This window comes from Zootoca vivipara, chromosome 6 (assembly GCF_963506605.1).
Source record: "Zootoca vivipara chromosome 6, rZooViv1.1, whole genome shotgun sequence".
Classification (NCBI taxonomy): Eukaryota; Metazoa; Chordata; class Lepidosauria; order Squamata; family Lacertidae; genus Zootoca; species Zootoca vivipara.
In genome coordinates, this window is record NC_083281.1 from 21,141,271 (window position 1) to 21,197,006 (window position 55,736).

Consider the following 55,736-nt stretch of genomic DNA (forward strand, 5'->3'; position numbering starts at 1 on the left):
AAGAGTTAATTGAGTCAAATTTCCTTTGAGGCAATAGCCTGGGGGTAATGAGCCGTTAGCACAACACAGGATCAGAGGAGGCATGTGAGATGCGAATGAAAGGGTGAATGAATGCCCCCCCCTGCAGATAAAATGAACTAAGCTCAAAGTACAGGGCGTTATGTGACCTAGGAAGTTGAGATACAGAGCAAGGATCTTGCTGTGTCTTTGGAAGGCATTGGATGTAGGTCAGCATGAAAGATGTGTGGCTCTGTTGTCTGTGAAGTTGACTCTTTAGTCAAGGAATCTACAAGGTGTGACAGGAAAGTTCAGTGAATGGTCACAGAAATCAGACAGCGAGAAGTATTTGAAATTACATACCTTACAGGCCTTCAAAGTAGGCCCCCCCCCCGTTCCAATCATAGCTGCCAAGTACCCCGTTTTCCCCGGGAAACCCCCGTTTTTTCGTACCGTTTCCCGGCGGTCCCCCGTATCGGTTCCTCTCCCATTATTCTCCCTTATTCTGCTCCTGCCGGCGGCCTTTTTTTTTTTTTTGGCTGCTTTGCCCATCTATGGGCACCAGAAATGGCCGATGGAAGTCGCTTCTACGCATGTCCGGAAGTGCATAGACGCGACTTCCGGCGCCAGCTATTTTTGGTGCCCATAGATGGGCAAAGCAACACTGGAAGTTGCATCTACGCAACGTCCGGTGTCACGTGGCTGCTGATCCCGGATTTTGCAGCCCAGGACTTGGCAGGTATGGTTCCAATGCACCGTTGACAATGTTCATAGAACTGTTGGAAATTTCTGGACTCTTTTTGTACTGCTTTCAGTTCCCTTGTCACAGCAGCTTGGGCATGTGAAATGTTGGAAAATCTGTGCCCTTTCAGTGCAGATTTCAGTTTTGGAAAAAGAAAGAAATCTGGTGGGGCCAGATCAGGAGAATATCGAGGGTGGGACACCTCAGTAACGATTTCACATGGAATATGCAGTTCTTCCACCATCATTCGGGCGTGCAAATGCTGATCCCACAACAATAACTCATGAACTCTGTCGACATTTGCTGCCGTTCTGCTCGTCGATGGTCTGCCAGACCGAGGGTCATCTTCGATGGTTTGCCGCCCTTCATTGAAACGCTTCAACCACTCGTACACTGTCTTTCGAGTTACAGCTTCATCTCCGCACACAATTGTGAGCATTTCGTGGCTTTACCGATGCCGATTGGATGTTCGAATATTTCTCGCTGTCCGATTTCTGTGACTGTTCACCTAACTTTCCGGTCACACCTTGTACATACAACTCAGCAACACTTCCCAGCAGGTCTTGCCCCTATGGAGCAGTTGCTAGGACTTTAAAGTTGCTGCCTTCCACCCCTTCCAAGACTCCTCCTCTCCCGGATGTTTCCCAAGCAGTCTCAAACTGCGCCTGCACACCTCTGAGCTCTGTTCTGCCCTCATTATTCTGTGTGTTCTTGGAGACCAGTGGGGAGGGGAGTTTGTTGCAGCAGGGGAGGAAGACGTCCCCCCGATTCTCCAACAGTCTCTTGACCCCCTCTCCTCTGCTTCAGCCTTGGAATCTAAACTGCTCCCTATCACAGGTTCCTCCTGCTCACTAAGCCCTGTTGTCCCTTCAGCATCCGGCACCTCCTCCCAATCTTCTCCCTCTGACCTCTTCTCATTGTCTCACCACCAATCCCCTGGCTCTTAGCCTTCCTCCTCTGGCATCTCCCTTGGGGGGGGGGCGTGTTCCCCAGCTAGTGTTTTGAACCACTACTCTTCATCCAGCCAATCCTGGAGGAGGTGGAACTTCTTGGAAAGTTGATGCTTCATTATAGGCTCCGGCTATAAAGATAAAGGGACCCCTGACCATTAGGTCCAGTCGTGACCGACTCTGGGGTTGCAGCACTCATCTCGCATTATTGGCCGAGGGAGCCGGCGTACAGCTTCCAGGTCATGTGGCCAGCATGACTAAGCCGCTTCTGGCAAACTAGAAGCCGTTTACCTTCCTGCTGTAGTGGTACCTATTTATCTACTTGCACTTTGATGTGCTTTCGAACTGCTAGGTTGGCAGGAGCTGGGATCGCACAATGGGAGCTCACTCCATCGCTGGGATTCGACCCGCCGACCTTCTGATCGGCAAGCCGTAGGCTCTGTAATTTAATCCACAGCGCCACTGTGTGTAAATAAACCATATATTATAAAGACACCACAGTCTCTGTTGTGTCTCAGTTTCCAAAAGGCAACAGGAACGGCTTTGCCCCAGTATACCTGGAGGAGCATCTCCACCCCCATCGTTCATCGTTCTCCTCTCCCCCATCCGTCGGTGCTGCCTTCACCTCTGTCCCCCAAAACACACATATCCAGCTTTTGAAAGTAGAAAAAATACTTTATTGACAAATTAGGAAAAGACCCTTCCCCATCCTGTTTTCTTGCCACGGGATGAGCAGAGGGTGCTACTAGTACTCTTCAAGTATTGGTCCCACAGAAGCAGAGAAGGAACATCTGGCAAGACGATTGCAAGGGGGGAGAGTGGGTTGGGAAGAGAAGGATCTGAGATCTCGCTACTGGTTGTTTTTGTGGGGGATTTTTAAGGGGTGTAGGTGGTGGAACCAGGGAATGAAAGGGTTAATACCAACAAGAGCGAAGGGGAAGCTGCCTTATACCAAGCCAGGCCATTGGTCCATTTAGCTCAGTATCGCCTCCACAGATTGGCAGCCGTTTCAGTCTTTCCCAGCCCTGCCCAAAAATATCAGGGATTGAACCCGTGACTTTTCAAGTGAGGTTTTCAAGACCAAGTTGCGTGTGACTCCCTCTTTCTTCCCAGTTGGCAATCTCTTTTGTAAGCTGGGCAGGAAGGAGGATGGTCTTCGTAGGCGAGATCTGATAGCCAGGAGGACCACTAAGCCAGCAAACCACACCTCATCCTTCCCTCCCTCTCACTGCCCTGACTAATCCTCTCCACCTCCACAACTTCCTCTAAAGACAATAGCCCGCCTGGGAATTTCTGGTATTGCAGTCCCTTAAAATGCACCCGGCATTCCTCTTTCTCCGGCTCAAACTTTCAGAAAATCCCCTTGTCCGCCCCCTCCCAAGTTCCTTGCGTCACCTTCTTCCCTCTCCACCACCAACACGTTAACATTGCACTTCCTGAAATTCGTTGTTTTGTAAACGGCCAGGAAACCTGGCAATTGGGGCGGCGCATCCCGTTTTACCGCCTGAGGCGAAATGGGAAGGTAGCCCCACCTCCCGAGCCGCTGTGCTGCCTTGCTGCTGCTGGATGGGCGCTGGTTCCGGGTTCCAGCGAAATCGGCAAAATCTCTCACACTCTCACTGGAAACCGCTACTGCTTCTTCTTCTCCACCTATGGTGGAGGGGGCAGGATCAGGGGTGGATTTTGGCCTTTCAAATTCCAGCGGTGCCCTGTAAGAGGCCAAAATACCAACCGCCTGCCTCTCACCTTCTGTTCTGCTCAATTCATTTTGTCATGGTTGCGGCGTCCCCTAGGCTTCCAGACCAGTGCGGGGGAACCAGTCGCAGCGCTCTAACTCCGCCTCTGGCAGGATGCTTACAGGAGTGCTACCTTTAAATATTTGGCTGCCTTTGGCCTTGCTGGCAGTGTTAATGAGCAGAATAAGGGCAGCGTGTGGGGAGAGTAGACTGCGAGAGATATCTTAAACTTGTGCCTCCTAGCTCTTACCAGGGAAGATCTGTTTTGCATTGAAAGTACAGGTCGAATTTGGACTACAGCGCTACCTTTTAATGGGGTGTGCAGTTCTACCTGCCTCCAAACCAGCAAAACCAGCCCTGCTTAGGTAGTAGCCAAAGAAGTGGCAAGACCTGAGAATGGAAGGCTGCTGGGAATGTAGTTAGGGGTCAAGCTGACCAGAAAACCACTGGCTCAGCACAGCCCATAGGATCATCTCAGCTTTGTCATAGAATTGTAGAGTTGGAAGGGACCACGAGGGTCATCCGGTCCACCCCCCCTTGCAACACAGGATTCTCTTGCCCAACATGGGACTCAAACTCACAACCCTGAGATCAGGAGTCTCATCAGTCAGAGCTGCGGCCCTCTGGGTCCCGAAGCCGCAAACAAGTGCCATTTTCGCGCCAGGAACCCATAGCAGCAAAAGTCTAGTTGGCCCTTTGTTGCCTGGTGACGCACAGCATCGAGTGGGAAGCCCCCTGCGTACAGGAACCAGGAGGGAGTCCCTCAATCTCCTCCTGTCAGCTGCCGCCAGGACCACTGTCTCTGCTCTTTGGCCACTGCCCTTTGAGGTTGGCAGCTGGCGGGGTCTCAGAGTCCAGCAGCGTCTGTGATTGGTCCACCTCCGTGCCCCGTGGGTGAATCCGATTGGCCTGGGGCGCCTCGGATAGGGATATGACAGAATGCTGCATGCCAGCGGGAAGCAGGCAGAGGTGGTGCGGTGAATAGTTGTGGCTGGACGACGCAAAAGGGTAGAGGGTGGCGTGGAAGGCGGGATCCACCAGGCTCTCAGTCATTGGCAGGAAGAACTTGGGCATCCCTGGAAATCCCATTGGCTGCTCTGGTGTGGGCGGAGTTGGGCTCCTTTCCAGTTTCACCCCAGGCAAGGTGCCATGTGTCAAAGGCCCATTGGTCGATGCGGTGCTCTCATGCTTCTGATTGGCCGAGTTGGGGGACTGCATGGCTCTGTGGGGCTTCGGGGTGTGGGCAGGGCTAGGCGTGGTGGGGCAGGAATTGGGTGAAGCCCTCAGCAAGCCTGGAGGGAGACAGAAGCACAGAGGAGAATAACGCAGTCAACCCAACAGAAGAACTTAATTGGTTAAAAAGGACAAATAACTTAAAACTCAGTGGAATTTAAGCTTTGCCTATTACCAAAGCCTCAACACTTCTCTGAGATACTAAAGGAACCATAACATAACTTGCTACTGAGCAAAAGCTATTGGGAAAAAAATTTCGTATGGGGAAATCATACATTAAAATCATAATAGCCTGAAAACAAATAAAAATGTGTACAGTCGTACCTCGGAAGTCTAACGGAATTCGTTCTGGAAGTCCGTTCAACTTCCAAAATGTTTGGAAACCAAGGCGCGGCTTCTGATTGGCTGCAGGAGCCAAAAGGTTGGGTTGATTAATCTACCAATGGCAGAGTTCAGCCCTACATGAAGGACACTCCCTGACCTCAATTCTTCTCGCATACCGCTCCCTATTTGGCATGTGTGTTCGAGAGTGCCGGTTGCCTCAGATTCGAATTCTCACACCCCTTTTAATCCACGACTGTGACGGCTGCAGGATGAAAACATGGGCAGCTGCCTCGCACTTGGGGATAGATTACTCACCAGTTTGGAAGGGACGGATACCAGGGGAGCTGGCATTGCTGGTTGCTGGGGACGATCCCTCACGGATGTTTTCAGGCGGGGGCCCAGGGCGGGAAGTTTTTCCTCTCAGGATGTCGATCACCTGATAATGGGAGAGGCAGGAGAGATTTAAAAGAAATTCCCCAAATGCTCAGCTTGCTTTGAAGATCTCGCCTTGAACACCAGGTGCCCTGACATGTCCATAAAGCAGCCACCCTCTCCCAGAGTGCCAATTCACCTTTTAGATCTCCTAGGAATATTTCCTAACTTGCCAGTTCCCAGTGCAGTACAGCAGCTGAGATTGTAAGCAACGAACTGGAAGCTTGCGGGTTCAAATCTCGCCTCCGCCAGGAGCTCACTAAGAACCCTCAGCTCTCAGCTTCCCTTCTGAGATACAGGGTTAACAGCACTGACCTACACTACTACAGGGTCGTTGGATAACGCATGCGCAGCCAACTGAACAATCTAAAAATTGCTTAACAAATGGCAGGTGTCGGTGCCCTTGGACTGGAGTGACCAGAACCGAATACCAAGCTCCAACGGAGGCATCGTGAAGTTCCCCTGTCTCTCTCTCTGTATCCTCTCACCCTTTTATTCTTGGCCACCATCAAGGGGGTGTCATTGTGGTAGTTCTTCAGGCTGCCATCCGCCCCGTTGCGCACCAGGAGACGCAGGGTTTCCAGAAGCCCCCGCCCGCAGGCCGCATGGAGCGCTGTGTTGCCCCCGTACGACTGTGCATTGACATTCGCTCCGTGCTGCAAAGCAGGGGAGAAACACGGACACATTAACAGAATGGCTGGGGGCAGATTTGAGGGAATCTAACGCTCCCGCATGGTTAACAGTAAGAGAAAATCCCTGGGCAAGGAGGCCATTGGGGAAAACACTGGAGGGCAGGCCTGTTAAGTTTACTGGCACTTGCAGAATTTTATCCAGTGATGCCACAGTCAGATTTGAAAAAATATAAGCGTTTTCCACTTAAATATTATTTACATGAGAGGTGAGGTTGAATTTATAGACATTAAGAAGAAATGAAAACGTGGGAAGTAACAGTTATAACAAGAGAAATCGAATATGGTAAGGAAAGCGTGCTGTAAATAACGGGAGGTAACTTTTTGTTTATCCGTTTTTTGTGTTTTTTCTTCTTTTTTCCTTTTTGTATGTTACAACTTGCTTTTGTTATAATTTGTGTGTTTTTTTCCTTTTTCTTTTTTGTATGAAGGTGGAATTTAATATCAGTTGATTATTTTATTATATGATTTTGCGAATGTGTTTTCTGTTAAGTTTTTTTGATGTTTTGCTTTTGTTAAATGTTTTTCTTTTGACTCTTTTATTTTTCCTTTCTGTAAATATTTTTGAGAGTTTTGTAACTTTTAATAACTAAATAAAGTCTATTTTAAAACCTATATATATATATATATATATATATATATATATATATATATATATATATATATATATAAAAGCGTTTTCCACTTAAATATTATTTGAGGCCCTTTTGATTCTGGAGCACGCAGGCCGTTTCTCCATTTTGGACTGGGGTCTACGCAGTGCCAGCCCGGCCAAAGGTTGAGATGGCACCGTGCCCATCTCACATACAGGTGAAACTCAGGAAATTAGAATATTGTCAAAAAGTGCATTTATTTCAGTAACGCAACTTAAAAGGTGAAACCAATATATGAGATAGATGCATGACATGCAAAGCAAGATATGTCAAGCCTTTATTTTTTGTAATTGTAATTATTTGTCATTAGGCAGGTCAATTATAAATGGAATGTAATTAATGAAATGTAACAGCCGTGTTTATTTTTGTATTATTGTAACTATTTGTTTTATTACTGTGGAATTTCCAAAAGAAAGCATTTGCAAAAATTAAAAGAAAAAGAAAAAATAATAAGTTGCATTATTATTATTTTAACTTATTATTGTTTGGGTGTGTGTGTGTTTCATACTGGATTGTTTTGGGGTTTTTTGTTTTCACTATGCATTTTGTGATTTTTATATTGTGATTTTATGTCATAACTGCCCTGTTTTTATTATTATCTCTGACCCACCCCTGACTCTGGCTCCTGACAGCCAGGCTGGCTGCTCTGCCCACGCAGCTGTGCTCTCCAACACCTTCCTGCCCTACAGAATCTGCCGTCTGACACCATCGCCGCCTCTGCCCAATGTTGGGGCTGGCCCTCAAGAGGTTTGCGTTCATTAATGTGTGCGAGCGAGCTCCCCCCCCCCCCAAGCTTGGGGCAGAACAAGGGTGCTCGGCTCTTACGAAACGATCACAAGGGGTTATGGGTGGAGAAGATGCGAGAGTGGCTTACCTGTAGCAGCAGCTCAACCATCTCCAGATTATCGTTCTCCACGGCATGCAGTAGCGGAGACCGCCCGCTCTTAATATCCTAGGGTGGGGAGAGAACCACAATGGTGCGAGAGTAAAGATTCAGTCAAATCCTGCATCAGTTCTCAATTTATGGGAGGGAGGATGGAACAGAATTCACAACCCTCTTCCTCTGAGCCATTCCAGTCCTAAAAACAGTACTTTCAGAGGGCCATCAGAAAAGGGTAAGGAGGGCCGGAGCCTCCCTCTGTCCTGCCCCGTAGCACAGATAAGAGAATGAACCGGGGGACCACCAGAACTATACATTTATAGCACCAGGATACTGTTTCAACAGAATCCCAGAATCCTGGGAGTTGCAGTTTGTGCTGAGAGTTGGCAGGAGAACCGCCATTTCGTCCTCAAAACTACAATTGCCAGAGTTCTTTAACTATCAATCCCTCTTCCCGAGGAACTCTGGGACTTGTAACTCTGTGACTTTGAAATTAGGTTTGCATGAGGAGGCACTTTCTGTTCTTAAAGGTGTGTGGGTGTGTGGAGGTGGGGGGGACGGACCTCACATATTTGTTAATTCTGCTGCATTCAAGACTTGTCATATTAGGCTTCCTCACTTTGCAAGAGCAGTATGTCGACACCCCTGTGTATACTGCGAATGGACCCATTCACCGGCAAGTGTGTGCACATAGAAAGAATGACAGCTTAAACAACAACAAATGAAAGAGGAAGCTTGAATTCTGCTCAACGGGTGGGGTAGGGTGGGTAACATTAAGGTGCAATCAGTATTTCCTCAGTGCAGAATCACTTTCTGCCAAACTCTCATTCAGGTAGGCACTGTTATCTGTATCTATACACTGCTGTTGTGCCTCAAGAGTATTTCAATAAAATGCAAGGTGGCTTAAAAATAAAATAAAAAAATAAAAGATCTGCATAAATTTAGATGTTAGAGTCAGAGGGGAGCACAAGGGTCATCTAGGGCTGCCATACGTCTAGAACTTCCCGGACATATCTGGGATTCATTTGTCGGAAATAACGTCCGGGTCAAAATTGTTTAAAATGTCCAGGAAAATCTGGGCGTATGGCAACCCATGCAGGAAGTGTTGATTTTTTTGGTGAATTCCCTAAAAATAGCTCATTTTTAAGGGAGATTTTGGGAAGAAAAACTCAAGAACTTTTGTGTCCGGAATTTCACCCTTTGAAATATGGCAACCCTAATCTAGTCCAATCTTTTGCCCCATGTGGGGCTCGAACCCACAACCCTGAGATTAACAGCCTCAGGCTTTACCAACTGAGCTGTGTACACACACACACACACACACACACACACACACACACACACACACACACACAGTGTGTGTGTTTATATATATAGTATACTCCTGCATATTACTGCACAGGTATAAACTGAGAATAAGGAATCCAGAGGCTTCCGTTTAAGAAGGATGGCTGTCTCCAGCCCTTAAGGTACATCTGACTGTACTTTATATTATTTTGTGTGTGTGTGCTTGTTCAGGTTTGCAAGTCTGCAGGGAGCATCTGCTGCATTTTAAAAAACCTTGCACACCACTTATTAGGTTGGGTGGTACAACAAATAAGGGAAGCTTTGGGGAGGCTGGATTCCATCTGTTTCAATCAGTTTGTACATTGCCCGACATTTGATGACCATTTGATGAGTGTGCAGGTGACCTCATTGCAGCACCCCCTGCCCGGCTCCGCCAATGGAAAAGTATTGCACATGAGTCAACGCCTGAGGACATAAACACTTTGATTCATCTGAATTCTCCAGATTCCTGTTTTGAATTTGCTTTTAGACTACTGCCTCGCTGGTTTTGTACTGTATTTTTGCTTTGATGAATTAAAAACAAGCAAACATTTTTTTTCAGTCGCACGCCACTTACGAGATTTAAAAAATACTGAGTGGCTTATGAGTGCTTTTAAATAAATAAATAAAGGTTCAGAAAATGATCCAAGGGGATGAACAAGCATGCTAGTCATAGTCAAACTGTGGAACTCCCTCCCACTAGAGGCAGTGATGGCCCACCAACTTGGATGGCTTTAAAAGAGGACCGGACAAATTCAGGGAAGATAAAGGCTAGGAATGGCTACTAGCCACAATGGCTAGGCTTATCTTGAGGGCTTGAGTCACTTGAAGGTGACTCGGAAACTACAACTAATCTAGAAAGCGGCAGCTAGACTGGTGACTGGGAGCAGCCGCCAGGACCATAGAACACCAGTCCTACATTGGCTCCCAGTTCGTTTCTGAATACAATTCAAAGTGTTGGTGTTGAGCTTTAAAGCCCTAAACAGCCTTGGCCCAGTAGACCTGAAGGAGCATCTCCACCCCCATTATTCAGCCCAGACACTGAGGTCCAGCTCCGAGGGCCTTCTGGCGGTTCCCTCCCTGTGAGAAGTGAAGCTACAGGGAACCAGGCAGAGGGCCTTCTTGGCAGCGGAACCCACCCTGTGAAATGCCCTCAAGGAGATAAACAACTACCTGACTTTTAGAAGACATCTGAAGACAGCCCTGTTCAAGGAAGTTTTAATGGCTGACTTGTTATGTTTTTATATGTGTTGGAAGCTGCCCAGATTGGCTGGGGAAACCCAGCAGGGTGGCCAGGGTTATAAATAATAAAATTATTATTAAGGTAAAGGTAAAGGACCCATGGACAGTTAAGTCCATTCAAAGGCGACTATGGGGTTGCGGTGCTCATCTTGCTTTTCAGGCCGAGGGAGCCGGCGTTTGTCCGCAGACAGCTTTCCGGGTCATGTGGCCAGCATGACTAAACCGCTTCTGGAGCAATGGAACACCATGACGGAAACCTGAGTACATGGGAACACCATTTACCTTCCTGCCACAGCAGTACCTATTTATCTACTTGCACTGGCGTGCTTTCAAACTGCTAGGTTGGCAGGAGCTGGGACAGAGCAACAGGAGCTCACCCCGTCGTGGGCATTCGAACTGCTGACCTTTCGATCAGCAAGCCCAAGAGACTCAGTGGTTTAGACCACAGCACCACACGTGTCCCTAAAAATATTATTATTATTATTATTATTATTATTATTATTATTATTATCATCTGGTTGACCACTGTGGGAACAGGCTGCGGGACTAGATAGGCCTTTGGCTTGTTCCAACAGACAGGCTCTTATTACATTAAGGAAATAAAGTTGCCCGGGGGGGGGGACATCTTGCTTGCAGTGATTAATCAGTGTTGGGTCATTTTCACATGCAAGTCATCTCCTGAGGCTGCAGCCAATGAGATTTGGAAGTTCGATGTTGAAATCTCACAGCCCTGACAAGGCACCGTTCAGAGGCTTGTCTAGCAAATGGGCTGTGATGATCGAGCGCAGCCTCTCCCTGTGACTTGCAGGAGCAAGTAACTCTCCACACCTGCGGCGTCTAAACAGCTCTTACGCCCTCAAACAACTCCACCCACCCTGCCTCACTTGCCCAGAAGCACTGTGGTGCCCATTTCATCTCTACTTCCTCCAGAATCCTTCCTCAAAGCCATTTTTCCTGCGGACCTTTTGGCACAACACTGTATATCGCCTACCCATGCACATGGCTCCCCTTTGTTTACAATTCATTCTCCCGATGCCACTGTACTGAATCTTATATTGTAAGCTCCTCGGGACAGGGACCTGCCCTCTTGTAAAACACTGTACAGTGGTACCTCTGGTTACGAACTTAACTCGATCCGGAGGTCCGTTCTTAACCTGAAACCGTTCTTAACCTGAGGTGCCACTTTAGCTAATGGGGCCTCCTGCTGCCGCCGGCGCGTGATTTCTGTTCTCATCCTGAGGTAAAGTTCTTAACCCGAGGTACTACTTCCGGGTTAGCGGAGTCTGTAACCCAAAGTGCTTGTAACCCGAGGTGTTTGTAACCCGAGGTACCACTGTATCAGCAAATAAACAAGCTATGGAAACAGAGGCACATTCGCTCAAATTTACAGTTCTACACAGGCAGCAAGCTTTGCTTGGAGTTGGAAGGGACTCTGAGGATCATTTTGTCCAACCGCCTGCAATGCCGGAATATGCAGCTTTCCCATGCAGGGATCAAACCTGCCAACTTGGCATTGTCAGCACCATGCTCTAACCAACTGAGCTATCCAACTCCTGGACAGAGTTCTCTTGAACCCTGCAATATTAGAGCTGTGAGCAAGACGGCCTCTCAAAATTCTTCACCCCATTTGTGGGCAACTACTGGGTGGGGTGTGTTTTTTCCCCTGGAAGGGGGAAGGTAGATTTCACTGAATTTCTTGGAGGAAGGGAAACCCCCCAACAGTTTCTTGGGAATAGGACTCGTCATTAGTCATGACGGGAGGACAAATTCCTTCTTTCTCCCTCTGAGACTGTGTGTGTGGCCACAGCCAAACCATGTAAAGCATTATGATGCCACTTTATTAAGTCATGGCCTCCCCCTAAGAATCCTGGGAGTTGTAGTTCCTTAAGGGTGCTGAGAGTTGTTGGGAGGGGTCCCCTGCTCCCCTCAGAGTCTCAGTTCCCAGAGTTCCCTGGCAAGAGAGATGGAGCGCTAAACCGGTCTGGGAATTGTAGTTCTGGGAGGGGAATATGGGCTTTCTAACAACTCTCAGCACCCTTAACAAACTACCGCTCCCAGGATTCTTTGGGGGGAAGCCATGACCATTTAAAGTGGTACCATAGTGCTTTACATGGATGGTTTGAATGTGGCCTCTGTGTGTGTTTGTTCGTAGCCCGGGCCCTATTTTGCATCCTCCATAATGCCCCCGGCCTAGCTTTGTTGCAGGGCATTTTGGGAGGGAAATGGCAGCCACCACAAACATTGGAGAACATTCAGAGAAAATTCAGCGAAATGGCCTTCCTCTTCTAAGCGGAGTGAGAAAAAGGAAACCAGTCTTCAATTTTCATCAGAACGACGTCTTCTGAGAAAGTTCAGTGCAGCTCCAGTACTTACTTACCACAGCATCAACATCTGCCCCGTGTTCTAGCAGAGTCAGAATAATGTCACGATTCTGGGTTCCAACAGCCACATGGAGAGGTGTAAAACCTGGTCAAAAAGCAAGAGAGAAGAAAATGAGATGACTCAAGAAGGAAGGAAATGTACATCTGAGGATTATCAGTCTCACGGAGGCAGGATAGTTCCTCCATATAATGAACAGAAAATGCAGAAACAAAACAAAATGATGTAGAAAACCCTCTATTGTAGTAGTAATAATTTTATCGCCGTGGTTTAAAATGGTATTTCAGGATTTACATTTAGATGACTGCTATATGTAAACCAGTTTAAGGTCTCCTTGTGACTGAAAGCAGTATATAAAAGTGTATGGTGGTATTAGTAGTAGCAGTAATAGGAACGATCCTATGTTGCAATCGTATTTGGAGTACTTTATACAGCTCTGCTCACTTCACCTCAAGAAGTGTGCAGTTTGGGGCTTTTAAGCTTATGTGAAAAGATGACTTTAATCGCTGGTGTATGCAAAAACAGCAGATTGTTTAATAATAATAATATAATAAATAATAATAATAATAATAATAATAATAATAATAATAATAATAATAAACATTATTATGGTATCTACAGTTGCACCTCAGAAGTAGAACAACTTGTGAGACAAATGTTTTGGCTTCCGAATGCCACAAACCCAGAAGTGATTGTTCTGGTTTTCAAAAGTTCTTTGGAACCCGATTGTCCGTCACGGCTTCCGCGGCTTCTGATTGGCTGCAGAAGCTTTCAACTTTCCCTGCCTTGGCTCCTTAACATTTTGGAAGTCGAACAGACTTCCAGAACAAATTCTGTTCAACTTCCAAGGTACGACTGTATTAGATTTCTTAGCTGTCCTTCTCCCTAAGGTCACAGGGTGACAATTGAAAAATGCAATATTAAAATCAAAACAATTTGCAGCCAGAAAAGTTGGGGGGGGGGGGACATCTAGATTTGACATCTGTATGAAGCTGCTGGAAGTGGTCATTGGGAGTCTGTGGGCAACAGCCTGTTCTGTTTCTCTGTTACAGCTGAGTCAAAAGTAGCTGCTGCATGCCTTAGACTGGTGGCTGGGTGCCTCAGTGGGCTGGATGAGGGCCAATAAAAATGAAACTGAACCTTGGTAAAATGGAAGCACTGTGGTTGGTTGGTTCCTGGGTTCAGGAAAACAGAAACCTGCTTTTTTAGAAGGGGCTGTACTCCCTCCCAAAGAACAGCTGCCCAGCTTGGGTCTGTGCTTAGACTCATCTACATCACCCAAATGTCCTCAGTGGCAAGGAGCGCTTACTGCCAGCTTCAGCTGGTACTGCTGATGGTGGGCATTCCTAGAAGACTTAGCTTAGCTGCCGTGATCCGTGCACCGGTTAACTTCACAGCTGGATTGCTGCAATGCGCTCTGTGTGGGGCTACCCTTGAAGTCGGCTCGTAAGCTGTAGCAAGTTCAGGATGCCTAACAGAGGTTCCTGCTGCTCGCACATAAAAGATGCTGAGGGATGTTGGCTACAATAATAACGACATTTTATATATTCATTTGATTGGCATACGTCTGTCTTGGGATACCATGGGGGTGAAGTCAAGGAAGGTTACAATGCCTGCTGTGGCTATAGAGACTGATACGGGAGAGGCATGTTTTGTTCATTCATTCATTCATTCATTCATTCATACACACACACACACATACATACATACATACATACATACATTCATGTATTCATGATAATACTATGTAGATGCCAAAATCAGCTGCCATACAAAGTTGAAGGTGTTGGCTTTGATCATAAAGACTGCCATTTTCCATACAGTCTACAGATCGCAGTAATCTACAGCTAGTGGGAAACCCCCCGAACTACTAAAATTCAGTTGCCCAGGGTTCGAATAACACACCCATTGTGCACAAACTGAGAAGCTCCATGCCCGTGGTTGGTGTTACGATGGATGGAAGTTAACCAAAGCTCCAAACTTCATTAGGGCAGCGGGGTGGGGCAGGGTGGGAGTAATATCCTTAGGTCCTGATCAACACACCAACCCATTTCCCCACCCCCACCCCCGGTTCCTCATCCACGCTTACCCTCAAAGTTTCGTGCCTCCAGATCCAGAGGAGCTGGGCTCCCATCCAGCAACTCCTGCAGGCAATGGACGCTGTCGTGTTCGCAGGCAAGGTGGAGGGCGGTCTGCCCATTGCGGTCCAGCACCATGGGCGACGCTCCGTGAGACAGCAGCAGCTTCACCAGAGTTGGCTGGGCTGTGATGACGGCCAAGTGTAAGGGGGTCTGGAGTTTGTAGGGGACAAAAAAAACCACCTCTTTGTGAATTCGGATGGCTGCTGCTGATGTATTTATAGAGGTCTACTATAACTAACCTAGCAGTTCGAAAGCACGTCAAGTGCAAGTAGATAAATAGGTATCGCTACAGCGGGAAGGTAAACGGCATTTCCGTGCGCTGCTCTGGTTCGCCAGAAGTGGCTTTGTCATGCTGGCCACATGACCTGGAAGCTGTACGCTGGCTCTCTTGGCCACAAGATGAGCACTGCAACCTCAGAGTCGGTCATGACTGGACCTAATGGTCAGGGGTCCCTTTACCTTTACTATAACTAAAGTTCTTAATCTGGGCCCTCCAAGGCCTTCGTATCTGTCAAAGCTAGCAGCTGCGGTATGTTTCAGGCATACTTTGAAGCAGTCATGATGGATCAAAATGGATGATGGCGTCTCTTTCACAGAAGCAGCTCAAAGCATTGTGTACATGTTTGCTACTTTAGACACGGGTCATGAAAGCCTTGATAAAAGGACTTAGAGCAGGCATCCCCAAACTGCGGCCCTCCAGATGTTTTGGCCTACAACTCCCATGATCCCTACCTAACAGGACCAGTGGTTGGGGAAGATGGGAATTGTAGTCCAAAACATCTGGAGGGCCGAAGTTTGGGGATGCCTGACTTAGAGTAACAGGAAAAGCTTTTCTATGTATGTGACGGCGGCTGTGAGAATGCTTCTAGCCCAGAGATGGAAGGAAGGACACGTGCCGACCAGAGAAGAATGGCAGACAAAACTGATGGAGTACGCACAGATGGCGAAACTGATGGGAAAGATCAGAAACAAGGAAGATCGACTGGAGTAAAATTTTCAATATGTTAAAAAGACCACTGTAAACAGTTAAAATCATTGGCAGGGATATAATGACACTTGTAATGTGGAATCAATTATGGTAACTATGGATATATAATAGATGGATAAGGGTAACAGATGCAGAATACTTTATTTTAAATATGGAACCCATGGAGGGAGGAAGGGAGGGAGGTCCGAGGGTTTGAAAGAACCTTTCGTTTTAATGTTCAAAATGGTTAAAGATAAAATGTGTAAAATTTTGTAAAACCAATAAAAAATTATATATATATATATATATATATATATATATATATATATATATATATAAAATAGAGTAACATGAAAAGCTGCCGCGATGCCAAAACAAAAGCATAACAGTGTTTTTGGAAACCAGCTTGGAAACGTTCCCTGCGTGAGAAACAGTGATGCAACGGGGGTCCCAGTTGCTCATCCCCCACCCCCCGGTAGATGATGGTCATTCACAGTCTATGTTTTTTATGGGTCCTCCCAAATGGCAAACTCAACAGGAAGGTCCAGCCCCTGCTACCATTGCTGATCAATATAAAATGTCATACCCACCAAGTGTCCCGGGAGAAGATGAGTGTGGAAGCTTCTGATTCCAACTGTAAACTAGTAACAGTTCCCTGTGACATTCAGGAAACTCTGGCTTGATAAAACTCTAGTTAGGATCAATTTGCAGTTTCAGAACCTGGCTTACTCTGAAACCATAGCAAAAACAACAACACCCCACAGTTTTCGAGTTTGGGCATCATGGGGAGTTAAGATGTAGCAACGCCCTGTCTCTTTTTTTTTCTTCCATGTAAACAAGGAGGAGAGAGGGGGAAGAGGGGGTGAGAAGGAGCTTGGGGGGTCTCCACAGCTAGGAGAGCTAGCAGGAAACCACGGTCACACATTAAATCCCAAACAGACTGCTAAACAGAGAATAAGCTCCACTGAATGCTACCGGATTCGCTTCTTAGTAACATTTAGGATCAGACAAGGGCTTCCAGCAGAAAACTCATTGAAAAAGTGGAATGACTTGTTGTAAATTGCTTCTGGGTTACTTCTGTAAGAGGAAAAATGACTAGTAAGTTCAATAAATAAATAATAATAATAATAATAATAGTGGCATCTCCCTGTGTGTGTGTGTGTATGCTGCTGTCTGTGCATAGAAATCCTGCTGTGTTGTTGCAGGTCATTTCTGGGTAACAGCAGAAGAACAACAACTGCAGGGAAAGTTGAACGCAGCCCCCCCGCCCCCTGCACCAGAGCTGTTTGTAGCTGGAGATGTCACAGAAGAGAAACCGAAGAAGTGGCAGAGTTCAAACTCAGCATCTCCTACGCAGCCAGCTAACCAGAGGAAACCCAGCTGGTTCCCACAGAAGAAACCACAGCCCCCAGCACCTGCCTGCGCTGACGCAATCGGGCGCTTCTCAGAAAGGGACAGGGTTGGTGCACAAGGAGGGTTTATGAGAAACAGATAAGGAAATGACAGCGAGGCTGGGAGGGCAATCTATAGCCCGCTTCCCCTTGAACTCCGCACAAACACACACACACACACACCCTATTTTGGCGGCATTGCACCATTCTCTCGAACCCTCACCGCAATCTGTCTTGCGTAGGGTGCAGTTGTTTTCCTTGGAAAGGCTTCCAGACAGACAGACAGAGAGAGAGCACGTGTCTGTAAACAGCAAAGTCAGAGCCCAGGTTATCTTTAAAGAGCCTGCTGGACCGGGCCAAAGGCCCATCTAGTCCTGTTTTCCAGCCAGATGCCTGTGGGAAGCCTGCAAGCAGTATCACAGCACAAGAGCAACTCTTCCCTTCCTGTGGCTTCCAGCAACTAGTTTTCAGAAGCATCGTCACCTCTGACTGTGGAGGCAGAGCAGAGCCATAGTGCCAAATAGCCATTGATAGCCTAATCCTCTTCTTTTAAAGCCACCTGGGTTGTTGGCCACCACTGCCTCCTGTGGGAGAGAGTTCCACAGTTTAACATAGCACTGCGGAAGGCGTTTGGTTTGGAAGTCTTTTGGCCAGACTTCTGTGGTAGAGGTGGGTCTGTATGGAAAGAGGCTGATATTGAAAGCCATCGGATGGCTTGATTTGGCACAACTGGAGAGTATTTTGTTGTTGTTCTGGAGAGTATGTTGTTTGTTGCCAAACCCACCGGCTTTTGTAAAATGGCACCATCTGCCTTGATACCCAGGGACAGGGTAGGCCACCTTCAAATATCTCAAGGGCTGTCACATAAGAAGAGGGAACAAGCTTCTTTCCTCCAGCTCTGGAGGGTAGGACTTGGGGGTAATGGGTTCAGGTTACAAGAAAGGAGATTCCGACTCAAAAATAGGAAGAACTTTCTGGCAGTAAGAGCAATTCGACAGTGGAACAGATTCCCCCGTGAGGTTGCGGATTCTCCTTCCTTGGAGGTATTTAAACAGAGGTTGGAATGGTCACCTGTCATGGATGCTTTAGCTGAGATTCCCACATTGCAGGGGAGTTGGGACTAGATGACCCTCAGAGTCCCTTCCAGCACTTAAGTTCTATGATTCTGATATCAAAAATGTACCAGGAAGCATTTGGACATGAGGGAGCTAGCTCTGCCACAGCAAAACTAAAAAGAAGCCAAAACTGTAGAAGCCAAAAGTGAGTGTCATTCATGGTTGCTTGAATTTTCATTTCCAGGAACAAGCCTGGTTTCATCAGCCCCCGAGACCCCGGAAAGCCAGATGTTACAGCAAAGAAACTGATGATGAGGCAATACCAGTAACAGAGCCAGGATCGCCCGGTAGAAGGCAAGTTTGCAATGTCACTTTCTGCTATTAGCTGGAAAAACAAAATCTAAACATGGGACATTTGTAAGTACTCCAAGAGGGTGGAGCTGTTTCCCAATCATGTAAAATCTGATTGACATTTGTTCCGAGTCAGCAGCAAAGAGGGGGTTTTCCCGGGGAAAGTGGCAAGACAACAAAAAACTGTGATATTATGAGATATGAATCTTCATAATGATCGCCGAAAGTCCAAAAGGGTCTAGCAGGCTTCCTCCCTGCGTGGCTGAGTCTGCCCCCCCTCCCTCTTTCAGGACTCCTCTTGGCATAAATTGCAGAGTTTCCTTGCACAGTGGCGACTGTGTTGGCCACAGAGGGCAAAAACACAAAAACCACCCCACTCTCCTACTGTGACTTGAAATCATGGGGAAAATTAAACTGTGGGTGGGCTGTGAGGAATCCTGAGTACTTGTGACATTGGAAGGGGTTCTCCCCTCCCCCTGCAAAATGGGAGGTATAGGTTTGCCACCAAAATAGCTACTCTGCCCCTAGGTAACTAGGAAGCTGTAATACAGAGAGACAGAACCCAATGCAACTTGAGGACTAGGCTAATGCCAACATTTGGGGCACAACACGGCAGTGGTTGGGGGGGGCAGCAAAACCAAATTCCAGTTAGTGGAACAGTGCAGTGAAGATGACCAGAAAGGGGGTCTCCTCCAACCTTGCAATCAAAAGCAGCGAGAAGGTTCAACTTTTCATTTTTGAGAGTCCTTATTAGATCAGGGTGTGACGGGGTGAGCTCCTGTTGCTTGGTCCCAGCTCCTGCCAACCTAGCAGTTCGAAAGCACGTCAAAATGCAAGTAGATAAATAGGAACCGCTACAGCGGGAAGGTAAACGGCGTTTCCATGTGCTGCTCTGGTTTGCCAGAAGCGGCTTTGTCATGCTGGCCACATGACCTGGAAGCTATATGCCGGCTCCCTCGGCCAATAATGCGAGATGAGTGCGCAACCCCAGAGTTGGTCAAGACTGGACCTAATGGTCAGGGGTCCCTTTACCTTTTATTAGATCAGGACAACTCCGTAGAGGACTTTTCCTTGCAAGTCTTCCTTTTTGGAAGGCAAAATTTCTGGACTCTCACTGCTTGGGTGGCAGGGTTTTAAAGCAGGAACAAGGAACATTATTCTTTATTAAACATTTTTTTAAAAAACAAAAACACGCAATAAACAAATAACACACACATTAAAACCAGCAAAAAAAAAACATAAAGATCATCCATCTTTTTAAAACACAGAACACCCCACCCACTGAAGAAAGCCACAGCTCATTAAAAGCCAAAGAAATGTTTTTGCCTGGCACCCTAAGGTGAGCAATGATGGTGCCAGGTGAGCCTCAGTAAGCATTCCACAAGAGGGGAGACACCACTGAAAAGGCCCCGTTCTGGTGTTGGCCTTCTCTGGAGGAGGAACACAGAGAAGAGCTTCAGCGGAGGGTTTGAGCTAGTTCATAAGCAGAGAGGCAGTCTTTGGGGGATTGGCATCCTGAGCCACGTAAGGCTCAAAAACAGAACTTTGAATTTGGCCTGGAACCTATCTATGCTGGAAGGATGCGAGATGGATTTACCCAAGAGGCAGTCTTCACTTAGTAAGACATCTCCTTGGCTGCCAGTGGGAACCCCCCTTTCCTGCGGCCTGAGGATTGCGGATGGGCATGAACAAGGCAAAACTCCCACGAGCCATCCTTTCCGTTGAGCAAGGCCGCGCCTGCTTTTCAGATTTATGGCTGCCACAGAAATCTAGTTTAAAAACCTTCCCCGCCTCAAATTCGAAAGTTGGCTGTGCACAAAAAATAAAGGACAGAAACGGAGAGAGGAGAAAGCACACAGCCTTGCATGCTTTCGGAGACGGCTTTTTATCTGCAGGATCGATTGACCCCAAACTGCATGCTAGAAATTATATAACCCCGACCCCCTCTAAAACCTTAACCCACCGTCTGCAACTTCCGCCTGTTGTTCCTGGTGTTGTGACTCAGTGCTGCTGAGTGCAGTGTCTTTGTGTCTTTCTTGAGCCACACACCACACATTGAGGAAGTTGCCTGGGGTTTGCCACCAGGGAGGGCTAGGGAAAGTCCCTTGGGCGGGAGAGGGGAGGGCACAAGCAGCTTGTTGGGAATTAAGTCTTCGAAGCTTACCACGCCTCAAGGGCTGCAGGGTTTGAGGCCTTCTCTCCTTGGCATGTGGCTTTTGCCAGGCTGGTCTCCTTCCAGGCGCACTTGGTGCCACGGCAAAACTACAATCTCTGCTCCGCTTTGTGGGACAGCTGACCAAGGAAGCCTTATGCAACCTGCCTGGTCCAAGAATAAGGAGACTCCAACCGCTCAAGAGTTTACTTCTCCCTACTCCAGCAAACTCCCATGCTATGTCTGTCGCGTTTTGTGTTTTCCAAGTGCAGTGGTACCTCGGTTTTCGAACGTAATCCATTCCGGAAAACCGTTCGACTTCCGAAATGCTCCAAAACTGAGGCGCAAAGGGTGGCCTGCCAATTCAATAGAAAAAATTGTGAAAAACAGACGCAAGCAGTGGAAGCCGTTCGACTTCCAAGGCGTGTTCAAAAATGGAAGCATTCACTTCCGGGTTTTGGGCATTCGAAAACCGAAACGTTGGGCAACGGAGACGTTCGAAAACTGAGGTACCGCTGTAATGTTTTTTTAAAAAAAATATGTAGCAAAGAATGCTGAATACTGAGATCTCTGTGAATTACGGAAATTAAGCTTATTTGGGGAGGAGAAGTTACCTGTGAACTTAAACTCTGACCCTTGAAATCCTACTCAAGCCTTGCCCCCTGTTTCAGATAATAATTGTCCATCAACTTTCAAGCCTTTCTTCTCAGCCTTAAAGGCTAGAAACTTGGGTTTAAAAACACACATAAAAACCTCAGTTTTTAATAAACTGAATTCTGTGTCTGGAGCCTCCACACACATTCAGCACGTTGCAATAATTCAGACTTGATAAAAATCAAGATTTATCCTCATTTCACCACACAACACCGACGCCAGGGACTCAAAAGGATCGCCAGCAATATCTTCTGGAAAAACCCGCCAGAGCATTGTTGGACTACAACTCCCATCATCCTGGGCCACTGGTCTTGCTTGCTAGGGATGCTGGGCATTGTAGTCCAACAACACCGGAAGACCCGAGTTTGAGAAACGCTGGACTGTGGCAACAGGTTTAAGGCACCCCACTATCATAGCCAGACTCCACTCTCTACAAAGACTAAATCGAGAGGGGTGCATTGGGCCGAAGACCATGCGAGCTGGTCACTCGGTTGCCATGGAAGCCGCAAAATTCCAGGCTGGCCCTGAGGCATCCTGGGAAGGGACCAAGAGTTCTGAGTCCTTCCAAAACCACACTGGAGACAGACCTGCCCAACTTAGTTACTGAGGTGGGTGGTGTCCCAACAATATGGCAGCTCAGTAGTCAGGCCAATGAGCCTCAAAACAGACCCAATTTGGAAGAGAAGGCCTTTTTATTGATCTCCCAGCAGGTCCTGATCTGCCGCCTCCTCTCCACCTCCACTCTGAGAACACGCCCAAGGCTTTTCCATGGCGACGGATCCCAGGGGAAGATAGGATTGCGCAAACTTTCAGGGAAATTCACCAACCATTAGGAGGCTCGGATATACTGTAAACCAGAGTTCGAAACCTACTTTGTCCCAAACCTAGAGGGTTCTGCTCAGGCCCCATTTGCACAATAACACAATAGGATAGCACTTTAAACAGTCAGGGCTTCTTCCCCCAAAGCATCCTGGCAACTGGTGTGTTTTTTTAATGGGTGCTGAGCGTTGTCAGGAGACCCCCTTCGCAGAGCTACAATTCCCAGAGTTCCCTGGGAGGAGGGATCGAATGCTAAACCACTCCGTGTGGGGAATAGGGGGCCTCCTGGCAACGATGTTTCCCAGGATTCCTTGCGGGGGAAGTCATGGCTGCTAAAGCAGTGTAACAGGGCATCAAATACATAGCGCAGATGTGGCTCAAGAGTAGACCCATTGAAATTAATGCACCTGAGTGAGCGCATCAACTCTTGCGTAGAATTAACCCTGGATATGAATGACCCTTCGCCTTTTCAGACTCAAAATCCCAGCCTACAATACAGGACCTAATGACCACCACAATTTTTTTTCCATTTTGAAGTACTTTCTCTTCGCTCTCTCACTCCGGCAGGGCACTACAGCTGCACAAGATGAACCTGCAAGTCTGTGGTCACGTTAATAATCAATTTTAAAAGCTGAGAACTTTCCACAGGGGGCACGGGCATCCAGGAACCCCCTGCCTTGGCAGACGAATGGATCAATAGCTCAGTAAACCTTGATTGATCCCTGGTCTCCCCTGAGCAAGGTTCAGGCAGGGGACATTCTCAGCTTTACTCAGAGACGCTGGGGAACGGTCCACGGGACCTTCTGCATGCAAAGCAGAGACTTTGAACCACGGAGCCACAGCCCTTCCCCCTCCAGGAAGTTTTAGAGCGTGATCAGGTCTGGACAAAGTTCTCCTTCCCATTTTATCCTATAACAACAACCCTGTGAGGTAGGTCAGGCCGAGGGGGAGTGATGCCCAAGGTCACCCAACCAGCTCCATAGCTGAGTGGGGATTCAAATGCTGGTCTCCTGGGTCTGGTTCCAACACTCTAACCCCTACACCACACTGCCTCTCTTTGAATGATGGGCCGACAGCACGCCCCTGCCCCACAGCTCACACTTACCTGCCGCAGGTTGTTGAAGGTGTCCAGGCTTTGCCTCCCCTGGTGGAAAAGAGCGATCAGCCGTCGAGCGGCCAGAAGATTCCCCTGAACCACAGCGATGTGGAGAGGCCTGGAACGGGACAGAGAAATGAGCTGCGAATCCATTAGACCAGAGATCCCTCCCCTCCCAGTCTGCAAAGCAGGCTTTGTTAACCTGGCGCCTTCCAGACTACAACTCCCATCAGCCAGCTGGAGGCACCGCTTTGGCAGAGGCTGCATTGCAGGGACATTGGCACATGAGAAAAGTTGACTGGGGATTGAAGGTGGGGTGGATTGGAAGAGCAGCTTCCAAGCTGTGGAGCTCCCGGCACCCAGAAGCACATCCGGCACCTTCACTATAGAAGAAACACTATACCCGGGCTTTCAACACTTGGGATCATAGAGTTGGAAGGGACCCCCAAGGGTCATCCAGTCCAACCCCCCCTGAGATGCAGAAATGCTAAATCACCCATGGCGTGAAATGTACGTTTTAGGACGCACCTTATCTCTGTGATTGGGCGCCGTTTTAAGCTGTTTTTAATATTGCCTCTTAATAGTGCAACCAGCCCATACAAGTCATTTGTTCTGCGCTGAGCTCCAGCTCTTCAAAAGACCCCAGTCACCACATCACCCTGCCCTGGGTGCAAGGAACCCCACAAATGTGTTTCCTCCCGTCCCTGCCTTGCACCTCTCCCGAGGGGGGTCACCCCCTTGCTCTGCTCAGCTCAGCAGCCTGCCATAACCATTTGCAAGGACCACCAAGGGAAGCCCATCCATGAGAGTGAATGGGGTATGCTACAGCACCCCATTGCAGCCGGCCCCACCTGCCTTCCCTTTCCCCATACATTTCAAGCACTATCACACCGGCTCTCGCAGCTGAGGAGCATCCAGACGGCTGTGGTTTCCTCAGGCGTCGGGAACTGTAGCTCTGCAAGGTCAGAGCAAATGGGGAGGGCGAATGCAACCTCCTCTTTGCCCTTGCAGAACTCGGGAGGGAAGGGGCAAAGGCTGAGGTTCCTTTGCCCGACACAGGACTTGAACCCATGGCCCTGAGATTAAGAGTCTCATGCTCTACCGACTGAGCATCAACGTCATAATAAATTTTACTGGGGGAGGGGGAGGTGCCTAGTCATTCCGTTGTCAAAATTCAAGGTGCCATTTGACGATCAGCTTATACAGGTGAAACTCGGAAAATTAGAATATCGTCAAAAAGTGCATTTATTTCAGTAATGCAACTTATTTTTTTATTTTTCTTTTAATTTTTACAAATGCTTTCTTTTGGAAATTCCACAGTAATAAAACAAATAGTTACAATAATACAAAAATAAACACGGCTGTTACATTTCATTAATTACATTCCGTTTATAACTGACCCGCCTAACGACAAATAATTACAATTACAACAAATAAAGGCTTGACATATCTTGCTCTGCATGTCATGCATCTATCTCATATATTGGTTTCACCTTTTAAGTTGCGTTACTGAAATAAATGCACTTTTCGACGATATTCTAATATTCCGAGTTTCACCTGTATATATCTGAGCTTCTAAGACTGCCAGAGAGACCCAAGTTTGAGAAACACCGGTTTGCTGTCTGAACCCTCTGTAAAGGGGCACGTGTGGGATTAAGGGGTCTCTCTCTGCTTGCAGCCCCCTCCCTATTTGACTCCTGGCCAAAGCTCTCTGCGCAACGGCAACGCCCCCCTGCCAATCGATCCGCATAGCACCCCGGGCTCCACCTGACTTCGCAGAAGCGGCCTCTCTCCCCGATTGCAATGAAACGAAACCGCCTTATCGTCTGGGGCCAAGCCCACAGGCAACGGGAAGGGCTCCCAGGGCACCGACTTCCAGTAAGCGGAGCCCTGACCTCCGCTTCCTGTCTCGCTAACAGAGCCTCAAGGGCTCACCGCAGGAGGCCCCCCCCCCGCCCCCCCAGCGGCACAAAGCAGCCGAGAGGAAGGAGGAGGAGAACAACCCCTGGTTCGGGGCTCTGCAGCTCAGAACTTGGATCTGGGGTGGCATAAGGAGGAGAGTGGGGCGGGGGGGGGTCACTTCTCCCCTTTGCCCCATTCCAGGAAAAGGGACAGAACTGCCAACAATTACACAGCAGCGGAAACGTCAGCAGACAGGGAGGAAATCAGGGTGCGTGTAAGAGAGAGGGAGGGAGGGAGAGGGGTTTAGCTTGGGCAGGGGATTCCCCTTTGGCAGCTTCACTTGGCTCCGGTTCAACAAAGCTGCTCAGTGAGAGGAGGAGAAAGGCGGAGAGGCCTTCCTCTCCAAATGTCCCTCCACTCCCCCCCCCAACCCAAACCAGAAGGAAGAGCGTTACCTGTATAATTTAGGCTAAGTCTGTGATCTTTCCAACCACCCAGGGTGGAAAGAGGCAGGCTCCTGCTGTTTGGCCCTAGAGATGGGGTAGACTGCTTTTGGATATGGAGGCTCAACCTAGCTACTGTGGCGGACAGCCACCGACAGGCTGCACCCACCAGGAATGTGTCTAATCAGGGCTCTCCCCTCCGCCCCCAATTTGCCTAAGCAAATGGCCGCCCTGACATGCTGCGGCAACACAATTTCGCACTTCAGGGGCTGACAGGAGTCGTAGTTTGAAACATCTGGAGGGTTAGGGAAGGCTGGTGCGTGTTGATTATACAAAGGATGGATTTCTACATCCTGGGAGACCCAGGTTCAAATCTACAGCAGAAAGATTCCAGAAGGCTCAACTCTTGGATACCTTCCAAGTTAAATTACCTTCCCTTTCCCTCCCCTGAAAAAGTGTATTTTTAAATGTGTTTGCTGTAATTATGTTCCTTTTTATAGAAATGTCTGTACAGAATAACCAACAGCTGCTTGTTTCCTTTTTTAAACAAAGGGGCTGTGTGCTGTTGGCTTAGCTAGCGCACAGGCCCATTTCACTGATTACGCCAATAGTCACTGAGGCTAGAACTATGCGTTCTACAAACGCATTGGGGTGAGTCATGGTATTTGCAGGGGAAACTGCTTAACTCCTCTCCCCACACCCAGAATCTGCAAACGGCTGGGCACCAGCGTAGAGATAGAAATACCACAAAGCAACCATTTGCATGTGGGGTGAAATATGGGGTATGGGCAGTTGCCGTCTCCAGCCTCCTCAAATGATGCCTCAAATTCTTCAGCCCCACCATGGAAACTGAAACTAGAGGCGAGATTCAACTTCCACCCATGACTCAGTGCCGGGATGGGAAAATCAGAAACAAGGAAGTCCTCTGAGCATGTGCAAGCTGCCTTTGGGCAGCTGTCGCTTAATTATACAATTCCCAGGTATTGCACACATGCCTTCTCAGAATCGACCCTCACAACTGAAGCTCCCCCACCCCCATTGCCTGCCAGGCCCCAATCCTTCCTGGATTCTCCTGCACTTCCAGCTCTCCCCCCTCGAGCACCCAGCTTCTCCCTCTCCTTACGTGTCTCCGTCCTCATCTTGCTTGGTCGCTGTGGCAACGTCTAGGGCCAACTGGGCCTCCATGGGGCAGAGGAAAGAGTAAGGAGTGGGGATCCTCAGCACTGGGCTGGGGGTCACGGGGTGCAAAAGTGGCGACATCTCGGGGCTGAGGAAGGGACCGGCCAAACCTGAAACAGGGAGGTGGGGAAAAAGAGAAAGAAGGGGTTGGAATGAGACACAAAGCTGACCCTAAAAGAACCCAGGCATCCGGGACTTCTAGTCCCCTCATTGATAAGTTCACTGGAAGGCTTTCCTTGAGCTCTGCCCGTCGACAGCCTCTTCAGGAGCAAGGAATGCCGTTTTGAGCCTCAGTAGTGGTGGCAGAGAGAATGGGCGCGTAGGGCCGCAAGCAGCAAGAGTGACAGCAAAGCCCCAAGGTTGCATTTTATTGCCTCCAAAGGCGCTTTGTTATCGCTGTTTGTATTCGCAGATGCATTTCAGACATCACAACAACCGAAGACAGGGGTGATACTGTTGGTTTGTTTAAAAAAAAAATAGAGAGAGAGAGGAGGAAACTGCCCCCTCCAAAAGAAAACTTGGTTCTCCTGCCAAGAAGCTCAGATTTCTTCACTCTGGTCAAAGTGGGTGGAACAGCAAAACGGCAATTAAAGGGTCTAATCTGCACCATACAGTTAAAGCACTATTTATACCACTTTATACTGCTTCCACCAAAGAATTCTGGGAGCTGTAGTCCAGGGGTCTCCAAACTAAGGACCGGAGGCCGGATGCGGCCCAATCACCTTCTAAATCCGGCCCGCGGACGGTCTGGGAATCAGCATGTTTTTACATGGGTAGAATGTGTCCTTTTATTTAAAATGCATCTCTGGGTTATTTGTGGGGCATAGGAATTCATTCATATTTTTTCTCTCCAAAATATAGTCCGGCCCCCCACAAGGTCTGAGGGACAGTAGACCGGCCCGCTGCTGAAAAAGTTTGCTGACCCAGTCTGTTAACGGTGCTGAAAGAGTGCTTTAAAAGTATTGTGCGGATTTGGACTGCATCCAATAAGATGTGCTTGGTTTCGGTCTGGCTGCATTCGCGTTGTAACTCAGGACGGTCTTTGCTTATTTGCCGCCTGAGGCAAAATGCAGTGTTTTTCCACACCTAGTGGGCAGCAAGGAAGGGAGTGGTTTCTGGGGCACCTCACTGCTTCCACCAAAGTACCATGGGCAGAAGTAAAGCCTGAGCATCTAGCACTGCCACAGGTTTGCTTCTCCCGATGCCACAGACGCCACAATTCTGACAAAACTTGCCGTGAAGTCCGGATTCCCCACTTGAGGAGAGGAGCTTCATTTTACCTTGCGCCTGTGCTGGCCTCACACCTGACGAAGACTTCTGTTGTGCTCAGAAGCTTCGCCGTCTCCAAGCCACCAGCTGGTCCAATGGCAAACAACTCGTAATGAATGAATAAATAAAAATGCTTCAGGCGTTTCTACAGCACATGCCTTCTGCAGAGTGCTGCAGCTCTCCAACGCCTGCAACAACCCGGTAAGGTAGGCTCTTTCGACAAGAGATCTTTCCCAGTCTGCATCTTTACAGCATCAAGATGTTTTTAATGATTCTGTATCTTTTAATGATTTTATATCTTCTGCTCTGGGCTCCTTTGGGAGGAAGGGCAGAAATAAAATTAATAAGGATAGAATCATAGAATTTTAGAACTGGACGAGGCCCTGAAGACCATGTAGTCCAGGGTTTCCTAAACTTGGGCCTCTAGCTGTTTTTGGACTACAACTCCCATCATCCCTAGCTAGCAGGAACAGTGGTCAGGGATGATGGGAACTGTAGTCCAAAAACAGCTGGAGTTCCAAGTTTGGGAAACCCTGGCTAACCCAACCCCCTGCAATGCAGGAATATACAGCTGTTCCATACACTGATTGAACCTGCAACCTTGGTGCTATAGGACTAAATAAAAAAAATAAAATAAAAAATATTCCTCACTGCAGGCCAGAAGCCGCTTGCTACAGCCACTTAGGCATTTTCAGGGCTGAAGTGCAATGCACGCAAGGGGACTTCCTGATTCAGATATTATGTTCTTGGGACCAAGGCAGGCGCCAACATCTCCATTTCACCCGTTTCACAGTCCTCCCTTCCATCTGGCTGCCACACCTGCCTGACAGATTCATTTCCTCCTTGCTGCATGCCTTCCTCTTCTTGACCCTTACAGCTGGGAAAGGGTTTTTTTTTTTTTAAAAAAAACAACAACGAAAAACTTTTGGCCGAGTCCAAGGCCCTTCCATCGCCTCAATTACCAAGTGGGGCCCTTGGATCGCAAAAGGGATGATGCAAACCAGGAGTGAGTCACCTGTGGCCCTCAAATGTTGTGGGGCTCCATCTCCCCGGCCAACACAATCTGGAGGTGATGGGGTGTGTGGTCCACATAGCTGCCAAGTTATCCCTTTTTTAAAGGGATTTCCCCTTATGCTGAATAGGCTTCCACGCGAGAAAAGGGAAAACTTGGCAGCTATGGTGGTCCATCGAGGTCAAGAGCACCGCAGGTGAGCCACTCTCGCTTCTGGAAAGGCAAGCGGATGGGTGCCAAGTGATTGGGAAGGAAGTTGGCTGCAAAAAAACCCCTAAGGATGCAGAGGTAGAAAAATCAGCTGCCGGGGAAGGGGATTGAGCTAGGAGCATTCCAGAGAGGGTGCCTTCTCTTTACCTGAGTAATACGCAGCTGGGAATCTTGGGTAGCTGACAGAGATATACGGAGAGTGGTAACCATTGAAGGGGGAGCCCCACAGCTCGCTGCTCTCAGTCTTGGGGACTTTGCCAGCCAGCGGCCCCTGGGCGTCCCCATCTGCCCCCGGCACAACATACGGGCGTTTCCGCAAGGGCAAGCACGTCTTGGCCGTCTTCTCCCCCTCCAGCCCCGCCTGGGGGGAAGCCGTGCTCCGTATTCCTGGAAGGATGGGGCCGGGCTGGCAGACGGCACTCGGGGCTTCCTCAGGCTCCCGGGAAGTGGGCAACTGCCTCCCGGAGGCATCCAAAGAAACCTCTCTGTCGGTGGCGACGCATCTGCCTTGGCTGCCCCCTTTCCGCCAGGTGCTCAAGTCCACAGGTAGCTCCCCGGCCATGTTTGCCAAATCCTCCTTGCCGTCGCCGGGCAGGGACTCCCGGACAGGTTTCGCTTTCGGCTCCAGAGCTGGGTCAAGGGTTGGTGGAGGGGGAGGCGTCCACCTGGTCAGCTTTCCCGGGTGCTGCTGAGTGGGCAGTCGGAAAGTCACCATCACCTGCTCATGTTCGCAAACCAAAAGCCCGCAGGGAACCCGCTCACCCAAGTCAGCTTGGGGAAGGTTCTTAGTTTGTGACGGCTGCCGCTTTCTAAGCGCCCTCCGACGGACGCTGCAAATCCCTTTCCATAGGCTCGAAAGAATGGATGGTTCGGTTACCTCCACCGACGTGCCATGTGATCACACCTGAGCGCTTTGCTCACAGGGTGTGGGCAGTGGGTGAGGTGTCATTCTCAGGAAGCCGGCAGGCAGTCCTTTCCGAGAGCAGCAGGGAAAGAGCGGCCGGGGGGGGGGTGCAGGAAGGTCACAACCCCACCCGCACCCTCCTCGTCCGCTTTATGGATTCCGGAGAAAGGAGTCACCAGCCAAGCCGCGCCCGGTCTCCGTGCCTTGCCAAGTCAGTCTCTTCTCTTGTTTTTATTTTTCCTCGCTGGAAGTGCTCCCCCGCCGTCCAAACACGACGGTCCGGGTGGCGATGGCAGTGCCCTCAGTGCCCCGCGGGCGCCCACGAGTGAATCCCGAGGAGCGGCGGTGACACCCGCTGCTTCGCCCACCCTCCGCGGTAGAGGAAGCCGGGACTTCCCCGTCGGCTCAGCTGAATACTAGGGACTTTCACAGATGCCTCTTACCGGCCTCCCCTCCCCGGGGGAGTTCCGCCTACAGCTCCTCCTCTTCTTGGCCGCCTGCCCGCTCTCGAAACTCCTTCCCCCGGCAGGCGCGGCACAACGGCCAGGGGAGCCCTACGCGCCATGCGCCCAGGGCGCATTGTCAAGGAGGCCAGGTGCGCCCAGGGCGCATTGCCAGCTCCCCAGGCGGAGAGGCGAGCGGGATGGGGCGGGGGGCGCTTCGCTTCGCTTTTGCGGCCCTTTTCCCGGACTTCTCCCCTCCCAGCCGGGAACGCCCCAAAGGGGAAGGGCAAGGAGTGCGACCGCCCCTCGCCAGGGCGAGGAGGCGACGGGGCGCTTAACTCTTTCCTCTGGAAGCGGCTTTTCTCGAGCGGGGTTGCGCCAGGCGAATGAGAGAAAGACTCCCAGCGATGAATGAGGCTGCGCGGCTCAGTGGTATTTACTGGAAGAAGGTAAAACGCGGATCTACACGGATCCTCATGGATCCTCCACTTTTTTTAAAACAACTCCAACAAATCCAGTGTCATATCACATCTGGAAGCCACGACTACAGACTGGACTATAAAAAACGTGGATCCAAAACTTTGCTGCCCTGCAGCAACACAAAAACGTGGTTCCGAGGCACGGATCCTCATGAATTCATATGATTTTTATATAGAAACAAAATAAAACCACCATAATACTCTAGACCACATCTTAGTCTATAGGCACCACCAAAAAAATCACGCACCCACTGTTTCATGTGGTCGCAATGGCACAAAAACGTGGTTTTGAAGCACGGATCCTCATGGAACCCCACGCTTTTTGCATGGGACGCCCCCTAATTCACCCTCAAATCACATATCATGCCCAGGGGTACAGCCTGCACCACAAAAATCAAGGATCCACAGCTTCCTGGCGACACCGTGGCCCAAAAACGTGGTTTTGAAGCACGGATCCTCACGAATCTTCACCTATTTGCATGGGGCCCCCCCAAATTCACCCTCAAATCACATATCATGCACAGGGGTACAGCCTGCACCACAAAAATCAAGGATCCACAACTTCCCGGCGACACCGTGGCCCAAAAACATGGTTTTGAAGCACGGATCCTCACGGATCCTCATGAATTCATATGATTTTTTCATTCAAATTAAAAAAAACCACCATGATACTGTAAACTATGTCTTACTCTGTAGGCAGCACCAAAAAAATCACGCACCCACTGTTTCGTGGGGTCGCAATGGCGCAAAAACGTGATTTCGAAGCACGGATCCTCACGGAACATCACGCTTTTTGCATTGGGCCACCCATAACTCACCCTCAAATCACATATCATGCCCAGGGGCACAGCCTGCACCACAAAAATCAAGGATCCACATCTTCCTGGAGACACCGTGGCCAAAAACATAGTTTTGAAGTACGGATCCTCACGGATCCTCACGAATCTTCACCTTTCTGCATGGGGCCCCCCCAAATTCCCCCTGAAATCACATATCATGCCCAGGGGTACAGCCTGCACCACAAAAATCAAGGATCCACAGCTTCCTGGCGACACCGTGGCCCATAAACGTGGTTTTGAAGCACGGATCCTCACGGATCCTCACGAATCTTCACCTATTTGCATGGAGCCCCCCCCCCAAAATTCACCCTCAAATCACATATCATGCACAGGGGTACAGCCTGCACCACAAAAATCAAGGACCCACAGCTTCCTGGCGACACCGTGGCCCAAAAACGTGGTTTTGAAGCACGGATCCTCACGGATCTTCACCTTTTTGCATGGGGCCCCCCAAATTCACCTTCAAATCACATATCATGGCCAGGGGTACAGCCTGCACCACAAAAATCAAGGATCCACTGCTTCCTGGAGACACCGTGCCCCAAAAACGTGGTTTTGAAGCACGGATCCTCACAGATCCTCACGAATCTTCACCTTTTTGCATGGCCCCCCCAAATTCACCCTAAAATCACATATCATGCCCAGGGGTACAGCCTGCACCACAAAAATCAAGGATCCACATCTTCCTGGCGACACCGTGGCCCAAAAACGTGGTTTTGAAGCACGAATCCTCACGGATCTTCACCTTTTTGCATGGGGCCCCCCAAATTCACCCTCAAATCACATATCATGGCCAGGGGTACAGCCTGCACCACATAAATCAAGGATCCACAGCTTCCTGGCGACACCGTGGCCCAAAAACGTGGTTTTGAAGCACGGATCCTCACGAATCTTCACCTCTTTGCATGGGCCCCCTCCAAATTCACCCTCAAATCACATATCATGGCCAGGGGTACAGCCTGCACCACAAAAATCAAGGATCCACAACTTCCTGGTGACACCGAGGCCCAAAAAACGTGGTTGTGAAGCACGGATCCTCACAGATCCTCACGGATCCTCACCTTTTTGCATGGAGCCCCCCCGAATTCACCCTCAAATCACATATCATGCCCAGGGGTACAGCCTGCACCACAAAAATCAAGGATCCACAGCTTCCTGGCAACACCATGGCCCAAAAACGTGGTTTTGAAGCACGGATCCTCACGGATCCTCATGGATCTTCACCTTTTTGCATGGGGCCTCCCCGAACTCACCCTCAAATCACACAGCATAGCCTTCACTACAAAAATCAAGGATCCACAGCTTTCTGGCGACACCAGGGTTAAAAAAACGCGAACGGCAGAAGATGAAAATATTGACAGATCAAGTACCATGTTTCTCACATTTTAAGACACCGTCTTAAATTTATTTTACTTAAGAAAATAAGCCTATGGCTTATTTTCGGGGGTGTCTTATTTTTAAAAAATTACCACCTCTTCCTGCTGCGGCTTGGTGCCCGGAACTGGCTGCTCCTGCTCCTGCGCTGCTGGGCGCTTTGTTGGCGTTTCAGTAGGGCACGCTGCTGGGAACCCGGCGGCGGGACGCGGCAATAGCTGCATCACGTGCTGCGCCCCAACCCGGGGGCGGGACCTGGCAGGAGCGTGCTGCTGTTCTTGCCGGGTCCCGCTGGGTCGGGATTTGGCGCGGCACACGCTGCGGATCGTGCAGGGTCCTGCTGGGTTGGGGCTCGGTGCGGGACGTGCTGCAGCTTCTGCCGGCTCCCGCTGCATCTGAGCTCCACGCGGCGCACGTTTCACATCCGCTTCCGGCAAGGGCTGGCATCTTCCTTTTCCTGTTCCTTACGGAAGCGCCATCTAAACCAGCTCCCAGCACGATATAGTACCGATTCCCCAGCATGTCTTATTTTGGGGGGATGCCTTATATTTTATTGCCTTGAGAAAATCGTGCCATGGCTTATTTTATAGGCACGTCTTAAAATGTGAGAAACACGGTATGGATGTTGGTGATCTGACACTAAGTAAAAGCGAAACTAAAGAAGTGCCATGGTCAGATCACTACCTGGTGCAACTGGACTTCTCCACAACTCTTCCCCTCTCTATGGAGGTGGACCAATTTGTTTGGTCCGCCCCCGCTACTTAATGGATCAAAATGGTTTCCAGAGAGTGGTAGGGGATGTTTTATCCCATGTTGATGGCCTTTCAGCCGATTCCCTGGTGGCCTGATGGAATGTAGAGTTAACCAGGGCTATTGACTGTTTGGCTCCGAAGCGCCCTCTCCAATTGCATGGAGCCCGGACAGCCCTGTGGTTCTCCATGGATCTGAGGGCAATGAAACAATCGTTGAGACGGTTAGAGCGCTGGTGGCGGATAACTCATTCTTAAGCTGACCGGACACAGGTTAGAGCTCAATGTCGAGCCTACCAAGTGGCGGTAGCGACGGCGAAGAAGACTTTCTTCACCGCCTCTATTGCATCTGCAGAAAACAGCAGCAGGAGACTTTTTCAGGTGGTTCGCAGTTTAGTGGAACCACCTGCTCCATCGGGGCCCAGTACGGGCCGCATGATCTCCTGCAACGATTTTGCAAAACAATTTTGCAGATAAAGTCGCTCAGATTCAGGAAGAGGTAAACTCCACCGTGGGAGCAGGGCCGGGGCGGGAGAGTGCTAGAGTCCTGTCTAGTCCAGTTGTGTGGGATCAATTCCATTCTGTTACCTCCGAGGATGTGGACAGGCTGCTTGGACGAGTGAAACCAACCACCTGTTTCCTTGATCCTTGCCCATCCTGGCTTATAAAAGCTAGCCGGGAAGGGCTGGGCGATGGGCTTTACGGGTTGGTGAATGCTTCTCTCTGTGAGGGAGCCTTCCCAGACCCGCTGAAAGAGGCGGTTATTAAACCGCTTCTTAAAAAACCATCTTTAGATGCGGCCAATATGGCCAACTATCGCCCAGTCTCAAATCTTCCATTCTTGGGCAAGGTGATTGAGCGAGTGGTTGCTGAACAACTCCAGGCACGCCTGGAAGAAGCGGACCATTTGGATCCCTTCCAGTCGAGATTCAGGCCTCATCATGGGACTGAAACTGCCTTGGTCGCACCGGTTGATGATCTCCGGAGGGCTAGGGACAAAGGTGAGAGCTGTTTTCTAGTTCTGCTGGATCTCTCAGCGGCTTTTGACACCATCGACCATAACATCCTTCTGGACCGTCTAGAGGGGTTGGGAGCTGGGGGCACTGTCATACAGTGGTTCTGCTCCTTCCTCCTGGGCCGTGTTCAGAGAGTGGTGGTGGGGGATGAGTGTTCGGACCCCTGGGCTCTCACTTGTGGGGTGCCTAAGGGCTCTGTCCTCTCCCCCAAGCTTTTTAACATCTACATGCAGCGGCTGGGAGAGATCATCAGGGGGTTTGGGCTGGGTGTTCATCAGTATGCGGATGATACCCTGCTCTACCTCTCTTTCCAATCAGAACCAGTGAAGGCGGTGAAGGTCCTGTGTGAGTGCCTAGAGGCGGTTGGAGGATGGATGGCGGCTAACAGATTGAGGTTGAATCCTGACAAGACAGAAGTACTGTTTGTGGGGGACAGGAGGTGGGCAGGTGTGGAGGACTCCCTGGTCCTGAATGGGGTAACTGTGCCCCTGAAGGACCAGGGGGGCAGCCTGGGAGTCATTTTGGACTCACAGCTGTCCATGGAGGCACAGGTCAATTCTGTGTCCAGGGCAGCTGTCTATCAGCTCCATCTGGTACGCAGGCTGAGACCCTACCTGCCTGCAGACTGTCTCGCCGGAGTGGTGCATGCTCCGGTTATCTCCCACTTGGACTACTGCAATGCGCTCTACGTGGGGCTACCTTTGAAGGTGACCCGGAAACTACAACTAATCCAGAATGCGGCAGCTAGACTGGTGGCTGGGAACGGCCGCCGAGACCACAATAACACCAGTCTTGAAAGATCTACATTGGCTCCCAGTACGTTTCCGAGCACAGTTCAAAGTGTTGGTGCTGACCTTTAAAGCCCTAAATGGCCTCGGTCCAGTATACCTGAAGGAGTGTCTCCACCCCCATCGTTCTGCCCGGACACTGAGGTCCAGTACCAAGGGCCTTCTGGCATTTCCCTCGTTGCGAGAAGCCAAGTTGCAGGGAACCAGGCAGAGGGCCTTCTTGGTGGTGGCACCCACCCTGTGGAACGCCCTCCCATCAGATGTCAAAGAGAAAAACAGCTACCAGAAGACATCTGAAGGCAGCCCTGTTTAGGGAGGCTTTTAATGTTTAATTGATTTTTTTATTTCATTTTTCTGTTGGAAGCCGCCTAGAGTGGCTGGGGAAACCCAGCCTGATAGGCGGGGTATAAATAAAATAATAATAATATTAATAATAATATTTTAAGTACAGTGGTACCTCGCAAGACGAATGCCTTGTGCAAGACAAAACTCGCAAGGCGAAAGCTTTTTGCTTTGCATGAGGGACTCGCAAGATGACGAGGTTTTCTATGAACGCCGCTTCATCTTGCGAAGTGCAGCCATAGAAAGACGAAGCGGCGGCGAGTGGCAAAAAAAGGGGAACCAGCTGTAGCGTTTAAAAAAAAAGCAAAGGGATATCAGCTGTCAGCGTGGGAAGCTGATCTTCCTTTGCCTTCATCCCGCACTACAGCTGGTTCTCCTTTGTGTTCCGCTGGTCTCTGCCAGTTGCGGAGACCAGCGTAACGCAAAGGGGAACCAACTGTAGCTCGGCAAGAAGGCTGACAGCTGATCTTCTTTGCCTTTTTGCCGCGCTACAGCTGTCAAATCACTTATAATGCCCAGGGGCACAGCCAATGTAGGTCTTTCAAGACTGGTGGTACGTGGTCTCAGTGGCCACTCCCAGTCACCAGTCTAGCCAGGGCCGTCTTAAGCATATCCAGCGCCGTAGTGCAAAGATCCCTCCAGCGCCCCACCCCCCTCCGTTTCCCAGAGTTGTCGACCCAATGGCATAGCAAGGTCAGGTGGTACCCGGTGCGGAATTTTTATGTCACACCCCCCATTGAAATTATTAAAACAAGGAAAAATAAGATACTTACAGTTGCAAGTGTTATTTTCTTTTTCTTTTTTTACATTGTGAGCATGAGCACTTAAAACCCCCTTTTCCTAAAATCAAGGTGCATATATTTTAAAGTTCTACTTATTATGAACATGTAAGAAATGTTGCTGAATTTCTAAAGCGACCTCTTTCGGTTTAAGCGCACCTATACATGCCTCTCCCAAAAGCCGTTCCCTTTAAGCTCAGATGTGCAGAGGCTGGTTGTAGCCGTTCAGCACCCTGCCCATGCACAAAGAAACTCTCATTCCTCATTCCTTCACATGTCCCAGGGTCAAACCCTGACACTGAAAAAAAATGGTTCTGGCTGAGTCCTGAAGTCACATTAAATCCCAGTTCAAAGCCATGCCATTTGTCCATAGGCGAGCAAGTCCGTTTTGCCTTCCTCTTGATTATCAGCCAATATATAGTGTATGAATCGAGTTACCAAAGGTCTAACCTGCATGTGGATTTTCAATGATTTGTCAGGAGTTGGTGTCAGTTGAAGGAAAGCTGAACAGAGATGGAGGGGTAGGTATAAATCCCATCCATAGGGCCAGAACTTGAGAGAGCTGCTGTCCCTTGACGATGGACATGGAAGAAGCCAGGCCATTAGGTGTACAGTGGAACCTCGGTTTACGAATTTTCAGTTTACGAATGCCGCAGACCCATCTGGAACGGATTAATTCACTTTCCATTACTTTCGATGGGAAAGTTCACTTCAGTTTATGAACGCTTCAGTTTATGAACAGACTTCCGGAACCAATTGTGTTCATAAACCGAGGTACCACTGTAACTTCTTCCATGAGTATAGCACTCTTCTGGGAAAAGTCTCACGTATCCCAGAAAAAGAAAACTTCCTTCCATAGAACTCTTAAAAGGGCAAGAACACTCTCAAGGACTGACAAGGTAGTCAAGGGATCAAAGAACAGCAAGCAAGAGAAATCCCCACAAGGGCACCCCTTAATAAAATGATGAAATCCATCAAGAACATCCCTGAACTCAGGTATGGGGAACCTCCTCATGTTACTGCACTACAACTCCCATCATCCCATCATCCCTGGTCGCTGGCTCTGCTTGCTGGGGCTGATGGTAGTTGTGGTTCATCAATGTCTGGCGGGCTAAAGGTTCACCACATTGGTGCTAACAAAATGGTTCCTTGACAGCCAAGTGCCAATGTCACAATAAATAAATGTTGTTATTTTGGTTCGGTGGGTGCCTGACTTCATTATAATGACCAGATTCACACAAACAGTACTGGCCTCCCTTCAAGTACAGCTTTCCTCAACCTTGTTGCCTTCCAGATGTTTGGGATTGCAACTCCCACCATCCCTGAACTTTGGGAAGAAGATGGGAGCTGGAGTCTGGAGGGCACCAAGTTGGGGGAAACTGGCATAGGTAATCAAGACTGAAGGACTGCCAGCTCCAAAATTACAGCCTCTGTTGCTGGATAGCTCAGTTGGTAGAGCATGAGACCCTTAATCTCAGGGTCATGGGTTCGAGCCTCATGTTGGGCAAGATTCCTGAATTTCAGGGGGTTGGATTAGATGACTCTAATGGTCCCCTCCAATTCTACAATTCTATGTTTCAAAACAGAGACCAACGTGCCTTCCGACTCATCTCTGCTCAACGGCCCAGTTGGGCAACCCTTGAAAATAGCGGCACCCATAGGCAAAGTTAGGGAAGTGAAGGATGCGGGCAGGTTGTGCTTTGCACAGTGGATATTTCTCCCCCATATTTTTCTATATCACATGATTCATTTTCTTGCATACAAGGGCTGCGGATGGATGGGTATGTCCTCGACACCCAGGCAAACCAATGGCATATGACACTGGCTCTGACAGGCGGGCCCTGACCAGAACATGCTGTGGTCCATAGTCTTGGTTTTCCCAGGCTGGTGGGTGGGTGGGTGGTTGTCCCTGCCTCGCAGGGGCATTTGGAAAAGTGGAGCCTCACTTTGAGAGAACGGTTTAAAATGAAAATGCTGCAATTGACGTGTCCTTGCGAATCAAGTGGCATTCCGACAAAGCGTTACCAAATAAACCTTTTGCTATTTCACCTTCCAAAGCCTGCCTCGTGTGGAGTTGCTTCTCTGTTTATGGTACTTTCTCTATAAACAACAGCCTTACTGCGTCTGCCAAAGTTGATCGATCAGGCCTGAGACACGCAGTGCAGGATCTTTTCTTTGCATGAGCGATGTACCAGGATTTTAAAAAAAAACAGACCGAAAACTATGGTTCCAGGTACCCCTCCCCGCCTTCGAGGTGGCTTTGTTGGAGGCACGGCAATCTGCACCCCAAGGAGCGTGCAGCGTTGGGCAGCTGGGCTGGGCTGAGCAGGTGGGGGCACAGCCCCTTGACGGAGGCAGCTCCGCCACCACCACCGCCACCGGGAAAGGAGCGAAGCAGAGGAAGCGGACACGCGGGTGGTTCCATGTGCCTCCTCAATGCGCCCCTGCTGGGCAGGCAACATGGCCCAGGGTGCCACTCAGCCCAAGGGGAAAGACGCCCCTGAGTCTAGCTGCCACATTCTGGATTAGTTGCCCCATTCAGGACCAGGGAGTCCTCCACACCTGCCCGCCTCCTGTCCCCCCAGCACAGTACTTCTGTCTTGTCAGGATTCAACCTCAATCTGTTAGCCACCATCCATCCTCCAACCCCCTCCAAGCACTCACACAGGACCTTCACTGCCATCACTGGTTCTGATTTGAAAGAGAGGTAGAGCTGGGTACATGGGCGTACCCAGGATCAAAACTAGGGGGGGCAAGGGGAGGACCCAAGGCACGGAAGGGGAGGGGCCACAAAGTGGGCGGGAACGGCGAACTCGCGCTCCGCCGGGCTGTGCCCCTCCCTAGAAGCAGGGCTGGTGGGTGGAGGCGGAGGCGGAGCCCAGCCCAGCGGAGTGCGAGTTCGGCGTTCCCGCCCACCGCGCCGCGCTCCCTGGTTCCCCGCCGCGCTTGGCCTTGCCAGAGGGCGCGACGGGGAGCTGGAGGGAGGGTGCGGCGCGGCGTGGCGCGGCGGGAATGGCGAACTCGTGCTCCGCCGGGCTGTGCTCCGCCTCTGCCCACCAGCCCTGCTTCTAGAGTAGGGCAGCTGCCCTAACTTGCCCCGTGGTGGGTACGCCCTTGGCTGGGTATCATCCGCATACTCATGCTCTGGTCAGACCTCACCTGGGGTACTGTGTCCAGTTCTGGGCACCATAGTTCAAGAAGGATACTGACAAGCTGGAACGTGTCCAGAGGAGGGCAACCAAAATGGTCAAAGGCCTGGAAACGATGCCTTATGAGGAACGGCTTAGGGAGCTGGGTATGTTTAGCCTGGAGAAGAGAAGGTTAAGGGGTGATTTGATAGCCATGTCCAAATATATAAACGGATGTCATATAGAGGAGGGAGAAAGGTTGTTTTCTGCTGCTCTAGAGAAGCGGACACGGAGCAATGGATTCAAACTACAAGAAAGAAGATTCCACCTAAACATTAGGAAGAACTTCCTGACAGTAAGAGCTGTTCGGCAGTGGAATTTGCTGCCAAGGAGTGTGGTGGAGTCTCCTTCTTTGGAGGTCTTTAAGCGGAGGCTTGACAGGCATATGTCAAGAATGCTTTGATAGTGTTTCCTGCTTGGCAGGAGGTTGGCCTGGATGGCCCTTGTGGTCTCTTCCAACTCTATGATTCTATGTTGAACACCCAGCCCAAACCCCCTGATGATCTCTCCCAGCAGCTTCATGTAGATGTTGAAAAGCATGGGGGAGAGGCTTTTCGCTGAATCACCACTGATTCCTGTAATGTTCATGATACATGACAGCAGGCGAGAGGACAATCACAGGAGATTTTTTGAAACCTTTCAAAACAGTGTCCATTGCTCAATTCAGATAAAGTTGTCATAGTGTCTGACAGAGAAAAAGGAATTTAAAATGCTTTGGAGCATCTTTTGTCTGCAGAGACATCATGTTTTGGTTGAAAAAACATGGGGCCAGTTCAGAAGATACCAAGCTATACCTTGCTGACTTTTTTGATCTTCTCGGGTCAAATTCCGAGCAAGACTACAGATTCAAATTTGATAAACTCAGTACAAATTGGAGCAAAGCGTTCTTAGACTACTTTAAGGCAGACCTGCACCAACAATAATAAAGCATGCTGGGGCCTGGATTCTAAAGAGACTGGACATATATAATGAAAAAAGTGGAATCACCACAAATGTCTCTGGGAGTTTTCATGCAGCTCTAAAAAGACTTTGACAATGGAAAGAATTGACGGTGGAAGCAATGGTGTTATCCTTACATGCAATGCAAAAAATTTACTGGAGAGAAACTTTGCGTGGACTGTGTAACACTGGAAACTTTCATTTGCGGCCTCAGTTTGTCAGACACTCAAGATCACCCAGGGAGTAGTCTCGAGCAGGTCGGGCGCCCTGGCACTGAGGAGCGGAGATCGCTCCGGCGCTCCCGCCCTCACTGGGCGCAGCATGTTTTCCGCGCAGCTTCGTCGCACAGCGCCCCACCTACCAGCCCCGCGCCCTGGCACACCGCGCCACCGGGAGTCTACCTAGAGCCGGCCCTGAGATAACCAGAAGATACAGTCTTTCCTCATATAGCTTGTGATCCATCACAAATCATGGATAACTTCTGTGGCCTAAGAAAGATGAAAGCTATGAGAAGGCACCATCAGTTTGTCAAATGGTACCATGATCCTTCATGGTAATGAACAATTTAATAGATGTTTGTCCACAGCTTGGTGTATTTGTGGTAAGGGTTAGTAAAGAAAAGCATTATGTTGTCTGCCTTTTCCCCAAAGAGAACTGCTCTTGCCCATCATCCAGGACTTGCTACCATATTATAGCTGCCAAAAAAAATCTATTGGCATGCCACCAGAACCAGGGAAGCCTCACCGGTTGCAGCTCACACAGTTGAAGCGAAATAAAAGGCAAAAGAGTAGATCGGGAAGAAAGTTCCTCAGACTGAAGGAAAATATAACAGTAGCTCCAGCATCTGATTCAGTGCAGGCTGCTGAGAAGTTGGACTCCTAAAAAACAGATCACCGACTGACTATGAGACAGGGAAGGTAAACGGTGTTTCCGTGTGCTGCTCTGGTTTGCCAGAAGCGGCTTAGTCATGCTGGCCACATGACCAGGAAGCTGTCCAGACAAACGCAGGCTCTCTCAGCCTATAGAGTGAGATGAGAGTGCAACCCCAGAGTTGTCCACGACTGGACCTAACTGTCAGGGGTACCTTTGTTCTTGTTTAGTCGTTTAGTCGTGTCCGACTCTTCGTGACCCCATGGACCAGAGCACGCCAGGCACTCCTGTCTTGCACTGCCTCCCGCAGTTTGGTCAAACTCATGTTCGTAGCTTCGAGAACACTGTCCAACCATCTCGTCCTCTGTCGTCCCCTTCTCCTAGTGCCCTCAATCTTTCCCAACATCAAGGTCTTTTACAAGGATTCTTCTCTTCTCATGAGGTGGCCAAAGTATTGGAGCCTCAGCTTCAGGATCTGTCCTTCCAGTGAGCGCTCAGGGCTGATTTCCTTAAGAATGGATCTGTTTTATCTTCTTGCAGTCCATGGGACTCTCAAGAGTCTCCTCCAGCACCATAATTCAAAAGCATCAATTCGTCGGCGATCAGCCTTCTTTATGGTCCAGCTCTCACTTCCATACATCACTACTGGGAAAACCATAGCTTTAACTATACGGACCTTTGTAGGCAAGGTGATGTCTCTGCTTTTTAATATGCTGTCTAGGTTTGTCATTGCTTTTCTCCCAAGAAGCAGGCGTCTTTTAATATCGTGAGTGCTGTCACCATCTGCAGTGATCAAGGAGCCCAAGAAAGTAAAATCTCTCACTGCCTCCATTTCTTCCCCTTCTATTTGCCAGGAGGTGATGGGACCAGTGGCCATGATCTTGGTTTTTTTTTATGTTGAGCTTCAGACCATATTTTGTGCTCTCCTCTTTCACCCTCATTAAAAGGTTCTTTAATTCCTCCTCGCTTTCTGCCATCAAGGTTGTGTCATCTGCATATCTGAGGTTGTTGATATTTCTTCCGGCAATCTTAATTCTGGCTTGGGATTCATCTAGTCCAGCCTTTCGCATGATGAATTCTGCATATAAGTTAAATAAGCAGGGAGACAATATACAACCTTGTCGTACTCCTTTCCCAATTTTGTTGTTCCATATCCAGTTCTAACTGTAGCTTCTTGTCCCACATAGAGATTTATCAGGAGACAGATGAGGTGATCAGGCACTCCCATTTCTTTAAGAACTTGCCATAGTTTGCTGTGGTCGACACAGTCAAAGGCTTTTGCATAGTCAATGAATCAGAAGTAGACCTTTTTCTGGAACTCTCTAGCTTTCTCCATAATCCAGCGCATATTTGCTATTTGGTCTCTGGTTCTTCTGCCCCTTCGAAATCCAGCTTGCACTTCCGGGAGTTCTCGGTCCACATACTGCCTAAGCCTGCCTTGTAGAATTTTAAGCATAACCTTGCTAGCGTGTGTAATGAGCGCAATTGTGCGGTAGTTGGAGCATTCTTTGGCACTGCCCTTCTTTGGAATTGGGATGTAGACTGATCTTCTCCAATCCTCTGGCCATTGCTGAGTTTTCCAAACTTGCTGGCATATTGGGTGTAGCACCTTAACAGCATCAGCTTTTAAAATTTTAAATAGTTCAGCTGGAATATCATCACTTCCACTGGCCTTGTTATTAGCAGTGCTTTCTAAGGCCCATTTGACTTCACTCTCCAAGATGTCCAGGGCCGGAGCATCCATTTAGGCGAACTAGGCCATTGCCTAGGGCGCCAAAATGGAGGGGGCCCTGCCAGCCTGCCCCCCTCGCTGCCGAGCGAGGCTGCAGCTTCCTTTTTCATTTTTTCTCCTCCCGACATTGCCGGGCGAGGGGCGGGATAGCGGCCCTCTTCGCTAGCCCACCCCTCGCCCGGCAATGTAGGGAGGAGAAAAAATAAAAAAGGAAGCTGCCTGCCGAGCAAGGCTGCAGCTTCCTCTTTTATTTTTTCTCCTCCCTACATTGCCGGGCGAGGGGCGGGATAGCGAGACGCCGCGCTAGCGACTGACTGGCGTGACGCCCCTCCTCGCTGGCCTGCCCCTCGCCCGGCAACGTCGGGAGGAGAAAAAATAAAAAAGGGCGTGCCTGCCTGCCTGCTGCCTGCCTGCCTGCCTGGGCCTGGCCGGCCTGCCTGGAATTTGGAGCACCCAGAGGAGTTGCTCCCGTCGGATCAAGAGTCATGAAGGAAGGGGAAAAGGTAAGGTACACTCAGAGGAACTTTTGTAATAAGACTGCTACTTTGACATCTTGTATACAATGTCCTGGGAGATTGAAGTGTTCTCCTACTGGTTTCTCTGCTTGTGATTCCTGATGTCAGAACCCCGCACGCGGCGCAACGCTCCCTTTCCGCAAAGCGCGCCCAGGAAGAGGCGCACCCCACGGGGCCCAGGCACCTTTGCCCTCCCCGGGCGCCACTTAGGCGCTACAATGCCCAGGGCAGGATGCCCCGGGGCATGGGCAGAGTGTGCACTGCTTCTGGGCGTGTTAAAAACCAGTTACCAAATAAAGCAGAAAGCCAAACAAAGTTCAAATTATAGATAAGGAAAAAAAACCCAGCCCATTTTTATTTATTTTTATTTTATTAATAATTGGGGGGGGGCGCCAGAAGGTGATCTCGCCTAGGGCGCAAAAAACCCTAGCACCGGCCCTGAAGATGTCTGGCTCAAGATCAGCAACCACACTACCTGGGGTATACGAGACCTCCATATCTTTCTGGTATAATTCCTCTGTGTATTCTTGCCACCTCTTCTTGATGTCTTCTGCTTCTGTTAGGTCCTTACCACTTTAGTCCTTTATTATGGTAATCTTTGTACGAAATGTTCCTTTCATATCTCCAATTTTCTTGAACAGATCTCTGGTTTTCCCCATTCTATTGTTTTCCTCTATTTCTTTGCATTGCTCATTTAAGAAGACCCTCTTGTCTCTCCTTGCTATTTTTTGGAAATCTGCATTCAGTTTCCTGTATCTTTCCCTATCTCCCTTGCATTTTGCTTGCCTCCTCTCCTCCACTATTTGTAAGGCCTCGTTGGACAGCCATTTTGCTTTCTTGCATTTCCTTTTCCTTGCATTTCCTATGCCTCCTGTATAATGTTACGAGCCTCCATCCATAGTTCTTCAGGCACTCTGTCCACCATATCTAAATCCTTAAACCTGTTCCTCACTTCCACTCATAGCTGCCAAGTTATCCCTTTTTTAAAGGGATTTTCCCTTGTGCTGAATAGGCTTCCTCGCGAGAAAAGGGAAAACTTGGCAGCTATGCTTCCACTGTGTATTCATAAGGGATTTGATTCAGATTGTATCTTACTGGCCCAGTGGTTTTTCCTACTTTCTTCAGTTTAAGCTGGAATTTTGCTATAAGAAGCTGATGATCTGAGTTACAGTCAGCTCCAGGTCTTGTTTTCGCTGACTGTATAGAGCTTCTCCATCTTTGGCTGCAGAGAATATAATCAATCTGATTTCGATGCTGCCCATTTGGTGATATCCATGTGTAGAGTCGTCCCTTCATGGATCAATGCCTTGTCGTGGCGAAGGGGCTTGAATAACTCAGAGAAGCTATGAGCTATGCCATGCAGGGCCACCCAAGATGGACAGGTCATAGTGGAGAGTTTTGACTAAACGTGATCCAACTGGAGAAGGAACTAGCAAGCCACTCCAGTATCCCTGCCAAGAAAATTCCATGGACAAAGACAACAGGCATATAAAAGTTATGACGCTGGAAGAGGAGCCCCTCAGGTCGGAAGGCGTCCAACATGCTACTGAGGAAGAGCGGAGGACAAGTACAAGTAGATTCAGAGCTGATGAAGCGGCTGGGCCAAAGCCGAAAGGTTGCTCAGTTGCGTATATGCCTGGAAGCGAAAGGAAAGTCCGATGCTGTAAAGAAAAATATTGCATAGGAACCTGGAATGTAAGAACCATGGATAATGGTAAGCTGGATGTTGTAAAAAATGAGATGACAAGAATAAATATTGACATCCTGGGCATCAGTGAACTAAAATGGAAGGGAATGGGCGAATTCAGTTCGGATGACTATCATATCTACTACTGTGGGCAAGAATCCCGTAGAAGAAATGGAGTGGCCCTCATAGTCAACAAAAGAGTGGCAAAAGCTGTAATGGGATGCAATCTCAAAAATGACAGAATGATCTCGATACGAATCCAAGGCAGACCTTTTAATATCACAGTAATCCAAGTTTATGCACCAACTACCGGTGCTGAAGAAAGTGAAATCGACCAATTCTATGAAGACTTACAACACCTTCTAGAAATGACACCAAAGAAGGATGTTCTTCTCATTACAGGGGACTGGAATGCTAAAGTAGGGAATCAAGAGATAAAAGGAACCACTGGCAAGTTTGGCCTTGGAGTTCAAAATGAAGCAGGGCAAAGGCTAATAGAGTTCTGTCAATAGAACAGGCTGGTCATCACAAACACTCTCTTCCAACAACACAAGAGACGACTCTACACATGGATATCACCAAATGGGCATTCATACACTAGTTATTCATACACTAAATATTGGCTGATAATCAAGAGGAAGGCAAAACGGACTTGCTCGCCTCTGGACTGTTAGGGCTTTAAACCTAAGACGCTGGCAAATTAGCAAGGTCATGTGATTTAAGTTGTTAAGTTGTTAAGATGCTCAGTATATATAGAGCGTTTGTTTTGTTTGCTTGTGGGGTGTGGAGCAGTCATGTCTGAAAGCTCTGGAGATGTTTCTGTTATCTGTTTGCAATAAAACTGTCTTCGAAAGTTGGGCTTCCGTGGGTTGTTTCTGCTGCAAAGCTGCAAGCATTTTACCACAACAAGAATCCAGCCGCTGTGCTTAATGCTCTGCAAAGAGAACTGATTCTGGTCTGTGCAGCGCAGCAGAAGCGTTTTACTGGACCAGTACAGGAAAACCTCTTATGGACAAATGGCAATACTTTGAACTGGGATTTAATGTGACTTCAGGACTCAGCCAGAACCATTTTTTTCAGTGTCAGGGTTTGACCCTGGGTCATGCGAAGGAATGAGGAATGAGAGTTTCTTTCTGCATGGGCAGAGTGCTGAACGGCTACAACCAGCCTCTGCACATCTGAGCTGAAAGGGAACGGCTTTTGGGAGAGGCATGTATAGGTGCGCTTAAACCGAAAGAGGTCGCTTTAGAAATTCAGCACCATTTCTTACATGTTCATAATAAGTAGAACTTAAAAATATATGCATCTTGATTTTAGGAAAAGGGGTTTTTAAGTGCTCATGCTCACAATGTAAAGAAAAAAGAAAAAGAAAATAACACTTGCAACTGTAAGTATCTTATTTTTCCTTATTTTAATAATTTCAATGGGGGGTGTGACAAAAAAAATCCGCACCGGGTACCACCTGACCTTGCTGGGTCGACAACTCTGGGAAACAGAGGGGGTGGGGGCTGGAGGGATCTTTGCACTATGGTGCTGGATATGCTTAAGACGGCCCTGGCTAAACTGGTGACTGGGAGTGGCCACTGAGACCACGTACCACCGGTCTTGAAAGACCTACATTGGCTGTGCCCCTGGGCATTATAAGTGATTTGACAGCTGTAGCGAGGCAAAAAAGGCAAAGGAAGATCAGCTTCCCATGCTGACAGCTGATCTTCCTTTGCCTTCTTCCCACGCTACAGCTGGTTCCCCTGTTGTTGCCGCTTGCCGCCGCTTCGTCTTTCTATGGCTGCGCTTCGCAAGATGAAGCGGCGTTCATAGAAAACCTTGTTGTCTTGTGAGTCCCTCGTGCAAAGCAAAACGCTTTCGTCTTGCGGGTTTTTTGTTGCGCGAGGCATTCGTCTTGTGAGGTACCACTGTACATAGTAATAATAATAATATTAATAATAATAATAATAATAATAATAATAAATAATTTATTATTTATACCCCGCCCATCTGGCTGGGTTTCCCCTGTGACGGGTATAGGGCTCCGTTGAGTTGTTTATGACTCAATTAGGAGCCTCTGATTATCGCCCGGCGCGCTTCCTCTCCGCTTCTCTGCTTCCGTAGAACCGGGCTGGCAGTAAAACACACACAGCAGAGTTCTTCTTCTCACACAGCGAAAACTTGTATAGCCGTTGGATAAAAAGCCTCTTAAGAACACACAGAGTCCAAAGTGTTCTAATAACTACTTAAGTTTATTCTAGAGAGAAAATAACAAACAACCTGGTGAGAGCGCAGACATCTTGCGACCGTCTCCCAGGCAGAAACGAAACCAACTGCAACATACAGAAACACTTCTGGTACATTCTGTAACATGATATTCCTCAGTGATCAGGTGCTACAGTACACAGTTAACTCTTTAGTTACTTGTTACTCATCACACCCCCTCTCACCTGAACACTGGGGATAGCGGGTATCCAAACTTACCCCAAAACCAACCCTTCACAGAATTCCCCATGCCGTTGGAAACTCAAGGGTTTTGTGAACCCATCTGCTAGGTTCTCTTGGCTTGGACAATACCTCAACTTCACCAAGCCTACCTGTATGCTCTGACATACGTTTCGGAAGCGGATGTCTAAGTGTTTGGCTCTGGCTTTGAACTGTCCAGACTCCGCCAGTCTCAAAGATGGTTGATTGTCGCCCCAAACAGTGATGGGCTGGCTACAATCACCCCAGATTTCCTGGACCAAACATCTGTAGTACTCCAATTCAGTGCATGTCGCAGACAACGCACAGAATTCGGCTTCCGTGGAAGACATTGCTATTAGGCTTTGCCTGCGCGACCGCCAACCAATCAGGGCATTTCCAAACTTGACTACCAAACCAGTCACTGACTTCCTGTCCTCCTGATTGGCCCAATCAGCATCTGCAAAACAAGTGAGTTGTGGCTCACCTTGCGCTGACATCTCCAAACAATACTCTTTGGTCTCCTGCAAATACCTAAGCACTCTCTTAATGCCATTCCAAGCATGCACGCTAGGTTTCGATGCTTCTCTACTGAGCAAATTGACTGCAAAAGCAATATCTGGTCTGCTCCATTGTGACAAATACAACAGACTCCCTAGCGCTGACTGAAACACTTCAGGACTCTCAAACGCTACTTTGTCCTTCACTTGTGAATCTTTCACAAAGTTTGTCTCCATGGGTGTTCTGACCCCTTTACAATCAGACATTCTGAACTTCTCAAGCAAATGTTCAATCTTGCCTTTCTGACTGAGCAAGAAACTTCCATCCTCAGTTCTGTCTATCTGCACACCTAGATAAACATTCACTGCACCTAGATTCTTGAGTTTGAACCTCTTGCCTAGCTCTTTTGCAAACTTCTGCACTTGCATCTGGCTCTTTGCTAAGCAGATCAAGTCATCAACATAGACAAGCAACAGTTCTTGCTGTTCTCCTTCACCTCTGAGATACAGACAACTGTCAGCTAGACTCTTCCTGAAACCTAGGCTCTTCAAAACAGAATCAAGACACGAATTCCAGTTTCTAGCGGATTGCTTCAGACCGTAGATCGACTTGTGCAGCTTCCACACCTGACCTGGCACGTCACTCTCAAACCCTGGAGGAGGCAACATGTACAACTCCTCCTGGAGGTCAGAGTTCAAATAAGCGGTGTCCACATCAAAGTGGTTGACCACTAGGCCTCTCTGCGCTGCAGTCGCTAAAAGCATCCTGAAAGATTCCGCTCTCGAAGTCGGACTAAAGACATCTGTGTAGTGGATTCCTTTCTTCTGAGTAAAACCTCTAGCCACTAATCTAGCCTTGTACTGAGGCTCTCCAGTCACTGTGGGTTTCAGCCTGTAGACCCACCTACAACCGACTGCTTTCTTGCCTTCTGGCAACTGTGTTAGGCTATACACACCAAGAGATTGCATGGAGTTCAACTCTTTCTCCATTGCAACTTTCCACTTACTAGCTTCCTCCACTGACAACTGTTGCACCTCTTCAAAGCTTTCAGGCTCACACACTGCTAGGTTCGCCCATACACTGACAGCTGTAAACCTTTCAGGTGGTTTACCTTTCGTGGTGCGTTTTGAACGCCTTGGTCCCACATCTTCCCCCTCTAAATCCGAACTGCTTGTCTCTGACTGTGGCTCTCTCGGACTAGCAGCACTGTCAAGAGACCTACTACGCTTTGCAGCCCCCTCTGGGCTTGCTTTGGGTGAAGTGGGTGACCTACCACGTTTGCTGTACTTCCCAGGCTTGACCTGGGGTGAAGTCGGTGCGCTTCTGACTACTTGCTTCACTTCCCTAGGAGCTACACCACTTGGACCAGCTGCCTGACCTGGATCTGGTCCTGCAGCACCTGGAACTCCAGCATCAGCTACCTGAGTTTCCTCTTCCTGGTCAAAACCTGAAGACCAGTCAAGAAGAACTTCGGGGTTAGCATGAATGCGTCTCCAGCCCTCTTGTTCACAGAACGTAGCACTCCTGCTAATGTGAACGCGGGTTTGGTCCCCCTCTGCTGGTACAAACCTCCAAGCCTTTGAGTTTGGTTCGTAACCACAGAAGATCATTTTTCTGGATCTTGATCCTCCCTTTCTGCGCTTCTGCTTTGGAATTAGAACCCAAGCCTCACACCCAAAAGTTCTGAAATAGTGCACCTTCGGAACTTTGCCATACAACATGTAGTAGGGTGTGTTGTCCACAACTGAATTAAAAGCGCGATTTGAACAATAATTCACAAATTTATAGCATTCCCCCCAAAACTTCTGGGGTAGTCCTGCATCAAACAACGTTGCCTCCACCAGTTCAGACAGCGTTCTAAATTTCCTTTCAGCTAAACCATTCTCCTGTGGACTAAAAGGAGCGGTTTTTCTGTGCCTAATTCCCTTGCTTCGGAAAAACCCTTGTAGTTCTGCACTCAAAAACTCTCCCGCCCTGTCACTCTGAAAACACTGGACAGTGACGGAGAACTGTAGTTCTACTTCGGCTACCCACTCCTGTATCACTCTGGCAGCCTCCCCCTTCTCTTTCAGTGTTATGACCCAGGAAAAATGACTGAAATCATCCAGAAGACACAAAACATATTTTGAACCACCTAAACTTAACGTTGACATAGGCCCAGAAATATCCAAGTGCACTAACTGAAATGGCTTTGTGCTCTTCCTCTCAGACCTAGGATAAGAGCATCTCTTCGTCTTCGCTTTCGCACATGCGCGGCATTGCAGGTGTTTTTGACATGGCTTGAACCTGCAACCTTTGACAAAATCAGGGGCTTTTTTCACATAAGGAAAAGACATGTGACAATATTTTCTGTGCCAAGCATGAATACAATCCTTATGGATAGCGCCCTCTGTGCCCTTTGGGGTATTGGCACTTTTAGCCTGAGCATCACCAGTGTTACTTCCACCTGCTTGCCCCCTCCCATCTAGGACAAACAGACCATCAGACCCAACAGTAACACTTACCAGCTCAGCCCCATCTCTGGCAATTTTGCAAACACCATTGGCAAAACTTATTTCAAAGCCCTCACGCAATAAGCAAGACACACTTAAAAGACCATTTTCCATGCTTGGTACAACATAAACATCAAGGTTAGTGTCTAAGCATTGCATATAAAAAACACCCTTGCTTTTAATTGTTCCAGAAGAACCATCAGCAAGATGCAGGCTCTTTTCATCTTCAAGTGGCCTGCAGTTCAGGATCTGTCCTGAAGGCAGTACAAGATGATGGGTGCTGCCTGAGTCGATAATAAAAGCGAAACTGTCCTGTCCTTTGTTTCGAATCGTTGCTAAGGCAGCAGAAAGACGGCTGACAGGCTTATCTGGAGTTTTCCCACGTCCTCTGCCTCGGCGCTGCTGGCTGGTCCCACGACCACGTCCGCTGGGTTGCCTGGCACCTGGCTGAGTGACCTTGGCTGCTTCCGGAGCTGGGCAGAATCTCGCTACGTGCCCAGGCTGCTGGCACCGATAGCAAAGCCTTGTTGCGCACGCACTCACAGTGGATTCCTCAGTGCTTTTTACTGCACCCCCACTGGCTTCTCTGCGCCCACGGCCCCCCTTCTCAGCCGATTCTTTCTGGCGTCTCTGTTCCTCATCCGCCAAACTGTCCCAGGCTTGCTTGGCATTCTCAGCATTTTGCACATAGGGCAGTTGCGTAGCATCGCAGCTCATGGCAATGGCACATAGAGCCTTATTGTCTTTCCTGGTTTCTGCTGCAAACCTCTGTGCTTCAGCTGCTGAATTATCAGCGACAGGGGTTGGAGGATTTAACACACAAGTCCACAAATCCTTTCCCAGCAACCACATTCTGGCCCTTTCTCTCCACTCTGCATAGTTGTCGCCATTCAACCTCTGGAACGGCACGACAAATGACTCCTGTAGCTGCTCCGCCATCTTGTCCACCCCCGGGCTCCGTGTCTGTGTACTCACTCAGAATAGCTCACGTTGCTCCTCCGGGTAGACTGCGGATCCCAGCCTTCTGGTACAGGGTCTTTCTGCTAGCGAGTGCATTTATTGATTGCCGACTGCAAAACAACAGGTTTCTCCCAGCTAGCTCTTTACACCGGCTTTCTCCACGGCTTTTACAGCTGCAATCACCTTTTATTGCTTTGGTGATTGATTAGGTTCTATGACCCATAACCTGTCACCCAGAACTTGTGACAGGTGAGTCCATGACCTGTTATCTCCCATAACCTGTGACGGGTATAGGGCTCCGTTGAGTTGTTTATGACTCAATTAGGAGCCTCTGATTATCGCCCGGCGCGCTTCCTCTCCGCTTCTCTGCTTCCGTAGAACCGGGCTGGCAGTAAAACACACACAGCAGAGTTCTTCTTCTCACACAGCGAAAACTTGTATAGCCGTTGGATAAAAAGCCTCTTAAGAACACACAGAGTCCAAAGTGTTCTAATAACTACTTAAGTTTATTCTAGAGAGAAAATAACAAACAACCTGGTGAGAGCGCAGACATCTTGCGACCGTCTCCCAGGCAGAAACGAAACCAACTGCAACATACAGAAACACTTCTGGTACATTCTGTAACATGATATTCCTCAGTGATCAGGTGCTACAGTACACAGTTAACTCTTTAGTTACTTGTTACTCATCACATCCCCATCCACTCTGGGCGGCTTCCAACAGAAAAATTAAATAAAACAATCAATTAAACATTAAAAGCCTCGCTAAACAGGGCTGCCTTCAGATGTCTTCTGGTAGCTGTTTTTCTCTTTGACATCTGATGGGAGGGCGTTCCACAGGGTGGGCGCCACCCCCGAGAAGGCCCTCTGCCTGGTTCCCTGCAACTTGGTTTCTCGCAACGAGGGAAATGCCAGAAGGCCCTTGGTACTGGACCTCAGTGTCCGGGCAGAACGATGGGGGTGGAGACACTCCTTCAGGTATACTGAACCGAGGCCATTTAGGCCTTTAAAGGTCAGCATCAACACTTTGAATTGTGCTCGGAAATGTACAGGGAGCCAATGTAGATCTTTCAAGACTGGTGTTATGTGGTCTCAGCGGCCGCTTCCACTCACCAGTCTAGCTGCCGCATTCTGGATTAGTTGTAGTTTCCGGGTCACCTTCAAAGGTAGCCCCACGTAGAGTGCATTGCAGTAGTCCAAGCAGGAGATAACTAGAGCATGTACCACTCTGGCGAGACAGCCTGCAGGCAGGTAGGGTTTCAGCCTGCGTACCAGATGGAGCTGATAGACAGCTGCCCTGGACACAGAATTGACCTGTGCCTCCATGGACAGCTGTGAGTCCAAAATGACTCCCAGGCTGCGCCCCTGGTCTTTCAGGGGCACAGTTACCCCATTCAGGACAAGGGAGTCCTCCACACCTGCCCGCCTCCTGTCCCCCACAAACAGTACTTCTGTCTTGTCAGGATTCAACCTCAATCTGTTAGCCACCATCCATCCTCCAACCGCCTCTAGGCACTCACACAGGACCTTCACCGCCTTCACTGGTTCTGATTGGTTCTGATTGGAAAGAGAGGTAGAGCTGGGTATCATCCGCATACTGATGAACACCCAGCCCAAACCCCCTGATGATCTATCCCAGCAGCTTCATATAGATATTAAAAAGCATGGGGGAGAGGACAGAGCCCTGAGGCACCCCACAAGTGAGAGCCCAGGGGTCCGAACACTCATCCCCCACCACCACTCTCTGAACACGGCCCAGGAGGAAGGAGCGAAACCACTGTATGACAACGCCCCCAGCTCCCAACCCCTCTAGACGGTCCAGAAGGATGTTATGGTCGATGGTGTCAAAAGCCACTGAGAGATCCAGCAGAACTAGGAAACAGCTCTCACCTTTGTCCTTAGGCTGCCGGAGATCATCAACCAGTGCGACCAAGGCAGTTTCAGTCCCATGATGAGGCCTGAATCCCGACTGGAAGGGATCCAAATGGTCCGCTTCTTCCAGGTGTGCCTGGAATTGTTCAGCAACCACTCGCTCAATCACCTTGCCCAAGAATGGACGATTCGAGACTGGGCGATAGTTGGCCATATTGGCCGCATCTAAAGATGGTTTTTTAAGAAGCGGTTTAATAACCGCCTCTTTCAGCGGGTCTGGGAATGCTCCCTCACAGAGAGAAGCATTCACCAACCCGTGAAGCCCATCGCCCAGCCCTTCCCGGCTAGCTTTTATAAGCCAGGATGGGCAAGGATCAAGGAGACAGGTGGCTGGTTTCACTCGTCCAAGCAGCCTGTCCACATCCTCGGAGGTAACAGATTGGAATTGATCCCACACAACTGGACCAGACAGACCTCCAGCGCTCCCCCGCCCCGGCCCTGCTCCCACGGTGGATTTTACCTCTTCCCGAATCTGAGCGACTTTATCTGCAAAAAAACTTTGCTAAATCGTTGCAGGAGATCATGCGGCCCGTACTGGGCCCCGATGGAGCAGGTGGTTCCACTAAACTGCGAACCACCTGAAAAAGTCTCCTGCTGCTGTTTTCTGCAGATGCAATAGAGGCGGTGAAGAAAGTCTTCTTCGCCGTTGCTACCGCCACTTGGTAAGCTTGACATTGAGCTCTAACCCGTGTCTGGCCAGCTTCAGAATGAGTTATCCGCCACCGGCGCTCTAACCGTCTCAACGATTGTTTCATTGCCCTCAGATCCATGGAGAACCACAGGGCTGTCCGGGCTCCATGCAATTGTAGAGGGCACTTCGGAGCCAAACAGTCAACAGCCCTGGTCAACTCAACATTCCAGCGGGCCACCAGGGAATCGGCTGTTGAGATTAATAGCCCGTAATTGGCTAATTATCGATAACACAGCTATGTGAGAAAGAAAGATAGCAGAGAAATCTATCTGCCTATGAACAAATTATTAGCTGCGTTGCAGACGTACCAAAAATACTCGCCCAGTACGCTCCGTCACAAATGCCCAGCCTCTGTTTCTAAAAACCGCAGAAACATAACCCCCAAGTCCGAATTGGTCCCACCTCGCTGGAGAGGGGAAGAGTCGTGGAGAAGTCCAGTTGCACCAGGTAGTGATCTGACCATGGCACTTCTTTCGGTTAGCTTTTACTTAGTGTCAGATCACCAACATCCATACTTGATCTGTCAATATTTTCATCTTCTGCCGTTCATGTTTTTGCGCCCTGGTATCACCAGGAAGCTGTGGATCCTTGATTTTTGTGTTGCAGGCTGTGCCCTGGGCATGATGTGTAAGTTAGTGGCGGCTCCATGCAAAAAGGTGAGGATCCGTGAGGATCCGTGCTTCAAAACCAGGTTTTTGGGCCACGGTGTTGCCAGGACGCTGTGGATCCTTGATTTTTGTGGTGCAGGCTGTACCCCTGGGCATGATATGTGATTTGAGGGTGAATTTGGGGGGGCTCCATGCAAAAAGGTGAAGATTCGTGAGGATCTGTGCTTCAAAACCACG

The 55,736-nt window shown here is 49.0% G+C and overlaps 1 protein-coding gene across 1 annotated transcript; it reads right to left on the reverse strand.

The window, feature by feature from the left end:
* Window positions 1-2,343: 2,343 nt before the first annotated feature.
* On the reverse strand, window positions 2,344-30,954 carry BCL3 (BCL3 transcription coactivator). The gene is made up of 9 exons (XM_035119853.2): window positions 29,372-30,954; window positions 26,678-26,843; window positions 23,219-23,327; window positions 14,673-14,874; window positions 12,582-12,670; window positions 7,631-7,708; window positions 5,903-6,070; window positions 5,298-5,418; window positions 2,344-4,717 (listed from the first exon to the last, which is right to left on the reverse strand). Exons 1-9 carry the CDS (start codon window positions 29,937-29,939, stop codon window positions 4,203-4,205), a joined length of 2,016 nt encoding a protein of 671 aa, XP_034975744.2. The 5' UTR covers window positions 29,940-30,954; the 3' UTR covers window positions 2,344-4,202.
* Between the last annotated feature and the right edge of the window lie 24,782 nt (window positions 30,955-55,736).

What these genes read in the sequence shown, in the direction of transcription:
- BCL3 (XM_035119853.2), bottom strand. Translation starts at nt 29,939, where the DNA reads ATGGTGACTTTCCGACTGCCCACTCAGCAGCACCCGGGAAAGCTGACC. An exon ending in CCCAGCTGCGTATTACTCAG is followed by an intron (nt 26,844 to 29,371) that starts GTAAAGAGAAGG and finishes TCCCTGTTTCAG; the next exon opens with GTTTGGCCGGTCCCTTCCTC. An exon ending in TATCCGTCCCTTCCAAACTG is followed by an intron (nt 4,718 to 5,297) that starts GTGAGTAATCTA and finishes GTCTCCCTCCAG; the next exon opens with GCTTGCTGAGGGCTTCACCC.